The sequence below is a fragment of the Cavia porcellus genome, unplaced genomic scaffold (assembly GCF_034190915.1).
Source record: "Cavia porcellus strain 051 isolate PalLab524CR breed Dunkin Hartley unplaced genomic scaffold, mCavPor4.1 scaffold_14, whole genome shotgun sequence".
NCBI lineage: Eukaryota > Metazoa > Chordata > Mammalia > Rodentia > Caviidae > Cavia > Cavia porcellus.
The window spans coordinates 26,832,443-26,904,531 of record NW_026947497.1 but is presented as its reverse complement, the minus strand read 5'-3'; the positions used below and the strand labels follow the sequence as shown (position 1 = coordinate 26,904,531).

General features: G+C 36.3%; 1 pseudogene; it reads left to right on the top strand.

Moving 5' to 3' along the window:
- The first annotated feature begins 17,830 nt into the window (after positions 1-17,830).
- LOC134470300 (protein MFI-like) lies at positions 17,831-39,190 on the top strand (annotated as a pseudogene).
- Positions 39,191-72,089: the final 32,899 nt, after the last annotated feature.

The window sequence follows — 72,089 nt, the reverse complement described above, 5'->3', positions numbered from 1 at the left end:
GCTGAGTTACTTTTAATTGTTCATAATAGTATAATAAAAAGTTTCCTTCTTCAAGGAGCTAAAAAACTAGTTGAGGATATCAAACAAGAGTAGCTTTCATTATTAGTTGATAAGAATAATTCCCAATATATATTTAATTAATGACAAGTGTACTAGTAAATGGTTAATTACTACAGAAAAAATTCATCAGAAGAATTTTTGCTTCTCTAAATTTAACTCATTCTTCAATTCTGGCTGCATTATATAAGGATTAAAGAAAAATTACACAATTTAAATTTTAATATCAGAGATTCCTAGATTTGTATGTATGTATTCTTCAATACTTATATGCTTAAAGTGTGCATAATCATTCAATATGCACATACACACCTTTTCCATATATGATAGAGAAATGATAAATACATGTAATACCCTAGTTTTTAAATTTTCCACTTTAACCCTGAATATTGAATTTAACTATGCGGTGTTATCTAAGAAGCAAAGTGTGTTGCTCTTTACTCCACATTTTGAATGTCAAAAGTCAAATAAGAAACAAAAGAAATAAACTCTAAATAAATTAATTAGCCTGTATTTTGAAGAAAATGTTAGAAACAGAATTAAGGAAGTACTTGTACATAAACTAATACAATGTGAAAACCAGGCGAAACTATCAGGTTTGGATTTTCTCTCAAGAACACCAATCCACTGAAGCTTCATTGAAACAGGAAGCAAGAAAAATACAGTGATTATTTTTCAGGAAACATAGATATACCAGGACGATTCTCTAAAAGGAAAGAGTACCAGATCAGAGAGGCTGTTTAAGTTATTTACACTGGATAAATTTGATGGAGTAAATAGAAAATGAATTGGGAAAGAAGTAAAATAAAGATGATAAACAAGCTATTCTACCAAACATGCTTTCTATCTTACATTAGCCAACAGCATATGAAGCTTGCAACATTCAAAAAGAAAAAGAAAAAAGCATATGTACAGAAGGAAATATTTATATTGATTTGTTACATTAATTCACATTTACATATACTTGATCCTAGATTTTAGCTTCATAACAAATTTTAAAATTGAATTTGCCCAAATCTTTTTGAATAACTTAAGTTCCAATAAATAATAATAAACAAATCAATACCTCACTGAGTTTGAGAAAGCAATTCTGGACATAATATGTGTCCACAGTTCAATGACCTTTTATATTTTGTGTTTCATGTCAATGTAACTTGTTCATTGCCTTGACATGATTTCCAAAGTTATTATATAAGAGGTTAGAAGTTAGCAGTGAAATGTCTTGATTTATTTTTCTGTATCTGTTTCTCAGACTTTTTGCATTCATTTTTCAGATGGTATTTAAAATCTCAGAGATTAATATAGTACTGAATAATGGTGGCACATGTGTAAAACATTAGCACTGCCCTTTACCCATCTTGCATATTTTACTTTTATTTGTTTAAAATATAAGCAGTACCACGTGGCTGCAAGCATCTGGCATACAGATGGAGAATTGTGGGTACTAAAATATCATATCTATTTTGGTGGGGTAATGAATACCCCTGCGTATGTTGTCTTTGAAAAAGAAAGTTTGGTAGTTTTTTGCAAAGTGTAAGAAAAAGAGCATTCTTAGCTTGGAAAAACCATGTGAAAGCATTTGTGGATGTTATATAGGATAAAGGTTTTTGAGTAAGAAACATCATATAAGATATGAATTCAAGATGAAATCAGCTCTTCATGGGAGTAGTCTTAGGAATCTTAGGAGAAAGTATCTGATGACAAATGGAAGAGCACAGGTGTAAATGTCACCTTCCACAAAGATCAATGCTTCTTCCACCCTACTCTGTATCCAAACAGACAGAAACACAGACACATAATCTAGTAGGATACAAGACCATCTACTGTCATACTTTGATGAAGATATAAGAAAAAATAACCCAAATTGTCAGGAATTTGACAGAAAGACAGCAGGATTTACAAAGAAGCATTAATCACTTTTTCTTTTGTAGCTAATACAAACTCAAATACTCAGATGCATTTACCACCCATCTTTCTTTCTCTTTTATGTCTGTTTTTGTAAGATTTGATCCTGTAACTAGTTACCAGGGGAGTACCTTGTTCTGGAATGCACATGAGATGCTTCACATTTGTGGGGAAGCTAGAGCATCACGTACCTCATTACAATAGATCAAAATCAAGGGAATTGAAAGGGCATTCAAGTTGCTATGCAGCAGTTGTGTGAGCCACATGTGTTATGAAACCACATTATCAAGCTTAGTATTAGAAAAAAAAAAAAAAAAACAAAACAGGGACATAGATTTTGAGGAGACAGAAAAGGATGTAGAAAAGGAAGCATGCATCTGAAAGAAGAGAGAGAAAGAGAAAGTTAAAAGGATTAAAACGTGATATGTACATATACCAATTCCCCAAATGAACACAATTATGTATCACAAAATGTACTAATAACAAACATTGTAGAGCTAGACTACATGTTTTTAAAGAAGAACATTTCTTTGGTTTTTATACAACTAAGGAGACTTGACAATAGGAAATTAATCAAATTATAAAAGAGATGCTTTGATAAATCTATGGTATTTGAACAAAATTGTTTTGAAATATTTTAGAGTTAAAGATTTTTTTAGTACACAATAGTCCGGGATGATTTACTCAATTTATGTCAATAATAAATCATTTTATTTTTACAGGACAAAAGTAAATTAGTCCAAAGATTTTCTATGAAAGTCGTTTGAAAGTCAGTCAAATATAGGTACTATGTATCATACAATGATTAACTTAGAATTGAAGACTTTTCTAATTTCAGCATGTTATTTTCTCACTGGGATTTTCATAATTTTTCTTTATCAATGAGTATGCCTTTTTGGGCTGAAGAAGGTTATTAGAAGGATTTTTGCCACCCTCAAGAATATATTCTTGAAATTATATCACAATGTTTATTTTCTTTTCATAGAAAAGTGATCTCCAAACTGCTTCTTCAATGTTATATATATATATATAAGGTTTTCTGCCTTCAAATTACAATCTTAATATTTTCTCATTAGATTTTACAGAATCACATTAGAATTAGGTCAAGTATGTTTCTGCCTTGTATAGAACAGGAGAGATTTAATGGTATGTCATTCCTCAAAATTCTTTAATATTCTGGCATAGGAGGCAACCCACTCAGGACCCCTTCTGTCTCTCCATAGACAGACGCTTTCTTTCTCTCAATAAATATATTCTACTCTTCAAAAAACTATTCCGATATATATTTCAGTCTATGTGTACTAAGGAAGAAGAAGCCATTTGAAAATTTTTTTTCGAATGTATACTAGATATAAATGAGTGTTATTTGCTTTACAAAAATCCAAATACTTTATTTGAAATGTGATTCTAAGTGGGGATCATATATAGTTGTCCAATATGAAAATAAATAAGAGAACTAGAATTATCACACAATTTGAGAAAGTTGCTTTTATCCTATTGATATGAAATAAGAGAAATTGGTTGATGATCAGTTATTTAACCAATGATCACTTATGCTATCTTCAAAGGTTAAACTAATATGAACTTTGGACAACTTTGGTTTTAGTTGATTTTATTGCTCTTTTTATCTTTACGGGATTGTTAATTTGCAGAATCCTATTTCTCATTCATAAAGCTAGAGATTTGAGCAAGTGAATTATCAATTCAAGTTATTTGAATATACAATATATTAGTTCTATTAATACAATTCTGAAGAAATATAATAGGAAAATATTAGAGGAAATAATGACTGAGTTGCTAAGATTTTATTATAGTACAAGCTCTACAAAGAAATTGTAAAATCTATAAAATCTTATATTTAAGATTCACTATCATCTGTAATTATTTACATCAAGCACATAACTTATTACAAGAATATACAATTATTTACCCATCGAATTGTAAAATAGTATATGTGCACAGAATGTGTGTGTGTGTTGTGTGTGTGCCCTCCAGCACATCTTTCCTTTGTGACAATGACATTTTTGATGTCTGTTTAGGGCCGCTCCATGAGATTCTAGTGGACTTGCCAATTGGGCGCCTTCAGAACCCTGAGGCGGTGATCTGTTCCTAGACCAGCCAAGATTAACCCATTCACAGCTATTTTCTAGGGGGGAGTTCTAACTCAGAGCAAGGACACTGTGTCTTTTCCTAATGGAGTTGTCTGCTGAGAATGACAATTGTCAGAGGTGTTCTACTAGACGCGGAGAAAGCCTGTCTGAGATTCAGACCAGAGTGAATGGAGCTAACAGATGAGAAAAGAAATACAGGTTTGTGATTATTTTGTTGAAGCATTTGGAACCAAGACTTTGAAAGTTAGCATGAACATCTCACAATATTTCTGTGTTGAGCTACACAACTCTACATTTTCAATTAGACTAAAATAGATTTTATGATTGCCGTATAAGACAATCTTAATGCCTTACAGGATCTTGTAAGAAAACAGTACACTAAAGAAAAAGCATTTACCACGAAGTAAGCACATTATAAAGAGTCTTTAAATTCACACATTAGTTGATACTTAAATTCCTTCAACAAAGCCTGAGAATTATTCTTTATCTATATTTAACTGTGTTGAGTGACAATATATTTGCTTCATTTAAAGACAGATTATCTCCAAATTAAACAGTTTTTTTCTTTGATTCAAAGGTGTATTTTTCAGGGCTAGTAATTTAGCTCAGCAGTATAGGTGCCTGCCTGGCAAATGCAAGGTTATGAGTTTGATTGCAGTATCAAGAAAAAAAGATAATAAAGGTGTATTTTTAAAAGCTCTACTCAGCGAAATATTTCTGTCTCTACATCATATAAATTTGTATTTATCATTTTCCCATATCATAATCTTTTAAGGGACTAAAAGCAAATGTCATATCTCATAATTATGATTAACATATATTTTTGCCAAAATTGAGATATCTGTGCATCACTGAAGCAGCATTAGAAATTTTATTGGGTCAACAGATATAAGCCTGGACTATAGGGGGAAACTGAAGAAAGCGTTATAGCATTTTCAACTGTTTTGATAATACAGGACTTCTTCCTTTTTAATGTAGTCACATTGTTATGTTTGAATCTCCCTTGGCATTTAGTATTCTCCACAGCTAAACACAGAGCTCTAAAGGAAGATATGTGTGTTTAAGTGCTAAAAAAAAACCCAGTTTATTAAAGCAGCTCTTAGTAGGCAGAATAAACGCTCAAAAGATCACAGCATTTTGGAACAAATGATTTTTTCTATGTTTCAGTACATTCTGACCACTCGACTGTGTGCTTTGCAAATGCAATTGAGGGCCAAAGAATATAAAACAGATTTTAACACTGCACTAAAGGAAAAAATATAATGCATGAAGAGATGAATATTAAATTAACCACAAAGGTTAAACAGGTAAAATATATAAATGAAATGACTCGGGAGACAGAGTAACATCTACTTACAAATTCAATTATTAGAGGAATTTAAGTTAGACATGAAAATAACTTTCCAATTAAATAAGAACCTGTATATGCATGAACACATATATAAATACTAATACATTCTAAAAATATGAATACATTGTAATATATATTGTTACCAGAAGTTCAGATTTGTAGAGTGGATTTATTACTACTAAATATTATAAGTAAATTCAGTTTATGCATTTTTTCTCAGATTACATTTAAAAGGTATTTTTCACTATAACTCTCAGTGGCAGTTAGTTTAAATAACATTTTAATTGCCTTACTTAAAAATATAAAAATACTAATTGTGTAAATAATCCAAATTCCTGATTAAGATAAACTAAGCATTGTGATTCTACACAATGTATTTTCTTTCCTCCCTCTCTTTCTTTCTCATTTTCTCTCTCTCTCTCTCTCTCTCTCTCTCTCTCTCTCTCTTTCTGTATCTCTCACATTTATGAAAGGCTAACTGATATCATGTACTTTCATTAAGTAATATATTTTACACTAATGATTTGTAAACATGATTTGTTCTTTCCTGACATCAAAAAAAATTCCATGGCTCATTTGGTTTAATCAATGTCAAAAACATTACAAAATGTAGAAAATTATTAATAATTACAATTATTTGCTAAGAAAATTATCATTAAAAGAATAAATTTGAGGTATTTCTAATATACACTTAATATGTTTGAAGTATGTTACTCATTTATTAATCAAATTGTTTTTGTTGGATTTTAAGAATTCTTTATATATTCTAGATAAGAATCGTTGCCCTGTATGAAATTTACTGTTACTCTCAATCTACAGCTTCATTTTTAAAAATCTGTGTACATGGGCTTTTATAGAATGTAAGTTTCCTTTTTTTTTTTTTTTTGTTTTTTTTTGTTTTGTTTTGTTTTGTTTTACATTGTGATTTTGATGTTAATCCTAAGAACTCTTTGGCTAGGTCTAGGAGATTTTCTCTTGCTTATTTCCTTCCTAAGAGTTTCAAAGATTTTCATTTTACTTTTAAGCCTACAATTCGTTTAGAAATAATTGTTGTGCACCGTGTGAGGTTGGCTCTGGGTTTTATGTGGTGGTGGCTGTTATTGTCTGCCTATTGATTTCTAATTTTTCCAGTAGTGTTTGTTGAAAATACTCTTTATCCTCCTTTGAACTGCTTTTGCACAGACTTAGTTATCTTTTTGCAACTATAAAAGTAACTGAGATAGTAACTTTGAAAGTGCCATTTTCTATTTTAGGTCACAGTTTTAGAAGTTTCCATGCACGCTCAGATGGTCCTCTTGTTTTGGGTGAAGCTGCATATCATTCCTACAGTTTGTAGTAGAGCAAAACCACCCATTTCAGAACCAGGGAGAAGTAAAAGAGCCAGGAGGAGTCCCGGACTCCACATGGATCCCTCATTGCCTTTCATAGTCATCCCTCAGTGACCTAAGGACTTTTCACTAGACTTTTAATTAAAAGTTCCACTGCTTAAAATTTCCACCACTCCCTAGTAACACTTTCTTGGGAACCAGGGCTCTTACAGATGAGCTTTTGGAAGATATTCAAGATCTGAGTCATAGCACGTGCCTCGGTCAAAAATTGATTCAGCAAACTTGCCTGGGTCTGGCTGGCTTTTTACTCTATTTCGTTGATTTTTATGTCTAAACCTGAATCAATGATGTATCACACTTACACCACACTGCTTTGATTATCATAGTTATATACTGAAGTTCAGAGTCAGATACAGTGATTCCTCCAAATTTATTTTTCTTTGGTAGCATTGTTTTCACTCTCTAAAAAAACTATATCATTATATATAAGTTCAGAACATGGTTCTCTAACAAATACACTCATTGGGATTTTGGTGGGAATCACATTAAATCTATCAGTTTAGGAAAACTAATTTTGGCTAAACTGGGAAATTGATTTTTTTTACTATGCTAAAAGTTAAAAGTTGTAACCTTACTGGCACCATATTTAATTGGTCTTCTCTTTTCTATTGTAATTTTCATCACAAAGGCATTGAATAAAATATAAGTGTATATGTATATGTAAACATTTCATGTAGTCTTGAAACATTTTAAGTAGTATTTTGTTTTTATTTTTTGTTTCTATTTATTTGTTTTACTATAAAGTAATGCAATGGTACCTCACTATTCATCATTAATTGATTCTAGGAGGCAAGATGCATACCTAAAACAATTAACAGCGAACTGTTTTTGCTGGAAATGTTGAGTCACAAGGCATTGAGGCTGACAAGCTCCAGTTTGCACAATGAGTACAAAGCAAATAATGACTACTGGGCAAAATCTTCATGTTAGAAATATGTTGATTACTAAACACAGTGAGTTTCAAAGTAGTCGAATACCAAGATATAATGCTCAGTTTTTCCATCACTGGGATGAAACACCACCCAACATTTGCAAATTAAAGGTGGGGAGGATTATCTGGCTTATAGTTCAGAGTCCTTTCAACCATTAGTGCAGTGGTCTCCATATACCTCGCTTCCTGAGCATGGTGAAATGAATTTCAGAGAATCCATTTACTAGGCCACCCTTCCTAAAAAGAGAGCCCAAGGGGAGAAAAATTAAAAGTTTACATTCTGCACCCATGAAGTTGTAAATGGTGAGGTTTGGTCAATTCTGATGCTTTCAATTCATCATGCAAAGTATTTTGTTCCTTTTTAATTCTAATCTTTTCTCCAACCACATTCTCCTTTGCCCGAATTTTATAGGCACTTCCTTGGTGGTCAAGGTTCACATCACTTGGCTTTGCTTTTGTTCCTGATTTTGTAAATATTGCTGAGAGATACCAGCTATGCTCCTGCCTCAGCCTGATTACTGTGTTGCCTTTAAATTTCCTCCACCATATTAATTAGTGCATCAGCTATAATCTCAGTCTCCTACAAGGCCTCTGGAGGTACAAAATGTAGATCAATTTTCTACATACATGGCCTTTTATGATATATGTTTCCTTTAGTCCAGCTATCACTAGAGTCATGGCTGTTAACTGAAACATATTGATTCTGGGCTTTACTGTCCACATTCTTCTTAACATTCTAGTCTTCAGAAGTCCCACCAGAATTTTATATAAAACACTGTTCACAAAATTCTAGATTTTTTCTAAAGTGATTCACTAAACATTTTCAAACTCTTCCTGAACGTAATTGTCAAAGGCTTCTGAACCTCATAATCAGGTGCAATCACAGCAACAATTTTATTCCCAGTACCACTTCTCTATGTTAGTTATTTTATCATTGCTGAGACAAAATATCTGATACCTGCCATTGAAGAAGAGCCTTATTTTGGCTCACAGTGTCAGTGGGTTCAGGCTCTAGTCACTGTTACAAATACAGAAGTGGTATTATAGAAGGACCGGGTGGAGGTCCTTCTGCAAGAGCCCTGGTGACCAGGGAGCAGAGAGTGAAGGGTGCACATGGGAACAATAACAGAACCTTGGAGGTTATGTCTCCAATGATGTACCTCTCCCAAACAAAATCCATCTCTGATCAGCACAGTTACCATGAACCCATTATGAGTATAGCACTCCCATGAGGGAAGTGCCTTCCCAAAGCCCCACCACTGAACATATAATTTTGGGGAAACATTTTAGGTCTAAACCATAATACACATGGAGCTGTAATTCACTCTGGGGACTGATTTTGTATATGTGCATGTTTCTAACAATTCGTTAGAATTTTCAGTGTAAAAAATCATGTCATCTGGAAATAAAATTTTTAACTTCCTTTCCAGTGTATGTGTCTTTTGCTTCTTTCCCTTGATTATTTTGTTTTCTAACCCTTCTGGCACTGAGTTGTGGAAGCAGATATGATTGCCTTATTCATGATCTGAGAAGACAAACATTTAATTTTTATCATTCAGTATGAGGTTTGATCTCTATTTTTAATTAACAATGTTTATCTTATAGAACTAAATTGCCTTCTATTATTAACTTGCTGAGAGCTTGATTTAAAATAATTTTAAAGTGTTTCTAATTCTTTTTCTCTCCATTGATATGATCATATGATTTTTTTAGCTAGTTAGTATTATTGAATACATTGATTGATTTCAACCTTTAAATAAGGCCTGATTACCTGGGTACCATTTCCTCATGGCGCATAATTAATTTTACTCATTGATTGACTTGGCTTGCAAATATTTTGTCGAAGGTTTTGATGTCTAAATTAATGAAAATGTTAGTTTGCAGTCTTTTGGGGTTCTCATTGTGTATGCACTTTGGTTTGATTGTAATTTGAGTGTTCCTGCAAAGTTTCATGAGTTGAGATTTGATAACCATTAATGGTATTAAAAGAAAAACAAAACTTAATCTGACCATTATGGTTAGTTGTGGGGTACTTGCGACATGATTAGTATTAGAGTCATTAGGATGGAGTCCCTATTATCGAATCACATGAATCCTGATTTTATAAGAAGAAGGGAAAGAGACTGGAAGACGTGTGCACACATACTCCGTTTCCCTCACCACATGATGATACCCTGTGCCGCCTCAGGATCTGCCAACCGTCCATCTTAGAATATGGTCAGTCTAAGTATGGTAAGTCTCTTTTCTTTATAACTCACCCAGAATATGTTCTTGTGTTAATACCAACAGAAAAGAGTGTTATGCAAAGTTCATGTGTGTGTATGCAAGTGCATTTTGTTCTTACTGTTTTATCTTTGTCTAGTTTTATAATTGAAGTATTACTGGCCTCATGAAATGACTTGTGGAAGCATCATTCCAATCTTACTCATTTAAATATTTAGTAGAATTCTTAAATCTTTGAACTATCCTGGTATTTGCAAAATCCTATTTAGCCTATATACAAAAATTTTGTTAGTACTGTATTCATCAATTCTATTCTTTCTATTTGATCCTTATTATATATAATTTTTGATGAATATTTTTTGTTTAAGAGAATATATAATTGGTGTTTTTTTGTTTGTTAGTCTGAGATAGGATCTCGACATGTGGTTATGTTTGTTCTTGAACTCATCATGAGCCCAGGCTAGCTTGGAACTTATACAATCCTCTACATTCAGCCTCTGGAGTGCTGGTGTTACAGGTATGTATCACCAGGCCTGGTATGTAATTGACTACTGACATATTATTATCATGGCTATCTTCAAATTCAGTTATATACATAATTTCATTCTATAATTTATCTTGGTATGTTTATCAGCTGTTTTTGTTCATTTAAATAATGTTTTATTCATTGCAGTACAATGATTGTGGGTCAACCTGGCATTTTGTCAAATAATGTTAGACACCTGTGGATCTTATTCAGATCTTCAATTTTACCAGAAAACTATTTAGATCTGCTAATGCACAGACCTTAATTTACATTTATGGAATGTGTTTCCCATGAATATTTAACATGCAGAGCCTTTGAGGTGCTACTGGGGACTTTTTGGTTTGTTTTATGCAGTTGGGATCTATCTCTGATCATGCTGCTGGATAAGTTGAAAGGGGCTTTCCCAAGTGAGCTTCTGCTGTTTTATCAGGAGAAACACTTTGTTTAGGAACCCTCTTCTTAATGTTCCTTAGGTGCTCTGTTGTCTCTGATTGACTTCCTGACCCATATGATTGAAAGCTTTCTGAGTCACAGTACTTTCTACTGGAGAATTACTTCACTGGTTTTCTGTGCCTGCTGCAGTAGCTCTGAGAGATAGCAGAAATTCCTGGGCTATGGGTTCAAACAAGATTTCTAAGCTGAACCACTCCCTCTGACCATATATATTTTTTCCACTTCTTTCTGTTTGTCCTGCCCAGTTTACTTCTTAGTAGGCAGTATTCATACAAAATAGCAACCATGACATGGTGAGTTAAAAGCATTAATTGGTTCAGTTACATAACAAACACCTTTTATAATGCCTTATAAATTCTATGTTGACAGTTTCACATTGTTTAAAGACTTATTTCAGAATGTTGTGTACCCATGCAAAAGAAATTTACAGTTTTAAATGTGATTTTTCTGTTTGCAGAAAAAATATTTGTAATTGTGTAAATGGACCTAAGTATACAACAGTGTATTAAAAATAAATTCAAAAATTATAATTAATTGTAAACTTCTTTCTACTTATTGCTCTTTTAATTGTATTATTATTTTTGTATTAAAATCAATATTTTAACTGCCTATTGCTCATAACTACATTTTTGTCTCCCACAAAGGAAAATTAATGAGTATTCTTCTCTAAAAACAAAAAAGGAAAGAAAGAAAATGGAAAAAAGAAAACTGTTCAAAACAATTTTTGTAGTTGGTGTCAAAGTTTAAAATATTGTAAAAATTTGGGAAGAGGTTGATGCAAGTAATAAACTTGATTCTGGCTTTATTTTTAAATCTAAGTAGTAAATTCAGGATTTCGTACATGTAATGAAAATGCCATATTACTGAATTACACATCCATTTCTCACCATGTTTTTATGCATGAGTTGTGTGTGTGTGTGTGTGGTGTGTTGAGGAAATTTATCACATACCAGTGGACATATTTTCCATATGGCTTGAATTTGCATGAACATTTGCAGTCTAATATTTTTGTGCTTGCCTGAATATGTTAACAACAAACTTGGTCAACTTAATACTTGCCCCAGCTTTGTGCCTGAATAGATAGGAGTCTCATTGGCAAATGCAGTAATATCTTGATCTACAAATGGTTTTGTTCACAATTTGGTTCTCAGACAAAACTTCAATAAAATTTTGCTTCCATTCACAAACTCCACATCAGGTGACAAACACAGCTGCAATCATCTTTCCACAAAGGTGGAAATCTCCCAAATTATAAAACAAACCAAGTTAGTGAACCCAGATACAACTTAATTTAAGCATCATTGGTCAATTTAAAGTTCATTTAATTAAAAAGAAAGAACAGAAAACACTAGGGAAAAGTAAGAGATACTTAACAAATGCTGCAAAATAAATGCATACATTTTAATTAAGTACCACTCATGAAGCTAAATACTTTTCATTACTTCTTTCTCACTTACAACCCAAGAAATATTTTTCTGATCAACTGATAAGAAAATCAGAAAATCAGATGACACAACTATAATTTAAAATGAAAAAAACTCAGTTATAAAACACATATACAAAGAAAAAAAGCCATTAATCAACTCAGATGCACACTCTCATTCTCCACAATGATATATTTCACCATAAAATAATGTTATGTTAAAAGAAAATAGCAAAAGACAGTCAGATTTGAAGTTCATTTTTTCCTGATTTTTGATGTTACCATGTATTTCATACCTTCATAACTTTTATAACTTCATCTCTCTAATATATATTGTGTTGTTGCAAAAAATTTATATTGCATCTGCATTTGTGTTCAGGTCATTTACCTCTTACTGAAAATTTCTTTCAGGTTATGCTGACTCATAAGTTCCAGAAGGAGCATTAAATAATACTCTCATCTCTGGGTACGCATGACATAATTTAAGTGCCACAAAATGTCAACTTCTTTTTCGAGACTTTCTCTTAATGTCAAAAGACAGTTACAATCCTGTTGAACACCAGCATGCTGGTATTGAATGAGACAAAGGTATTTGTTTGTAACATTGTCCATCACAGTGTTTCTCTTTCAGTGAGTATTTGGTTGGTGGCAACCGTGAGAACATATCTGAAGAGCTTCACGCTGGTTTTGTGAGACTGGTATCGGGACAAAAATCCTGCCAAATCTACTTACTTTTTATTGTTCTCAATATTTTACCAGCAATTTCTACCCTCAAAGTGAGTTAAAAGTGAAATTCTACCATATATTTAGAAGGAAGAAAACTAATTTTAAGTGTAAAACGCTTAATCGTGAAATAATTGCACTATTCTTGCTCCTTGCATTTGTTCTATAGTAAAAGTATTTCTTTCATTTGAATAACCATCAGCATATTTGTAACCTTGCAAAATGGCATGAATTTGTTGTAATATCTCTAAGACAATTAATAGGATGCTTATCCCCTCTGCTATGTGACCACAGAAAACAAAAAATGACATATGTGCCCCTAAAGCATGAGACAGTAGGTTATATACACTTCCAGGGTAAATGACATATTATCACTGCAAAATCTGAGGCCTATAATGTGTAATTTTTTCACATATTTGTCATATAAATATACCTTGGAATCATATAAAGAAAAAGGACACAGGAGGGACCCTTATAAATAAAAGCCACAAGCTATTAAGGGAAAAATACTGAGATAAATAGGACACAAAGATGACTATCAGAACCATAAGACAGATACACAGAGACATCATTAACTTGTTAGTATTAGGAAACTGAATAATGAAGACATAGGAGACCAGAATATGCCATCCTGAATATTACTCTTTGGAATATAAATGGTAAAGTTGAAGACAATGGATTTAGCTCAGCTACACAGCGCCTGCTTGGCAAGTGCCAGGTCCTGAGTCAATTCCTGGTACTACCAAAGGTGGGGGCGGGGGGGGGTAGATGATGAGAACCTCTCCATCTACACTCTATTTGCCAGGAAGCAGAGTATAAACTTACAGACACTAAAGGTACAATGCCTTTCACCCATTTTTAAACAGCAAGAACAAAATTTAGTGACTTAAGATAACTCTGATTTTACTAGACGTAGGAGGAGAGCAGTTCTCATTAACAAGTTTTACTAGCCAGGCTGATTTTCACTGACTTGTCTTCCCACAAATTGTCAGTCCAGGAGATTCAAGCCTGTCCCTTTGTTTTATCACTTCTCTAAATATGTATGCTTTATTTAAAATGACATATACATGTATAGAACATATATAGACATATATGTGTATATTTATTACTCAATTTTTAACTTTTTAAAATTATATTACATGCAGTTTATAATGATCTTGGGCAGTGGGTACGTGTATATAGTACTGTGTTTATTTTTGTAAAATTTCCTTCCCTTCTCTCCTTTCACCCATCTCTGCTAATTTTTCTATCTCGATTTTCATTCCTGTGGATTTTATTAATCTTAGTTCATGTCATGGCATATAATGCTCCCATTCGTTGAGTTATTCAGCTCCTGTATGTGGCGTAACTTTACTCTGCTTATTTCCTCTCCTTTCCTTCCTCATGTCCTACACTTGTTACCTTGGAACACTTCCGAGTTTCAAGAGATCTATCTACTTATCTCTTTCTATTCAACCGTTATTATTTTTTGTACTTTGCCTCACTCAAATGAGAGATAACATGGGATTTAAACTTGTGTGTCTTGTTTATGTCACTCAACATTATATTTTTCTTGTGCATCCATTTTCCAAAAAATGTTTTGAATTCGTCATTATAGCTGACTACTATTGCATGACACAGTACATAGACACCACATTTTCTTTGTCCAATTGTCTGTTAATGGGTACAAAACTGTTTTCACAATTTAGTTACTACAAATTATTCTGATATAAAGATTGGCATACATGTATCACTACAGTAAGATGATATAAGCTTTTTGGGGATGATACCTAAAAAGGTGTTCGCTGCATCATATGGAATTTATAATTTCAGTTCTTTGAGAAATATCCATACTTATTTCCAAAATGGTTGCCCTAGTTTATACTCCCAATAACAATGCAAGAAGTTTCTTTTTCACCAGAGCCATGGTAGCATATGTTATAGTTTGATTTCCTAATGATTGATATTCTTTCCAGAGTAAGATGGAATCTTTTTGTTGTTTTCATTTACATTTTTCTATTGGCCAAAAGTGTTGAACATTTTTTAATATATTTGTTGATGACTTATATATTTTTTTTTCTATGTGAATTGTCTGTTCATTTCTTTTGCCAGTTTCTTTACTGGATCTTTAATTTTAGGTGATTTAAATTTTTAAAGTTTTGTTAATATTCTGGATATTAGTCCTTTGTCTGAGGAGTAGCTGGAAAGGTGTGCTTTCCATTCTGTAGGCTCTCTTCACTCTACTAACTGATTCTTTTGCTGTACAGAAGCATTTTTGTTGGGTATATTCCCATTTGTTGATTCTTGTTATTATTGCTTTCCTGCTTATTTTTATTTTATTGATCTGTCTTTTGTTACAGATATTATATGCAACTAATAATTTATAAATTCTGGAGAAAAAAATACATTTCCTCCTCTATATATTCCAGCTAAAAAGTCTAGTTAGCAAAGTTTTGCTTTTTTTTTTTCTTCTGATCTCATGTGATTCCCTTTTGTTCTCCTTTGTAGAAAGTGAGGAAAAATATACTAAGTATAAATAAGAGACATTAGGAAATAGAATTAGGAAAACATACATTTTAGCAGTTAAGTTTTTAATATTTTAAAAATTTATGTTTTTGTTTTTTCTTTTCTGCAAGAGGAAAGTGGTAGCCAGTTTTGCAATGCTTCCATGAGCTCTTTTTGAAAGAAGATGAACAAGATGCTCTGAGAGTGCTTTGGAAGGGGAGGCATCAGGGACAGGCATCAGAGTGACTTCTCCTGTCCTCTAGTACCTACCTGACCAAAAGCCTAGATACAGAAAGTTTAGGACTGAGGGATTTCCCTACGTGACTTGCTTACTAAACAAGTGTGTACAATGACCAGTTTCTGGACTGAAGTCATTCTTTCCCCTGCCCTAATTACTCTCAACACTGACACAAGGATTTGCTTAAAATCACAGGAATGCAGAAATATCATCTATATGTATTAGAAAGCAAGTTTTAGAAGACTGTTTAAATTCCAAAGCTACAATGGATAAAACAAGCATCATAGTACTCTTCCATTGTGATGCACATGTAAATATTTTTCCTTTAGTACGATATCTCACATATTTGCATAAGTCATTCTAAGTATGCTGTTTCAAGAGATAATTGGACCTTTTTGTTTGGCTAATGTTATTTTAATATGAGAGAAAAGCATTCAACCTTGCTGTGTTTTCCATCTCAGTAATATCCGACAGCCGGTATAGAGTTCATGAATGTGGCACTTTTCATGGGCATGAAAAGGGTTTGGCTTTATCCCATATTCATTGTGCCAACTAACCATGCCAATATGCAAGCTCCCAAATAGGCCATCAGGGCTCTATGCCTAATTAAATATGAGTGGTCTGCTAGTCTCCTCATTATCATTATTTTAAAAGAATATTGGCAATGAACATGTGTATCAGTAAAACTGACTTAAGCAATTAGGGCTTGAATACTAAATTCAGTTAGGACTGAAATGTCTTCCTTGTCATTAACTTTATGGTGACTATGATATAAAACCTATCTGTAAGATAGATTCTAATCATTGCAATTATAAACCAGTTTCTACTATGTATTTCATTCTTATTAAAAGATTGACTACTGTGTTTCTTTGAATTACAAAAAGAAGTATTTTTTTCTTTCTTAACAGACTACCAACAATTTAATGGCAAAGAAGTTCTTTAGTTGGTGTGTATATGTGTGTGTGTATATTTCTGTGCGCATGTGCTTTAGCACAGTATTTATATGCATTTTTGTTAAAATACTTAGAACGTGTTTTATAAATAAAGGTTTGAACAAGAAGATGAAGTAACTTTTGATACAATAATGGTCACCACATTTCTCTTAAAATGTTCCACAAGCTGTCATGGTAAAATATAAAAGACCTGGATGCTCAAAAAACTATATAACCTCTTGAGAAAAAGCCTTAACTAGACAGAGAAGCCTTTAATCAATTTACTGGGATTATGTTAAAATATTAACCACTTAAACTCTTATTAATTGATTTATTGAATATTTATCTATTTGAGGGTATTATTTTGACTATATATTGTAGGATCTGGGAAGGAAAAAGTCCTAAATAAATTATGAACCATATAAAATAAATAAATATAATAACTATCTTGAAACTATTGTACATTTCTATGCCAGAGAAGATGGTTTATTCAATTGTAAGGCAAAGAACCTTTAAAAAAGTGCTAAAATATTTACCATTGGTTAAAGGCAATTGTCACAGGTTTTCAACCAACTGCTATATGAAGCTGAACTTTAACATCTCAAACTGAAAACATTATCCATTTGAGTGAAAAGTTGAGAAAAATCAGATCAAAAGGAAGATCTCTGAGTAGAATACCAAAATATGAATCTGGGTTGATGTAAAAGAAAACTATCACTGTTGAATGAAAAGGAAATGAGAACATGGTACTGTACAAAAACTCCCCGAAGAATTTTCACAATTAGCAAAAAAACACATCAAATAATTTGAATTATTCAGTGATGTTTTCTCTTTCTTGTGGAGGTCGAGTTCAAATGTTATCAGGGAATTTCGATTAGATGATCTGTAATCCAACAGAAATACAGGAAACCAAAATTTTCATGTTTCTTTTTATGCTGTTTTTCTAGACCATGATAAAATCTCTGGCACATCAACTCTGCCACTTTTTTGCTCTGCTCCCGAATTCTTTAGAGCAGGGTAACTTTTCACGACAATGGCACTGAATTGTGTGTGTCGCAAAGCCACCACTTGCAGGGCCCTGTGGCATGTGCCAAAGGAGGCTGACTTGCCCTTTCAACATAGGTGGGGAAACTGTTACGGGGCAGGAGTGGGCGCACAGAGCCCTCCGTGTCAGCATGCAGGCCAAAGGTCCCCACTGGCCGAGCATCAGGTAAGTTATTATTTATATTTTCTAAACTAAATTCTCAGTATTCAGTTTTACCTATAGTATCGGGACTGGGCAATGAATAAGGGTCGGGGCTGCAGTTGGGGCACTTGGTCTCTAAAATGTTCAACATCCCTGCCTTAGAATGTTGGAAAAAATACAGATTGAGCTCAGTGCTTGTTTTTTAACAGACAGTACATTTTAGACTAATAAAGATCAAAATATATTAGGTTCATTAATACTTCAGTCCATGAGTGCTTTTAAATAATAAATAATGTGATTCTCAACAAAAAGACTAGATAAAATTTTGCTTCATTTCATACACTACCAATTGGGTGACAGACACACCCACAGTCATCTTCCCCAAAGTTATAACACAGATTAACTCTTCAAACTAAAGTGTCACTGTGTTATATCCCTGTATTTTGATTTACTTTTAATAGTACTCATCCTCCAATGCCTTCTATGATAAGAAGATTAAATCTTTGTTATCAGACTTTAAATATAATGATCATAATTATACTGTGATTAAGAATAAGTAAATACTTGTAGGTCCTGAATTAATTCTCACACCTAAACTTATCCATGTCACTAGATTTTTATAGGCAAGGAAAGGGGTTTCCAAGGTTACACAATATAAAACAAAAGATAGACAGATAATAGGAAATAGGATAATAGATGTTTTGCAAAAGGATGGAGAACCAAGTGATGGAGAAGTGGTGGAGGAAAGGAGATTGAAAGGGAATTAAGAAGTACCACTTGTGTGGACCAATTCCTCATGAGGAATCTCATCACTAATACTGCAAAGGTGTTTAAATAAATGATAAACGTTGAAAAAATCATGAAGGTGAAAAAAATATAAGTACTATAGCAAAGACAATACAGATTAAGAATATAGGTTTGTCTAGCTGTTAAACATGCTTTCAACTTCTAGAAGGTTTTCTTTTTTTAAAATAAGTCTCTGCATTTATAATTGAATAACCCAATATATTTATGGAACTTGACTAGAAACTGATTCAGCAACTCACATACCTTTTTTACAAGTTTTGCTAGATTTGTTATAGGGTGATACCTGGGTTCATAAACTTAATTCGTTTGACTATTCTTGAAAAAAAGCAGCATTTATGTTCATTCAGGAAAGACAGCTGCCATGATGTTTGTTTGTCAATGCAGAGATTGCAAACAAAATAAATTTTGCCAAATGCTTCTGTTTGCACACCAAATTGTTTGCAAGCAAAAGCATTCTTGAACCTGTGTACAATCCAGAGGTATTGTGTCATTTGAAATTATTTAGATAACATAAATTCATTAATTTAATCAAAGTATGTTTCATATACTAATAATAATATCTTACCTCTGCTCACTTAAGAAGAGGTTAAAATTTGCTAGATATTAACTAAGAATGAAGAACCCTTTTAGATAATTGGCATGTATTAACTTTGAAATAATCCTGCAATGCTTCAAGGTAGAGAGTCAGTTTAATGTATTTGTGATCTCTACCTTTACACAGGTTCATGCTGTTAACTTCATATTCTAAATACTATTATATATAATATTTCAATACTCTAAAATACTATATTTCAATAGCATTGACACTTGATGGGACAATAAAGCAAGCACATTAGCAGAAGAAATGCACACACTTTGTAAGCTCCAGCTCTTTGCCACCTTATCTGCACACAGCATTCATAATGTCCTGAGATTCCAGATTACCGCCAATGGCACAAGGGTTCCATGACACTCAGAGCGATTGAAGATCAATATGTTGCATCTACTAATAAGCAAGCAAAGGTTCTGATAACTCTTAAAGATTGAACTCTCTCAGAACCAAATTTGTTTCCAACACAAAAAGAAGCCAGTGCCACTCAAGACATGGGAACAAATAGGGGATCCTTTCCCATCCTTTCTTATTTATATTATTTCCAAGTATTAGCCATTTATATACACTGAAGAAGTGATACAGGGAGAAAAAATAATAGGACCAGCCACCTTTCCTTTTCCTTTCAATCTTTCTTTCCTCATCAGCAAGTAAAGAGTACTGCTGGAAAGTATATGTATCAATAATAAAAATAATGTTGAGCTAGTTTTCCAGTTTTCACTTTTTAATAAAAGTAAGATTCACATGTATGTGACAGGTACAAAATAAGAAATGTGTAACATCAGTCATTCCATATACGAGTTAGATACATGTATTTGTATAAAAAACTGATTGTACAGTAGAGATTTAATTATATCATTTGTACTCAATTCAATCATTAAAAATTTTTCTTAAAATGATAATACACAGAAAACAATAGCACTGGTCAATAGAGGCTGTTGGAGGGAAAGGCTTTATATTTTCACAACTACATTTTTTTTCAGCTTCTTGAATTTTCTTTCTTTAATGGAGCCTAAAAAGTATGTGGGCAGACCTTTAGAATGATGCCATTAATACGATTTCTAACTTACAGATGAAGAAATTAAGGCACAGAGAGATTAATTAGCTTCTCAGTAACAAGCAGCTAATAAATGAATCAAAAACTTAAAGCTAAGTAAGTGGGAGGAATCAGAATATGAACCCCTACATCAGACAGCATGGTGGGATACAGCGGAAATCACACAGGACTCATCATCATAAAATGCGGAGTTATTTGTCCCTACACTTAGTTTCTCAGAAAGCCCTGTAAAATTACTCTGAGACAGTCACCACACATGCATCTATACATATGCAGACACTGGTATCTATCTCACAGATCTGCTGAGGCATACAAGTGGATAATGTAAGTGTATCAATGTATAAATAAGAAGAAAGATGCACGTAATTGTTACAGGAGCTGAGTTATTTCGAAGGTTTACATTCAGCCAATTCCCATATAAAGCTTTTAGGCAATAATTTCTGATCAGATATTACTGCCAAAAGAAGCCAAAAACCCACAACTGAGGTGTTTTCAAATATATATATATGCACTTTGGGAAGAAAAAGGAAATGAATTCAGTTTGGATAATGAGTGCATGCTTCATTTGTAAGATCATCCAGGTAAATACTAAATATGCTTCCTTTCAACAGTTCTATTCTTTCTGAAATAAGGATTCTGCTAAAAAGCATAATTCTATCTTATAGCTTAATAGCTAAATCAAGATGCCTCTTAATAACTAATCACATTCTTTAATGAATCCAATCTTAATTAGGCCCCTATGTGCTTATCCATCTTAAATATGGATTGTGTGGCTTTTAATCTTGTATTTCCATATTTGCATGGAATTAGGTTAATTCTATCAGAGAAATGTATTCATCACCTGTGCTGATATATTCATACCATTACCAAAGAATTTCTTTTATTTTAAAGTTTATTTATTTGTATTTCTCTTACCCGAAATCTGCAGAGCATATTTAAACTAATGATCAGAATAAAAACTTCAATCACACTTAGAAAAGTATTATTTTGAAATGTTGACTGTGGTAGGAAAAGAAATTGAATGTGTAACTAAACTCAGGTATTGGGTTCACTTTGTTCTTTTTTAGGACAAAAATTAAAATATATTTCAATATATAAATGATGTATCTTTCTAAAAGAAGTTAGACATCATATTAACATGATACAGTCATATTCATGTGTACAACTGCACAATTCTTAATAACTAAACCTTGGAAGCAGCCTATATTTCCAACATTTGCACATATAGGCAGCTTACTATATCAGATGAACTGATAAAATGTGATATTGGAGTGCGACCCTGCCCTAAGTATGAACTTGAGTTATTTGTAGGAAAATGAATGTGCCTTGAGACTATTATAGGAAGTGGAATAATTCAGATACACAAGCTTAAATACTGCTTGCTTTTTCTTCTGTGAGTAATCCACCTTATAAATTAAGAGCAAAATAAAATATACATAATAGGAAGATAGATCTTCCTCAGTAGGAAGGGGGTGGAGATCAAAAGATGGGGAAGCAAGGCGAAAGGGGATTTAATAAAAGAATTAAAATATGTTATGCATGTATACTAACTCCACACTCTGAGTGTAAACATTATGTGCTGCACACGTGTATTAATAAAATATCTCTTAAAAGATCTTTTGGTGGAAGTAGATTGCAGTCCTCAATTTGAAAATGTTTTCATTTTCAGAGAAAAACCTATACTAAACTTTTAATTCTAACACACAAATATAAGGTTAGTATTTTTCTATTGATGAGAAGGAAAAGAGTTTCTGAGTGATCAGTTGATCTTTCTACATATGAGACCAGGTAATTTTACTGACAAGTTTCTGAAAAACTAACTTTTACATTTATTCCAAGGGACCCTATTTCTATTAACTAAGAGAAATAAAATGAAAATGTCTTTAAGCTTGACATTTTGATGCTTAGAGAAACATTAGACTGTGTATTCCCAAAATTGAACAGGGTAATTTGCACTTTAACATATCACCCAGTAAATAGTGTGATAGATACCAACTTTCTGTGATTTGAAGGACCTAGCACTTGAAGCAAATTAACCTTGTGTTTCTTTCTATGTCTCTCTGATTTTAGTTATTTGTTTTGATGTTTTCATTTTTAATTTTTCTTAGGTCTTTGTGATTCTTTCCTTTAAATATGGTTTTAAGTATTATTTGAAAGTTCCCATTAAGAAATTATATGGCATATGTATAATATATGTTTACGTTTTTCACTATTCTGGCACTTCCGCATGTTTGTACCATGTAATTCACACATCACACACATTTGAGATGAAACACCGGACTCTAATGTGTAGGTGTTTTCAACCCTAACATTTCATTACTCTGTCTCTTTCCAAGCTTTATCCTCTCTTGGATATCTTTATCTTTTACTTTAGTCTTGGTTTCTCACTTTCTGTCCTTCTGTTAGTTGTACTTTTCTGTTACTTTTTCAGGTTTCTTTTTTCCTTTCACTTAACATGATTAGATTTCATGGTTAGCTTTGTGGCAACTCTGGAAGTGTTTCATTTTGCTAGTAATTTTTGAATTAAATTTTATGTAGCTTGTTGTTGTGATCAAGGGTTGTACCCAGAGAACAATTAGGTTCAGGACATGGAGTTTATAATATTTTTATAATGGTCACCAGGAGGTGACACAGGAAAATGCAGAAAATCTATCCACAACACCAAAGACATAGATTATTTAGTCAAGAGCCTAAACCCCACAGCAATGTCCCAATGAGTCCAGATAAAAACCCAGAGCTCAGGACAATGCCTCCCACGAGTCCAACTAGCCCACAAGAAGGACTCACGCCAGTCTCTTTTACGGATCGGTGCCGGGAAGACCCAGGGTCAACGGTGGAAGCCAGAAAGTCTATGCCAGCAGGATGAAGGAGCTGTGCTACTGGGATGAAGGTTGTACGCTGGAGCCAAGGAGTCACACTCACAACAAAGACCAGGGCTGTCCTGAAAGGCACCACAACCGTTCTCAGCGACACGGAGGCCCTGAGCTCCTCCGACAATAAGCACAGTCGGGTAGGTGCCAGAAGCAGTGTGATGAGCTCATCCTGGAGACCAAGCAGCACATGTCTTCCCCTCTGGAGCCAGGAAGCAATGCTCGACGTGAGGACCAAGGCTTCTCCAGAACTAACAGCTCATACAACAACTTGTAGGAGAACCCACAATGCCTACTTACGCCTCAACCTCAACACCTCCTTCTTCTCCACCTATTTATCCTGGCAACCCTCCTCAGGTGGAGCATCTTGGCTCAATGCAATGCTGATGTAATCCAGCTGGCATTAAGTTGACCACCTTTTATTAATCTATAACACTTGTTAACATTTTGAAACTATACAAGGAAGGTATCTTTGCCCTGCTTTAGCATCTATCCAAATCAAAACAATGATGTGAAAGTCTGTGGATGAAAGATTTCATGATGGTCTACTCTCTGCTTTCTTTCTCTGCTTTGCAAGTTTCCCCTTAAATTCTCCCTTCAGATCTTCTCTTCACGCGATTATATCAAGAAAGTGAATTAGCATCTGGATCATTGTACTTACAGACACAAATTTAAGGATAAAAATATATAATGATTCCTGTTCTAAACAGCAACATAACCAATACTTTCTGTTTCAAAGTTCTACTTTTAGAAATGGTTTTAACTTGAAAGGCTTGTCAGTCTACATACCTAAATTTATTTTCAAAGTATTTCTAAAATAAATAGTGGCTCAAAAATATGTATCATCATGTTAGTTTGTATTTATTCAGATCATTTCTTTTTCTATTATAATCTGTTATTTTACAGAGCATATTTGTATTTACTTATTACTACTCACACAGAAAAATGACAAAATTGTGTTTACTTACAAAGAATAAAAAATTATTTCAGTGGCTTAAGCACCTGCCTGGCAAGCATGAGGTTGTCAGTTCAATCCCCGGTACCAAAAAGAAAATAAAATCAATGTAGTTATAACTCCAGGAAAATGCAAAAATTCATGCAATGTCCGTGTGAAATGAATTTATATATGATCAAAGTTGCCACTCATTTTGTTATTTTCATCTCTCTGTAAAAGATACTCTGATGTAAAAAGTCTCACGGGAGAGACCAGCATAGCTGCTGAGTAAGTTAGGTTGACTAAAATCTTTGGGTACGTATTTAAAATATCGCTCAACTAAGAAAGGCATGTATTCTCATTATATCTTCTGTAATTTTTCACTTTACACAAAATGAAGCATTTTTATGCACTAGATGTAATAAATTCTACAGGGAGCAAAGGCCTAGTTAAAATATCTTTACAAGTTTATGTGTAATATATATGCTCATACATGAAAATTATGTATACATGTAAAATATATATTAAAAGTTAAAATATTACATGGACAAAAGTCAAACACAAAGGTTTTTGTGCCAAAAGTTTATCTATATTATTGTTATTCTAGAAATATACTTCTCTTTTATTTTGCTTTGGCTTTGTTTTGTTTGTTTGTTTGTAGTAGAAAAAGAGTCACTGACCCAAGCAAAAAGTAAAGGTTTGTAAAATATTCTAAACGACCATACTAAAAATATTTCACTGAAGGTTTTGCAATTTTTGAGAGCTGACTGAATAGTAATGTTTAGCTTTCTTGCAATTAGTAGGAACTGATTAAAGCCACGATCTTTGTATAAGACCTGGGACCTAAACATGTCACAAGAGATGAAATATGCAGAGAACATTAATGTCCTTTGTAGTCAAATACCCACAAATTCTTATCTACTTTTTAATATTATCATCTTTGGTTACTGCACAACATTGTTATTTTATTATTAGAGGACATCTCCATATTGATACTTAGGGAAAATATGAGGCTTTTAATTGAATAAATATTGACCAAAACAATAGAAATGAAATGTTTCCCATGAATGTGTGTTGCATCTGTCAGGTTATGCATTTTCACACCTTATCTATGCCCTGTAGTCAGAGACATAGCATCTGGAACCAGATTGTGTTGGAAACTCAGCTAGGCAAGTTTCAGAGGCAAGCTCCCCACTCCACAGCCCCATGCACCCTACCGCAGAGTTCATCTGTAAAGTGGAGATAAAAACACTAACTTCTTTATAGGATGTTTGCATGAATTCAGGGAGAGGACACACATAACTTACATAAAATTATAGCACAGTGTTCGGCATTAAACACAAAGTAGCTCTTAGCTTTTTTCTGTGAGTCTCTGATTTTTCTTGACTCTATTATGCAGAAAGATGAGAAAGATGAAGTGCTAAGTATAAAATGAAAAAAAAAAAAAAGAAAAAAAGTCCTAAATACTACCTCGGAATTGCTTCCATTATCCATGCACTGCTCACCCGGTAACTGTGAGTAAACAGCCTACTGTGCATTAAACGATACCGGTGCATGGGCAGGACACTTGTGTGTTTCCCTATTGCAAAAAGATGTGTAAATGGATGAATAGAGGGAAAATAATTATTTTATGCACAGAGTGACTGTGGAAAATATTTTTAGTTCTTTGAAGTGTTTTTCCCCCACTCGACTAATTATCAAGGAGCTGCCTGATTGCTGATGATTGAAGACTGATGGAGCAGAATTTCAGCAGGTGCTAAGAGTTTGGTTCACATAAGTGTTCTGCAGAGTGAGCAGCAAACTCTGAGGCACACAGAGCTACAGAAGATTCTCTCCAGGGTGATGAGTTGGGAGGAAGGCATGTGTGGAATTTGTGTTACAGATCGAGGAGAGTAGGATCTGAGGATCGTCTTTAATGTAATAGTGATAATAAGACTTCTGTTTCTAAAGCTGATACATAAAAAGAGGCTTTTTATCTTAAACTCTGAATAGATACAATCTCGAAAAAATTCAGTAGAGACAAATCCAACATCTCTATTCATATTGTTAAAAAGAGAAAACATATAGCTGCATAAGACTAACAAAGTGACATAACTAGAATGATAAGTGAATTATAATATTAAATGATAAATTAAGTAAAACTATATAATGTATTAGTTATTAAAATGAAACTGCTACACAATGTTTGAATAATTGCATTAAAATATTTAAAATTTTAATTTTCCACTAACATAAGAAATTAATAGTTTTCTTTCTTTTATATTAATATATAAGACTATATATATATATATATATATATATATATACATAAGGCTATATATACTATATATATACATGACTATATATACTATATATACATAAGACTATATTTGTTACTTTTCAAATAAAATAATGGCAGACAGTAATTTTATTCCAGACTGTACTATTTTAACCAAAGGCTATAAAAGAGAATTTTAACACAACATAAATGCTCCTGGAAAATCTTTGTATTTCAAAAGTACTCTGCTTATTTAACTGAGACACTGTAAAAGAAAATTAAAATGAAGTTCTCGTAAACACAGTATGTAAATAGTTCCCCAAAGGACATAAGGTTATCCAGCAATGGAGAAACATGTAGTTATGGGACAGGGGTAACATCTTGTGGGTTGCTAAGTCTTTTATTCCCATCTTACCAGCTCCATAGTTTGTCAGTACACTTAATTCCCCTATGAGCAGAATCATATTTCCAAAACCAGCTTCTATTCCAAGTGTAAAACATTTTGTTGCTGGAATCAAATAATTGGCACACACAAAATGAAAGAGGAGAGGTTTAATTCAGCTCCCAGTTTAATGGCAAAAGAGCATTGCTGAGCTAAGCCACTCTTTCACGGCAGCCTAGTAACTGAGCAGAGCAAAAACACCAGAAAGAAAAAGGCCACATGCAATACATAACCCAAAGTCATGCCTCTCTGACCTGCTGAGACACATCAAGAAGTGTTTTGTTCTAGAACCCTAGGTAATTAAGATGACAGTGCAGCTTAATCGTCACCCCAAGTCTAAATGAAAGTACTCTCCTAGCGAGATGCCAAGACATAGCATCTACATCCTCTTTAGCTGAAATTTCCATTGTATGGTTACAATAAATTTCCTGGAGGCATATAGGAAATAAATAAAGCAGAGCTTAACAAAACAGTACAGAAGCAGAAAAGGGCTTCTGCACAAAGTGAGACAGTAGTCTTGCTTCGAGCTGTAACTACAAAGAAGATAGAGAAGGGTAAAGAGGCAAAGATTATCACACTATCCTACAAACCCAGACCTGATGCGGGTCTTCTCACCTGGCAGAAAGCAGAAATACTCACAGGAATTTATCTTTCAGTCCATAGTAAACCTGCTCACCACCAAAGCTGCCCACTACTTAGTTGGTGACCCAATTAGACTCCAACAAACTATTTCAGCAATTCCTTTCCCTGACCATGTTCCTGAGATAAATCTAAGCAGAATTAGCTGTTATCACCTCCTCTCCACTGGATGAATATGATTTTCATCTACAGCCTGCACTCCTTTGCTCATGCTACTAAAAATTATAGGAAAGGCCAAATATATAATAAATAAAAGCTTATCTGCTAAATCCAGGTGAACCCTTATGATATTCCACCAACTAAAACCAATTATTAATTCAATTCTCACAGTAGCTTCTTATAGTAAGTGCTGGTCTTGTCCCTCTTTAAAAAGATTGAAATAATCCTACAGAGCATTTGTAAAACTTGATCACGTTTTTATACCACGTGGCAAAGATAGAATTTAGATGGACTCTAAAGTCACTTCGTTTAAAATTAGACTCTCCTGTATATCCTACTACACAGATTTAATTCAGATTCCAAACTCTGTGTTATCCTTGAAGGTTGTTTGAATATAGACATCCTATTGTTTTCCTCAGAGCTGTAGTAAGTTACATTGGGCCACCAACATGTCCCATCTCTCTGTTCTTTCTTTTTCTGCATAGAACTGTCGGCTTCTAAATGCTTTCCTGCATACTGTAGAACTATACTTTTCATACTCTAAAACGTGATTGTTGATTTCAAGGGAAAGATTCTCCCTAAATAAAAATATCCCAATTCTAATCTCTTCTTCAAAAACATACTCATTTTATCTATTAACTTTAATGAAAGTTGTTTTATTTTCATCATCAATAAAGTTTCTTTTTTTCTAATATCCCTTTAGCATGAAGCTCTAAAAATAAGGATTATAGGTATAATTTTTGCTACATTATTTATATTCATACTACATATTATACATAGTGCATGTGTACTTACGGAGAGGGAATATATATAAAATTGTTGGGAGCTCGACCGAGTGATATGAGGCCTGTGGTGAGGAGTGAAGCCTGAGCTAGATTGCCCCTCCCGTCGACCGAGTGATGTGAGGCCTGTGGTGAGGAGTGAAGCCTGAGCTAGATTACCCCTCCCATCGAGTATGCCAAGATGGCGCCCATTTCCTGCTCCCTAGCTAGTAAACAACACGCCCTGTAAGCTAGTCTGCCCAGCAACAGCTGACGCTGGCCAATCAGCTCGTCTTGCCTACTTTGATGTGATTGGTCGATGTGTCCATATATATGCTGACACCACCCCTGGGGCGAGAACACACACCAAGAAGAGGGACTGCTGAGAGAAGCACACAAGGAGCCGTAGGGAACGGACCAGAGGAGGCTTCCCTCAGGCGGGATCCGAGATCCCGGAACAGGGCGTACGGAGAGAGAAAATAAATCAGAGGCTATCCGCCGACTACTCGTGTCGTGTGTTTTTTCCTGCCGGCCGGGATCGACACCGACATTTGGTGGCCCGTACGGGGAACTGATCACCCCCGAGGCGAGGCGGACGACGCTCCAGTATTGCTCTGCAGGACAGGTGAGTAGGGGATAAACCTGGGCTCTGGGTGGCGCGCACCTACAGGGCTTTTTAGACTCCCCTCAAGCTCACGTGTATGTGGCAGGTTAGCCTCACACGGTGAGAACGGACTCCTCAGTGACAGGCATGGGCAACTTACCCACTAAGAGTTCCAAGTCACTGGTAAGAGCGGTGAAAGACCTGCTCAAGATTTCAGGTATATCAATGAGCTCCAAGACACTTACGGAGTTTCTCCAACAAGTAGATGAGGCGGCACCCTGGTTCCTGCCGACGGGGCACTTGTCCCTACCTTGCTGGGAGAAATTAGGTAAGGATTTAGAAAGAGCAGAAGAGGAACGCCGACTCCCACTTTCGGTTCGGCCGCTCTGGGAGATGATTCATTCATGCCTCAAAGGGGAGAGGAATGGGGCTAAGGATAGCGCAGATGGGCTCTCTCAGGCCCGCCGAGCTTTTGAAGGGGCCCGTTCGGAGTCCTCCCGAGAGGGGTCCGTCGCAGGGAGCGTGCGGAGGCGCTCGCGAGAGCGAGGCAAGAGAGAGGTACCCCCTGCCTCGGATTCCTCGGGCTCAGATACCTCGGAAGGCGAGGACAATGAGGCAAGTGACCCCCCTAATCCCTTTGCAGCTTTACGTAGAGACCTAGTCAAGATGCAGACAGACCTAGAGAAGGGAAGGAAACTCCTGAGCACTCCCCAACGGAAAGCCGTAGAGCCTTCCGCGCCACCCTGGGAGGTCCCAAACACCGGTTCCTGTGGTGAGATGGCGGCCTGGGGCCATCCTCCGTCACCCCCCCCATGGAGGGAGTGGCCTGGACCGTTGTCACATGTAGGGCCACCATCTTGTCTGCCTGGCGACCCGCCATCTTGTGCCCCAAAGACTGGTCGGCCATGTTACAAAGAGATACAATTTTGTGATAGGGAGGGACAGACATCTCATGGGGAGGCACCACCCTGTGAAAAAATGCCAAGGTCCCAGGGAAGGTATTTTCGTAGATGGACATTTAGAATGGAACAGATTCCTCAAGGGGCGAATGAGTATGAACAATGTGGGCTTTATCCGGTGCTCCTAGCGCAAGGCCAAGGACCCAATTACTGGGAACCACTGGAGATCAAGCAAATTAAGGAGCTTAAAAATGCGGTTGCCACATTTGGCCCTACTGCTCCTTACACTATAACTATGTTGGAAAATTTGTCTGCCGGTGGCTTTCTGACGCCCAGTGATTGGACCCAACTGGCTAAAGCCTGCCTGGCCCCCGGGGCTTTTCTGGATTGGCGCGCCTGGTATACTGAGTTTGCCGCCGAACAGGCTGAAAAAAATGCGGCTAGGGGCCATAGGGGGCAAAATGAGGATATGCTTATGGGTAAGGGTCAGTACGCTCAAGATCAAACTAGATTCCCTCCAAATGTGTATGAACAGATACATAACATAGGCATCCGCGCCTGGAAGCAGGTAAACAACACAGGGGTGGCCTCACAATGCCTCTCTAAAATTGTTCAGGGCAACACAGAACCTTTTGTGGATTTTGTGGCCAGAATGCAGGAGGCAGCTGACAGACTCTTTTCAGATCCGAGTGCTGCTGCTCCTCTTATTAAACAGTTAATCTTCGAACAGTGCACCAAGGACTGTAGGGCAGCCATAGCACCCCATAAAGGTAAAAACATAGAGGCGTGGATTAAAATTTGTAGAGAAATAGGGGGGCCATTATCCAACTCAGGCGTGGCTGCCCTTTTAGCCGCCGCCTTACAACAGACAGGGCCTCAGAAGACCAATCACCCTGGTAAGCCCAGGGGATGTTTCCAGTGTGGGGATCCCAGCCATATAAGGAAAAACTGCCCCAAGACCGGACAGGGGGAGTTTATATCCAAGAGACAGGAATCAGACAGACGAACGGGAACCTGCGAAAGGTGCGGTAAAGGTTCTCACAAAGCAAAAGATTGCAGATCTATTTTTGATGCCCAGGGGAACCGTATTAGTGGCAGGGAGACTACGGAGCCAAAAAACGGCCAGAGGGGGCCCTCCTTACGGACGGGCCCCCACTCCCTAGACAGGACAACACAAGATGGCACCCCCCCACAGGGGCCACCCCCGGGCCAGCAGGCGTGGACCTCTGTGTCGCCTCCAGACTCCTATTAACACCCGATATGGGCGTTCAGGTGGTTGAAACCACCTCCAAAGGACCACTACCCGACAAGCTAGTTGGTTTAGTGATTGGACAGTCCTCCACAGCCCTCCGGGGCCTTACCGTGATCCCTGGAGTTGTAGACCCAGATTATTTAGGAAACATCAAAATCATGGTACAATCTCATATAGGGACCATAGTAATTGATGAAGGGGATAAGATAGCACAACTTTTACTGTTCCCCAGTCTCCATGAGAGACCCCGGTCCGGTCAACGGGTTAGAGGGGGTCAGGGACTTGGCTCCTCTAAGGAAATTTTTGAAGGGCTTCATATGACTCTTGATAAAAGGCCCATGCTATCGCTCAGGATTAACGGAAAAAAGATAACAGGACTCCTAGATACAGGGGCAGACCGTTCCATCGTCTCCAAGAAAGACTGGCCCCCTAGTTGGCCTACCAACACAGCTGACAACACACTCCAAGGATTGGGGATAGTGGCTGCCCCCCAGGTTAGTGCCGTGACCCTGCCTTGGGGTGATGAGGAAGGTCACCGAGGACATTTTCAACCTTTTGTCTTGCAGCTGCCAGTATCCTTGTGGGGAAGAGACGTTCTCACCCAGATGGATGTCACTCTTACATCCACCTGCTCTCCCCAAGCCAAAGGGATACTCAAAAATCAGGGATATGTCCCCGGCAAGGGCCTGGGCGCAGCCCTGCAGGGCCGGACATCCCCCGTACCTGTAGAAAAAAGGGAAGGTAGACACGGGTTGGGTTTTTCCTAGGGGTCACTGAGAAACTTCTCCTGCCCGCTCCAATTAAGATCACCTGGAAATCTCAAAATCCAGTTTGGGTGCCTCAGTGGCCCTTACCCAAGGAGAAGCTTTTAGCATTAACTGAGATAGTCAAAACCCAGTTTCAGGCGGGACACGTAAAGCCGTCAACCTCCCCTTGGAATACCCCTGTCTTTGTTATCAGGAAAAAATCAGGCAAGTGGAGGCTGCTCCATGATCTGAGGGCTGTCAACTCACAGATGCAGCCCCTGGGGGCGATCCAGAGGGGACTACCAGCCCTCTCAGCCATCCCTCGGTCCTGGCCAGTCTATGCCATAGATCTTAGAGACTGTTTTTTCTCAATCCCCCTGCATCCAGAGGACACCCACAGATTCGCCTTTACCCTACCCACCATTAACCAAGAAAGTCCTGATCAGAGATACGAGTGGGTTACATTACCCCAGGGTATGGCCAACAGTCCCACCATGTGTCAGATGTATCTTGATTTTCTACTGGCCCCCTTGCGTGAAGCCTTCCCCAAAATTAGATGTATTCATTACATGGATGATTTGCTAATCAGTGCAAAAGATGTGACTGAGTTGGAGGATATGCTTGGCCAATTGGTCAGGGCCCTGAGAAAGGCAAATTTACATATTGCCCCTGACAAGATTCAGGGAGGAGACATAGTGACCTACCTGGGCACCAAAGTCTCCCCCACATCGATTTCTCCACAAAAGGTAACCATCAGAACAGATAGCCTAAGGACCTTGAATGACATGCAAAAGCTACTGGGAGATATAAACTGGATCAGACCTTATTTACACATCCCTAACTCGGACTTAAAGCCCCTGTTCGACCTCCTGAAAGGAGACCCGGATATTGCCTCCCCCAGGGAGTTCACCCCGGAAGCCAGAGTTGCTCTGAGAAAGATAGAGGTAGCCCTAAGTACAGCTGCATTGCGGAGAATTGACTCAGAACAGCCTTTTGAGGTCTGCTTGTTGCAGACCGTTTCTCAACCTACGGCAGTGATTTGGCAAAAGGGACCACTTTTGTGGGTGCACCCTAAGGTCTCACCTGCCAAGATTATCGAACATTATCCGGAAACGGTCGCTTCCCTGGCCTTGGAGGCACATGGCAGGGCTATCCAACATTTTGGCTCTGCACCCCATGCTATTCGGGTACCTTATACCGCTTCTCAAATAAAAATCCTGACTGCTTGTATAGATACGTGGGCCATCCTGAGATGTGTTTTTCTTGGGGAGATAGACAACCAGTTCCCCAGGGACCCCATACTACAGTTTGTTACTCAACATCCGGTGATATTTCCAAAAATCACCGCGTCCACACCACTTACTCCTGCAACAACGATCTATACGGACGGGTCAAAAACCGGGATAGGGGCTTATGTGGTCTCAGGTATGCCTCCGATCAGCATACAATTTGAACCAGATCAACCACAGGTGGTAGAGTTACAAATTGTACAAACCGTCCTCGAGAAGTTCCCAGGGGCCCTTAATATTGTTTCTGATTCAAAATACGTTGTTAATGCCATGCAGGTCCTTGAGACTGCGGGCCCGATTAAGCCAACCTCCAAAGTGACTAATTTGTTTTTGTCTATCCAGACTCTGCTGATAAATAGACACAACAAAATATACATCACTCACATAAGAGCACATACGCGCCTGCCAGGGCCCATGGTACAGGGCAATGCGGCAGCTGACGTGGCCACTCGCCCGTTGTGGATACTCAATATGTTATCTTCAATAGAACAAGCCCGTCTGTTTCATGACAGATTTCATGTCAACGCCAGGACGTTAGCCAACCAGTACCACATTTCCAGGGCTGACGCGCGGGACATCGTACGGTTATGCGGCTCTTGCGCCACATACACACCCGTCGTATCAACGGGAGTTAACCCCAGGGGATTGATTCCTGGCGACACTTGGCAAATGGATGTCACACATATGATAGAATTCGGATCTCTTAAATATGTTCATGTCTCTACGGACACCTGCTCTCATATTATATTTGCGACTGCTGAAACTGGCGAAAAGGTGTCTCATGTAATCAATCATTGCCTGACAGCTTGGGCCGCATGGGACAAACCAAAAATATTAAAAACTGATAATGGACCAGCTTATACAAGCAGAGCCTTTAATGAGTTCTGTGAAAAAATGGGGGTACAATTAAAACATGGCATCCCATACAATCCCCAAGGTCAAGGAATTATTGAAAGGGCTCATAGGAGCCTTAAAGATATTCTACAAAAACAAAAAGGGGGAATAAGTCAGGGCCTGCCCCCAAAGGCACGGCTCTCCATGGCACTGTTCACATACAATTTTCTGAACCTGAATAACAACAATCACTCCCCGGCCATGGAACATTGTAATCCATCTCCTGGCAATAGGGGATGGGTGAAATGGAAAGATGTCCTGACGGGACAATGGATGGGCCCGGATCCAGTAGTTAGCTGGAACCGAGGTGCGGTTTGTGTTTTCCCGCAGGAACCAGGACGAGAACCATTGTGGGTCCCAGAACGGCTGACGCGTGTGGCGAATCCAACGAAACATAATGCAGGAGACACTCCAAAACTCAACGGCAGCGGACAGCCTAATCAAGATCGGTCCGACCAGGATATTGCTGCTCGACCGAGGAATACCGTATGACTTATGGGACACAGTAATGATTATGCTCTCGATAGTAATTGGCTCTCTTTTAGGGTACGGTGCAGCCAGAGTGGCTAGGCCACGCCGCCTTCCGGCAGCCCCCTTCCTTCTGGTTTTGATGCTCACCACCACTACTGAAATAGGAGCAGACTTGGTGTGGGCAGCAATACATCATCCGCCAGCGCTAGCCGCTATCTCCACCACAGCCCCCTCTCTCCCAAAGTTGTATGCAAAAAACTGCTCCGCCAGATTGCCTTGCATACCAGATATACCGTTAACCATCAGACCCATACGTTTTGACCTTCCCATCACCAATGACGTGGTCATTTTTTCCACTAATAGTAACCCCTCGTGTCACCGGGGATCCTGCGTTAGCTTCCTGCCCCTCCTTGTAAAATGGTACAATACCTCCCTGACGGTGAGGTTGTCTGTCCCATCCCTGCATTCGCCTGGATGTTTTAAAGCTGGCACACTTAGCGGCGGAGTCATCACTTTTAACTCAACCTGCAAACCCCGAGCAGCCATGCACACCCGTCCCGATTTCCCCACATGCCCATACCGTGTGTCCCCAAGCCGAAAAAGACAGATGGTGGACCTGTCACAACTTTCATGGCAGCCCTGTACTGTCGACGGCGTGGGAGTGACTCATCTAAACATGTCTTGGTGGTCCCGGTTCTCTCCTCCATCCGGTAGTAACAACATATTCGCGTTGACCTGGTGGGAGTCCTACCTGAGAGTGAACAACAAGTGGGCAATAAGCTTCCCCTTCCCCCTTAATGAAAATTGGTTGTGCCTCTCCACCGGAGCCTGCATGGACTTAAGACCCATGCTCGCTATTAACGCTTCTGCCTCTAATGGAACCACCAATGTCACCCTTAATTCTGAGGCTGCATGCGTAAAACCGCCCTACTTATGGGTATTCTCTGCTGACATCTCCTTTAAGTGCAGTAACCAACCATGCTTTACAGGGAACTGCTGGAATGGGTCTTTCCCGTATGCTATGTTGGCTCTTCGACCCCCACTGATGTGGGTTCCCTTTAACGAATCTGTTTGGGTTCATCCCGTCTATCAGCAGGACCAACTACCCATGCTCAGACGTAAGAGAGATTTTGGGATCACAGCGGCCCTGACAGCACTGTTCGTGACTCTGACTGCGACGGCTGTGACGGCTGCCGTTGCTCTGACCCAGTCTACGCTGACGGCTCAGGCCTTTACCAATCTTACGGACACCACCTCCCTGGCGCTGAGGGAGCAACAAGAAGTCAACCTCCTCCAGCACAACGCCATAATGGCGTTACAGCAGCAGATCGACCTAATCGCTCAGGAAGTCCAGGGACTCTGGGAGGTGGCTAACAATTTATGTGACGCCAGATGGGCATTCACCCAGTTGTGCGTTACCCCCATCCAGGTCAACCGTTCGGCTTACAGGCAATTTCAGGATTATGTTCTCACCACCTATAATTCTTCCTTTTGGAACGCTAGCGTGCGCCTGGATATGACTATCCGGCAGCTAGATCAGATAGAGGTGCCTATACTTACAGCCTCCTTTTTTGATGATGTCCTAAGCCAGATAGGCTCCTTCTTCAAACCTTCGTCACTTCTTGCGTATGGGATCATTCTTGCTCTTGTGATTGTCACTCTCGTGACTCTTAGGTGCCTGCGGTCGATAAGGGCGACCCAAAAGACACATATGACATTGATGATGTTGCTGGCCCAGAGTCAAGGGGATTCCACACCTAGCGTTTTCTGGGCTCAGGCTAGAAAGGCACGGCTCCTTTAACCAGTACGTGGCTGCCCTCGCCATTATTCTTACGGATGTTCTAGTATTATTACGTACGTCTCCTTCCCCGTCGCGGCTGCGAACTTAGACTAGAAGGACCCCACGCTTAAGGCGTGTTCCCATTGATAATTAGAAAATAGTAATTAGTGATTGTAGTGAACGGGGATTATGGTTGGTAATTAGTAATTACGCGGTTCCTCAAATGTCACTCGGCTGACCCCTCCGTGTCTCCCCCAAGATATAAGCTTTAAGAGTTGAGTGGGCAAGCCAACGACGGGTAAGACGGGAGAAGTTCTCCTGATCAACCTAAGACAGGCTCTACTCCGAGGGTCCTCTAGGGAGTGAGAGTTATGGCATTGAGATGCGAGACCAAGGGTACTGCAGTGCCATCCGCCTCGAGGGTTGAGGGGAAGGCAGGAATGAATGTCTATATGCATCCAGGTTCGGTTCACAAAAGCCTGGCCCTGCGAAAAAATGAACCACTCACCTTGAGCATGGTCCTGGCGCAAGGATATGTACGAGACAAGGTGATGCACAGCAGGGTATAGACCTCTACATTCTCTCATGCCTCGGCCTGCGAAATAGGCCCACTCCCAGACACCTCACATGGACCCACAGACCACACTATCTTAATAAATAAAGAAGGGGGAGATGTTGGGAGCTCGACCGAGTGATATGAGGCCTGTGGTGAGGAGTGAAGCCTGAGCTAGATTGCCCCTCCCGTCGACCGAGTGATGTGAGGCCTGTGGTGAGGAGTGAAGCCTGAGCTAGATTACCCCTCCCATCGAGTATGCCAAGATGGCGCCCATTTCCTGCTCCCTAGCTAGTAAACAACACGCCCTGTAAGCTAGTCTGCCCAGCAACAGCTGACGCTGGCCAATCAGCTCGTCTTGCCTACTTTGATGTGATTGGTCGATGTGTCCATATATATGCTGACACCACCCCTGGGGCGAGAACACACACCAAGAAGAGGGACTGCTGAGAGAAGCACACAAGGAGCCGTAGGGAACGGACCAGAGGAGGCTTCCCTCAGGCGGGATCCGAGATCCCGGAACAGGGCGTACGGAGAGAGAAAATAAATCAGAGGCTATCCGCCGACTACTCGTGTCGTGTGTTTTTTCCTGCCGGCCGGGATCGACACCGACATAAAATATAATTTTACATTATAGAATGTTAATCATACTAATTTATATTAATATTTGCATTCTTCCCCAAATGTGAAGAAAATTATTTTAGTACGTATTTGTGTGTTGTGTTTACCAAGGTATCTCCAGGGCTTTTACTGGTGCCTGGCACCTAGTTGTCTTCAAAAATATACTTGTTAACTGACTTAATGAATGAAAAGTGAATTTTAGGAAGTGCATATTTTTTCTCTTGTCAGTCTCAAGAAAAGAAAATCAGGAGACTATGAACCACTTCAGAGCATTTATCTCCATGAATATGTGGAAATCCCAGTGGTATATAAAAGCTCAATTTGTTTCATCTGGCAAAGCTAAGTACACTGGCGTCTTTGATATTTCTGTGCTTCAGATCTTTAATTTTATGAAAAGCACACCTAGGTCTAATTGCATCCAATTAAGATAAAATCAGAATACATTGTTGATGTTATTGACTTCATAAATCTAATGCTCAATTACAAAATGACTCCAAACCACTGCCAAGATCTAGACAACTGTTGCCTTTCCCAGAATTTATTTTAACACAAACAGCTTACATTATAAATCACTTTGTACGCAATGAAGGTCAACTGTCTATATTTAATGGAATGTTTTCTTACACGATAATTTATGTCTATTGTCTTTCTTTCATCAGAATACATTTCAGGCTACATGCGACCTCATAGTAGAGTGTATCCATAGCTTTCAAGGTAAATCTCTTTGTGGATAAAAGTTTGGCTGAAAAAACTTATTGTGGATTTACTCTATCAACTAAAAGTTTAGACTTTAAAAGTACTATTGATAATTACATGTATAAAGAACATACCCTTAAAATACTGCTAGGTGTGGCGGGACCAAATAAAGTGTGCTACAAAATGTTTCAGTATTGCAGCACTTTAAAAGTCTGATTGACTTCAAAAAACAAGGGGGGCCACGTCAGATAGTGAGATACATTGATCCTAAAGAGGCAGAATTTCTAGATGCTGCTGCTGGTGTTCACGTACGCTTCAGATTAGGGGGAACATATTGAAGATCTGTGTGCCAACAGCCCTAGAGATTACACAAAGAGCCCAGCGAAGCACACGTCTCACGGTAAAGCCCGCCCTCAGGAGGAGGACCACAGAGGCAGGTACCTGCGGGTAGAGAACAACGGCTGGCGGCCCGTGTCTGAGCGGTTTTGGATGCCAGCTGGCAGTGAAGTGGTGGAAAACAAAAAGGAAAGTGAACTCGATTTTTCTAAACTGAAGAGAAGACAAGATTTGGAGAGAAAAAGAAAAATTAGAAAAATAGAATGGATGAGGCAAATGTACTATGCAGGAAGCCTGGAGGCTAAGTCAGCTCATTGTGAAACTGTAGGTTTAATTCATACAGCAACAAAAGGGCTCATAAGAGCCATGGAAGATGGTGGGATAGATTCTGTGATGGAATGGGAAGTGGATGAAGTGCTGAACTGGACAAACACCCTCCACTTTGATGAGTATATTGCTGACTGGAAGCAAATTGCTACAAGCAAGTCCTCAGTTAACTTCAAAGGTTTCAATTTTGAGCAAGCAAAGAAAAATATACATGACTACAAAGATGAATCAGAGGCACGAATGGGAGCGCCATATATTATATCTGAAAATGTTTATAAAAAAAACCACACTCGGGGGCTGGGGATTTAGCTCAGCGGCATAAGCACCTGCCTTGCAAGCAGGCAGTCGTGAGTTCGATCCCTTGTACCAATAAAAATGAAAAAGACAAAAAAAAAAAAAAAAAAAAAAAAACACACACTCTACTAGATTGACACCCGAAGTCCTCTTAAGGAATGTAAACATGATGTACTTTTATTTTCTGAGCTCCGGCCCTTTGAGCCCTGCATTTATCAGCTGGAACTAAGATAGCTAGTCTGACTACAGTAACTTGTGTGTATATTCTTGTCACAGAATCCAGCTCAGTTAAATTGGGAAGAGTGAACAGAAACAGAATGTTGGCCCGAATACGGAGGTCATGGAAAATAGAGAAATTATGCTTGGTATCCTGAAAAACCACAGTACTATAACAATCACTTAAATAAATAAAGATACTACTGCTAGATGTTAAAAAAAAAAAAAAAAAAGAACATATCCTTATTCCAAAAGCAAACTACTTAAGGTTGTAGCTACCCTGATTACAACAATGTAATCCTATAAACAAAGATCTATGTCTGGGAGCAATATGGCAACATAACTGACTCAGTTTCCTTACCTGGAAATGCACACTGTATTCTTCTATTGGAAACTACATTTTGCATTGTGTGCTTAATGTTGTAGTTAATTCAAGGTAATATTTTAAAGGAACAAGTCAACAAAAATACGTTAAACTGATCTTGCTTGGGTGTGTTTATTACTACGTCTTAGGACAACTTTTTTTTTTGTTTACACGCAAGTTCTATATGAAAAATGATTCTAAAACCTGATTTGTAGCATTTGTCAATTTTTATGGTATTAATAATTCTACCTTGGGTGATTTTTAAAGCTACTGTAGCATTGTCAATGCTGTAGGATTGGTCTGTTATATGTACAATTGATAACCTTGGGCCAGGAAGAACTTCCTTTAGTACCTCACTGCCTGCCTGGTGAAAGACTCTGAAATGAGTTTGGGCTCCATGCTCAAAGTGATTTTTACCCAGGTTGTCAAATAAAACCCACTTGTCACAACATCCATGGAAACATTCTTGATCTCGTGAACAATTAGCAAACACCAAAGAGACATTTAAAGAAATGACTCAGATTTAAGTCTAATTGTTTGAAAGATATTTGCATGACATAATAGAGGGGTGAGATAGTATTCTGTAGATTTAAATTCTAAAAATATAAAATTTTAAATATTCTACTTAAAAAACAAGGATAAGATGCAAGCAGTAAACAACTAAATATGAATTGGGCACCAAAGCATACATTATAGAGTGCAAAACTAGGTACATATAAACTGAAGAAGAAATGCAGTCTGCATTGTAACAGCATTTCTCAAACTATAATGTACCTATAAATCACCTCAGTCGCTTGATAAATACAAATTTTCATTCATGAGACTGAGATTCCTTGTTTCTGATAGTTATTATTGATAGTTCTAGTCTCTCACACATATTTTGAATAGCAAAATACTAGGTTACTAAATTCAGCTCCTCACTGATAAAAAAATAAAAACTTACTTCAGGAAAAATCTGCTAAGTTAGCACCAGTGATAACTTAGCCATTCCTATAAGGTATAAAATAGGAGAATTGTTCTGTTATTAATTATCAGTTTGCTTTACAATTTAGCAGGTACAATATCAAATAGTTTCAAAGGCTGGAAAAGCCTGGCATTTGGAGAAGGAATAAACTTTCTCTCTTTTCTGGAATATTTGGAAGTCATCCCTGCTCATACTGGAATTTACCGCAAGGGCAGCTAGGGTGAAAAGGAAGGTTTGTGAAATGCATGGGCTACTCTCCCCTAGCTGCTCAGTGAGAAAGTACAGGAGTTGTTTGCTATCCCCACCTCTTCAGACAAGCACTGTGGAACATCCACTTCCCACAAGGCTGGAGTGCAACAGAATAGGTATATCTTCAAGTCACTGAGTTCTCAGTTCACCTGTGGCATTTTTCATAAGGACTTCTAGAAAGAGTCTCTTGCAAAGAACTGAGGTCTCAGCTTCTTAAGACTTCAACAGTTTGTAGTAGATATTTTCAGTTGCAATCTCTACTAACAGAGAACTGCAAGAGAATTTAAGTTCCAAATATGTGAGTTTTCACTGCTATTCTCAAAACTCATTCGTCGAAGAATCACTCCTCTGTGTTGAGCTGGATCATACTTTGAGAGCAGACTTCCTACCTTTCTTCACCCTTTCCCCCCATGTATATAAATGGCACATTTGATCTTTAAATGTGTTAGGAAATATATGTAGCCAAAAGCACTTTTCTAAGCAATATTGAAATTGCGATCTAAGGAAAAATCACAAATACTTGTGCTGCCTTTAAGACTTTTATGCTTTGTTTATCATGCATGTTCTGACACTGTTGATTTTCAGAAATTATATTAAAATATAGTTAGTATTCATTATTGAAATTTTTTGGTGCCTTCTTCAATTTGGTGACAAGTAAATTAATCATCTATTTCTCACTGGTAGCAAGAGAGAAAAACTCCAAGAATTCCTGCTTTGGGATTTGCAGATGAACCATATCGTATAAGATATAATTTACAGGGAGACATAGAGAACATACAAAAGATTTCCCCAGCAGTGTAAAGAAAATTCTTGCACTGCAAGAATGAAGCAGTTCTGTGTATTCTACAGAGTGTGGAGGCTGGTTTCAACACCAGCAATAATAAAAATGTAGGCAAATCCTAAATTAAATAAATCACTGAATGAATGCTAAATTTTAGATATATAAGAGAAATGAGTTTGTACATTAAGAAGAATATAGTTAGCAATAATGTACCGTACATTTCAAAAAACTAGAATGGCTTTAAAAAAGTTTTCACAATGAAGAGATAAATATTTTTAATTTTATTCAAATAGTTAAAATGTATAATTTTTGAAACAACATATGGTATTACATAAATAGGTAAAATGTTATGTACCAATTAAAAAGATTAAAATCAACAAATGAGTTTCATGCTTTTGAGGAGATACTGGGTTTTTCTACTTTGGGGTTTTAGATACCAGAATTTTCTATTTTGGAAAATATTCTTATGTCTCAAGGACTGAATGGAATAAGAAGAAATTATTGAACCAATGAAAGTCTACAGAGAACTAATAGAATGTTAACATGAAATGGAAATTGTGAGATAGTAGAAATAAAAAACTTCTTTTTAATGGTTTTAGAAGTTGTGTATGTCCATATTTCTGAAAAATGCTGATCAGAAAACAATGAATTATTTTTAATTTCTTGCACATCATTTATCAAAAATCTATTCCATGTATATACAGAAACATAGACCTGATGACCTAGCCTTTCTTAGAATATTCGACATGAGTGCATATTGTGGAAAAGCTTGAATTTTCCCTAATCAGTTCTTTATCTTATAGAAGATTTGTATGCATGTGTGTATTAAATATTCTAATTTTTGCTTCTTGATCCTGATTCTAAAAATATTTATTTCTCCAATCTTATTTGAAGATAATCTATTCACTGTGTGATCGTATTATAGAACTACAGCTCCTAGGCTTAGATGTGTGGGTCTGGATTGACACTATCCTCAATGAAGTGGTTCATGCACTAAGTTAATTACACGGAAGTGGCTTGAAATTTTATGATAAAGACACACCAACTGAGTTAGTTCAACTGTTAGAATACGGAGGGCTTTGAATCTAAATAGAAACAGTGATGAAGTCAATGCTGTACTGTATTAATGTACTGTATTAAAGATTCAATATACAGTATATTTGTATAGAATAAATTTATGGGAAAGAATTAGAAATCTTGTAAAACTCAGATATTTATTCAGCAGAAGGAAGAAGAATCAAAACATACAGATAAAAACAGAAACGAAGTCTGCATCCGAGTTAGAGAATAAATATTTTGTTGACTTAGGGATAATTGTCCATCAGTTCTTCCAGTGCTTAGTTGAAAGCTGCTCAGAATGTGAGGAAATTGGAAGCTAGAAAGCCAGGGTCATGGAAAATGGTCCACCAGAGCAGGCACACTGACATTAAATGCTATGGTACACTGTTCCTGAGAAATGCTAGAACATTTGCCACTGTGTTCCTGAAACATCTATTTTTTGTACCTAAACACTTGCAAGTCAGTGGAGCATTCTTTTTTTTTTTTTTTTTTTTTTTTTTTTTTTTGTCTTTTTCCTTTTTATCGGTACCAGGGATTGAACTCACCACTGCCTGCTTGAAAGGCAGGCACTTATGCTGCTGAGCTAAATCCCTAGCCCCTTGTTATGGTTTGATAACTAGTGGTCAACTTAACGCCAGCTGGATTACATCAGCATGCATTGAGAGAAGATGCTCCACTTGAGGAGGGTTGCCAGGATAAATAGGTGGAGAGGGATTGAGGTGTTATGGAGGCATTGTTGGTTCTCCGGGAGAAGCTTTGGTCTTCACATCGAGCATTGCTTCCTGGCTCCGGAGGGGAAGACATGTGCTGCCTGGTCTCCAGGATGAACTCGTCACGCTGCTTCCTGGCACATACCCAACTGTGCTTGTTGTCGGAGGAGCTCGGGGCCTCCGTGTCGCTGAGGACAGCTGTGGTTCCTTTCAGGACAGCCCCGCTCTTTGTTGTGAGTATGACTTCTCAGCTCCAGTGTAGAACCCTCATCCCACTAGCACAGCTCCTTCATCCTGCTGGCATGGACTTTCTGGCTTCCACCGCTGAACTTTGGGTCTTCCCAGCACAAATCTGTAAAACAGACTTGAGTGAGTCCTTCTTGTGGACTCTGGACTTCCAGTTGGATTCGTGGAGGCGTTGTTCTGAGCTCTGGGTTTTTATCTGGACTCATGTGGGACATTGCCGTAGAGTTTAGACTCTTGACTAAATAGTCTATGTCATTGGTGTTGCGGATAGATTTACTGCATTCTCCTGTGTTAACTTCTGGTGACCATTATAAAAATATTATAAACTACATGTCCTGATCTGAATTGTTCTTTGTACAACCCCTGACTACAACACCCCTAGTGGAACATTCTAAGTGCACAGGGACCAGAAGGTCTAGTGGGTATTTGCTGAAGGATGTTTGAAACTGGGACAACAAGTGACAGATGTATAAGTGGCCTTCCTGCCCCCATGCTAAGTCACACTGTCTTTGGAATGCTGGTCATACAGTGGAAAAAGAAAACCAATGATGTCACTGTTATGGTGTCTACTCTATAAAAACTCCTCCTGGCGGGAATCTACAGAGGGAAGTAGCTCATCTAAACCTATCTCTCACTGAAATTATCAATGAATATTTTATTCTTCCCTTTGGAATCCTACTTAGCTGCCTCAGCGCATCTGGACGATAGATGAAATACATGGAGAGGGCCAGATGTGGAGAGAGATTTCACTTTTAATCTTTCTATAAATTTAAAGGTAAACTTAACCAACTTTAAAAATCATATTCCCTGGGTTGTAAAATAGTCAACATAAAAGGAAAATTTTACTCAAAAATGGGATCAGAGAAGGCTATCACTGAATTATTGTCAAATACTGAGTGTTATAAAATTATGAAATGAGTGAACATTAACCTCGTAATAGGCTGAAGTGCTCCCATTGCATAAACCATTCTTATGTGAACTCCTAAACCACAGCTATCTTGGTTACTTTTCTCTTGTTGCTGAAACAAAATACCTGAATCTCAAAGTTAATGAACCAAAGGTTTTATTGGCTCACAGTTAGTGGAAGTTCCAATCCATTATCAGCTGGCTCAGGCATGGTGGTGTGGCAGAGGGGCAGCAGTTCAGGGTGATAGTAGACAAAAAAGCAACAAGAGCAAACGGGAGGAGTGTGGAGGCAAGACTCTTTCTGTCCCTTATATTGTATATAGATAGACCACCCCACCTAACGTGGATGTAATATTCACACCCATCATCCCAGGATTGGACCATCAATCAATCATAAATTCTAGAAGCCTGCCCCATGACTTTATAAGGCTTTGGGAGGACATCCAGACACAAAATATAACAACAGCTCTAATTCTCTAGTTCTTTCTAAGATAAGAAATACTTTAACAGTTGGAGCTGAGTCATGATAGGAAAATAGACATTAATGCCTTCATCAGAAGTTACATCTAACTCATAGAAAAACATATTCTGGGCCCAAAAGTAAATCTTCCAAGGGGAAAATCTCAGGGTCTCACAGGCAATCTACATACATTTTAAGTTAATGTGATAGTCACTGTGTAGTAATATCCTGGACTTTTAAATTATTCAGTTGGAAATTTTTAAGCCAGCTCTTATGCCAGCTACTTTTCAGGTACAATGGCAATAGTTTTAAGTGACATCGGATTTCTTTTTGTGTATATGCATTCTGAAAATGACATGATGTACCTAGGGAATTGGTGATCTCATGTTAGAGAGTAAAAATGTCTATTCACAGTTTAAAATATTATGAATTTCAGGAAAATGCAAATTGAAGGAAGTTTCTATCACTTATAATATTTTGCTAGATAGTTAAACTAGTAATACCCAAGAAAAACATTTCAAATTATTTTCTTAAATACAATTTGTTTATTAGTTGATCCTTTGTATGACTATTCACTTTCTTTACACATTTCATAAACTGTGAAGTGAATGAGTTAAAAGTAAAAATTTTAAAGTAGTAGGTAAGGCTGGGGATATAGCTCAATGGCACATCACCTGCCTAGAAGGCGCAAAGCCCTGACTGATTCCCAGTACCAAATAAATAAATAAATAAATAAATGTAGCAGATAAATGTATTTCAAAAGCTTCAAGACCAAAAATCCAAAAACTTTAGATTTTAGGAAGAGCAATATAGCTAATCATTTAGATGTCAGATTGACAAATTTTTCTTAAAGCTACTTTCTCAGAAACTATTATGTGTTTTTTTACAGATACTTCAATGTGAATTTGTACTTGATCTACTAGTATTATAGAGCAATTTTTCTTTAAAAAGAATGAGAACAATAACAATTCTAAGCACTTTTCCAAATTGTTAGTCATTGAAATATCAACTTTTTATATCTTATTTTTCTAAAATTTAGACACTTTTCTTCCCAATGCTACAGGAAAAGTCTTATTAGCAGAAATTATCCAGCCTCCCTTCTACTAGTCTTTACCATGTATGAATCTACCTGCTCAAATAAAGGTTTTAGACAGATCATTGAAACTGAAGTATGAAAAGTTCAATTGAAAATGAGAAATTCTATAATCAAGGAGACCAACTAGGAGCATTGCAAGGCTTCAGGAAGATAATATTGATAGTGATGATAATCAAATAAATAAATGTTAAGCACTAAACTAAAGGAGAAAAATAAAATGTTGAAAGGGAAACACTATGAGATATGAAGGAAGCAGACAGTACAACATTCCCTGACCAAAATAGTTAAAGAATGAGAATAATCTAAAAAGTTTCTGATGCTTTTTTCTCTAAGAAAATGAATAGAGCATCACTGAACTAGAAAAACAGAATAAAGAAGTAATTTATAACTCTGTGCCTGGGTGTCTGTGTGTCATGGAATTAGCAGGAGTGGCAGTCTCACTATGTACACCTTTTAATTTTTGTATTTTCAGATTATCCATTATTCATGTTGTCCAACAGACCTTGCCTTCCTTAATAACCTAGCCTCTTATTTCTTCATCCTAATTTCCCTCACTGCAAAGGTCAAAAATAATCCCAGTACCAATCCCAGTAACTTTCTTTGAGACATGCCAAATTTAATATAATATTTTCCAGAACTTGTATCACAGATAGGCAAAAGCTTTAATGTATTTTGAAAAACTTGAATCAAAATTCACTATATTTCAATATAAATAGAAACTTTGACCCATCTGTCTAACAAAAGTCACCCCATACTCAATCCAGAAATGAAAAGCTGACATAATTTTCTAAATTGATTTGGCCATTTTGTAAGCGGAAATGTCGATCAATACTCTGCCAAAATATTAAAAGACAAATAACAAAAATAATAAGAAAGGACATATGGTAAGTGACTGTTACGATGTACAAAGATCCAAAGTAGCTAAAAGCATGTGAAATAACACCATTTTTTTTGTGTGTGGCCAGACCATTTCAAAGACAAATTCAAGCTCCAAAAATAATAACTGTGTGGTTTAATTAAATTCAATTATATTTTTAAAAAACAGTTTTTCATTTGTAAAAGTGAGGCAATGGCTATTTCCACAAAACACTGTAAAGTGATTATTAAATGATATAGAATTAATTTAAACTGTCATATTAGTAAGCATGTGTCTGGGTCCAGCGTGGCTCTTGAAATTTTCAAGGGAAGAATGGTAGAGGATAAGAAATGAAGACAAGAATCAGAATGCTGAATGCTGAGGTTGTGTACAGCCACATATCCTGGTGGGAAAAAAAAAAAAAAAAAAAACAACTGCAGTGTAATTATTTATACAAGCAACAGGTTGGTGTCAGGTGAAACCCCTCAGCTGTTCCCTGGCTCCCGTTGGGTGCTTTGGGTTCTCAGGGCTGACCTTGCTCTGGCCCCACATGTGTGATTGATCTCTAGCTCAGTCATTCCCTACAAGTGAGTAGTAAGAGTTGTTTATCTGCCTAGTACATTACAAAGCAATAAATACATCACTGTATGTCCACCATACATCAGTTCCTTGACGTAATTTTTTGACATTTCATATTTTGTCAGTTATATATGTAGTCAGCTTTCCTATACTACAGTTTTACTTTTTCCTCACTTATGAGTTGTTTGATGAACAATCATAATTTTGGTAAAAAATTTTTCTCAATGGTTTCTTGGACTATTTCATTGTCATGATACGGAGCAGAAGGAAATAGAATAATTCAAGGAATTGTATTCATTGACTGGATGGGGAAAAATTAAGTATGACATGTGGTCTTTGGAATAAATAATTCTATGATTGGTGACATCTTCTGTAATGGAAAAGAACTTAAAATTTAGAGACAAGAACTCAATTTTGATTTTGAATATGTTAAATATAAAAGTATGCTTTTCTATTTTGGAGGTGAAATATTTGGATATGTGTCACATATTCACGAAAACCTCTTGCATAAGAGGTTTATATTTGGCCACATGACACTTTAAAATATGGTACTAGATATTCAGTCCATAAGAAATAAGCAGACACATACAGACAACAGAGTTCAGGGGTAAAGCTACAGTATGCTTAAACTTAAATAATGACAAAGCAGAACCTATAAAGGGCCTGAAAAATAAGCAAAAGTCAGGATTTTTTGATGTAGTAACGTCTAAGAAAGAAAAGGGAAGCAAAGATAATGTTCCTGAGATAGCAAATAAGATAAAATGAATGCCACAGGATTTCACAATACAATCTTTGATTTTCATAAAAGTAGTTTCAATGGAAATTGAGTGATTAGTGACAAAAGTGGAATTGATGAATACAAATTTATATTTCACCAGAAGATACTGTAAGAAAAAATGGAAATAAAATGGAGGACCACTTAGAGGAGAATATGGAATCGAAGAAATTTCCTTTATTTGACAAAATGAAGTGATAAGTGCTGAGGGGGGCAAAGCATGTAGACCTTAGGGATCTAACTCAGCTAGGAAAAAAAGAAACTCTGTTGCATTCTAAGAAAGGCTATCATCAGATACAGACAGACCCAGCCTGATCTGCAGGCAGAAGTGTAACAGGATTGAATTTCTATTTTATAAAAATCTATCTGCCATGTGTAGATGGATCGTAGTGACTATTTTGAGCTTCCAAATGAGATGTGGTGAAAGCCTAGACTACGGTAAGGGCAGAAGGAGATGGAAAAGTGGGAGCAAGCTGATGGACCTTAAAAAGAGGATAGGCTGAAATTGATTATGGAATAGAGGTACAGAAGCTCTTTTAAATAAAAGAAATAAAGCGAACCTTACCATCTATGTCTAACAATACTTTTCTTCCTTAACAAACATTATAGAGAAAAGGGGTTTAAAATATCCAGAGGTTAAAAACATTCCTCTTGATTGTATGTATTTTAAAATTCCTGAAGAAAATCAGTGAAAGGTCTAAGTGGCAGATAGATATTTGCTATTCATTTAATTGTATTATTTAGCTCTAGACATTTATTATATATATATATATATATATATATATATATTATACATATATATGTGTGTGTATATATATGTGTATATATATGTGTATATATATGTGTGTGTGTGTATATATATACACACATATAAAATAATATAAGCTTTGTTATTATTACAATTGAAAATAACACATATCAATTTACCTTTGTAATTTTGTCAGGGCTTTAGACATACAAAATTAAAATTCATTTAACAAATAATTGTACAAGCTCTTTATATAGTAAATTGAATACACATTAAAACACCTCATCTAATATCCCATATTAAAATGAAATAGCAATGCCTTGCAAAAGAGAAATAAATTCAGCTCCCAGCCATACTTGGCTAGAGTTGCTAAAATAAATTTTTTGAAGGTGTAGATTTTTTACCTAAGACTCTTCAAAAACATAAACTGCATTTTATTCATTCAAATTTATTATGTGACTGATGAGTGAACAAGTATATATTTAGAATTTTCATTACCCACTTTGACAGTCAAATATTTATTTTTCTATACTTACTGCATATACATTGCAACTGTATGGAAATTATAGCGCAGAGAACATTTTTGTGGAAATTGGAAAAATTTTTGTTGTTTCAAACATATTTAATAATGCAATGAAAGTAACACATTACAATTTCTAATGTGCTTCTTTCATTTTTAGAAAGATTGTATCTTGCCCAAAGAAGATATGCTCCTTTATACAGATATTTCTCTTTCATGAATTTATTTATTTAGCTTCACCAAAGTTTAGGTAAGGAAATGGGAATGCATCAGAACCAAACATATTTTTGCAATTACAGTGGAACTTTTCATCTGATTCTGACTTGATTATTATTTCAGTGTTTCAGTGGTGTTATCTTTCTCTTATAATCAGATGACAAAACACAGTCTGTGTGAGATTTTCATACACAATCCAAATTTAAATCATTACTTCTACAATGTGAATATTAAGAATTACTCTGTCTCATTCCCTTTTCCTTCTACAAAAAAGACAGTGCGTGTGAGGAGAACTGTGACCAATGACATCATCATAACCTCGGAGATAGTTAACATGGAGTAAATTAGCTACTGTGTGTCCATCACTGTCACAAATATTATATGCACACGACAAGCAGCTGTTAACAAACATTTAACTGTTTTCATGCAGGAATCCACCTTACTAACTGAGCTGAAATGTCAGCTTAGGTCTGTATAACACATGAACTCAAGATCTGCCTGCTATATTCTATGGGTAGTAAATTGGGCAACTCCACAGATCCAGGTAGAGAATACTGGTCTGGGCTTGTTTGTGTGTTATCCTCACAGTGTTGGAGACCTGTTACCATTTGGTCTCTGATTTTATTTCCCAGTGAAAGTTTTTTTTTTTTTAATAATCCATATAAACTGATTCAAAGTATCATGAGTCTTTTGGGAGAGAAACAACTTCTTTTCAAACTCAACAACAAAGAAAAGAAGAGTCAAAGACACACAAAGTAAAACTAGAACTCAGAAACTAAGATGCCATTCTCTGAGTCTCCCTCTGCATGGTTTCTCTCTTCTGTAATTTCTCCGTCATTGATTGTATTATCTTTCAGTTGATCTCCCCCACTACACAGGCACAGCACCCAGCAGGGCAACTCATCCCATCTAGCACCCTGGTCTTCCACACTCCAGTGTTTGTAAGGGAGCCACTAGTTGCATATGACTCCTTAAATATTTTATATAGATTGAAGTTTTAAAAGTTCAAGTTGTCTTATTATTAATCACATGGTAAGTGTTTAATAGAGTTTAAGTGTTTAATAGCCAGGTTTCTATAATCACACAAATTTGTTTTCCTGTTTCTTTTTTATTTTCCATTTTGTACATCTGAGCATAGGATCCAGAGCTTCAAATGTACAGGGAAGAACTTCACCACCAACATGTATTTCCAGCTTCACAGATATTTACATTGAACACCTATTCATTATGCTCCATTACTTCTTTACTCACTGTATTTTTGTAATTTCTGATTGATTCACAATGAATTCATTAGAGATATTTAATGTAAATTTCCAAATCTTTGCTGGAATTGAATGCTTACCCCTGGTCCTGTGTTTTTTGACAAGGAATAGTAAAAGCCACGGTCTATTTAGCAGGTGCATGCAGTATAACAAGGTTTAATACTTTCCCCTGTCTTCATTTCCCATTTACAGTGTACATATTGCACAAGATTAGAAATCATCTGCTATGTTTTATTTCCTGTATGAAGAAACATAGGTCTTGATACTTATGTTTATCCTATTTCTCCTTTTCTTGTGATATTTGTATTAGGTAAGAAATTGTTAACCAGTGTATGTACATGGATATGGGGAAAGATCTATAATATATTCTCTGATGCTGTTTTTCTTCTCCAATTAAATAAAAGTTTAACAATTGGGCATACAGGGTTTGCAAGTATTTTTCCAGAAGGAAAACACTTTCAACTCTATTGAGAAAACCAGCATAATCCATTCTTTTCCTATTCTATTTTCTTTTATAATGTTATCTGAAATTGTTCTCATAAGCAAAATATTTCATATTTTAGGCAGAAATACATGTTTCTTAATAATGCAATGTAGCAGTCTAATGCTATTTTTCAATTTAAAATCACAGACGTCAACTCATTTACACAGGAAAGACAATCAAATACCCTTTGACAGTTGTCCACATAAATCCATGTACTTGAGTGTGATTTTCTTATGATTCAGTGAACCACACTTTTCTAGGACTTATGCCAAGGCCATTACATCAGGGGTCATCAGGTTATAGAGAAAAAGTTTAATGGTATTTATGGTTTCAGAGGTTCAGTCTGTAGTTGGTTGGTCCCATTGCCTTTGGGTCAAGGGTGAGGCAGAATATTACGATAGGAAGCATGTAGTATAACCAACTGATTACCTCGAGAAATGCATAGCAAGCTAGGAAGGGGCCAAGACACGACGCCTCCTTCAAGGGCATGCTTTGATGACCTTGTTTCCTTCTGCTATGCCTCACCTCTCAAAGATTCCAGTAGTGACCTTCCAGCAGTGCTATGGCCTAGGAGCCAGGTCTTAAACACAAGTGTCTTTGGGAAACATTCAATCTTGAAATTAAAGCAGTCATAGAAGCAGGGGTTCAGAGGAGGATTTAGAAGCTTATGCTAGGTTGCATCTATCTCTTATTCTGGGCGTATACTACTTAATATTTCTGACGTAATTTTCAAAGCAAAAAGAGTTTATAAAGTCTGTGAACACTGAAAATTTACACCATCATATAATCCCTATCAGCATCCTTTTTGAGATTTGTATTTATCCTGTGATTTAGAGTCTCTAATTAGCAGGTATATTGTTCTTTAACACTGTTACTGATAAGTGATCCTATCAGAGAGGTTTGCAGAAATGAATTTGAACCCCAGAGACTTTTTAATATAATTAACACTTATGATAACTTTGAGATTTTTAGATAACTGAAGCTTTTGAAATAAATGATTTTTGATGTTATTACATGGCTAATGACAGAAAAATATCTTAGAGTACTATTTACGTGAAAATTGGTATTAGTGTTCAAGTGTGTGAACAATAGATAGAAAATCAAATGATAGACATTTTCAACATGGTTCAATACAAAACTTCACTGAAAGTCAGTTTTATGTGACAAAGACAAATACTATGTTCATTTAACAATTTAAATGGATAGATGGAGCTTTTGAAACATTAGAGTTAACATTAGAGTTAAAAATTTTGCATGTTTTTCTTCAGTTTAAAACTAAATCATCATCTCTTGTCTCTCAGTGATTAAATGACGTAAAATATGGACAGTCAAACTGTACAATCCAAATCATTCCCCATAGAGATTTATAATGTCTTCTCCTATTTGGGTCTTAAAGACCAGTTTGCTTTCCAAGAATATCATGGTCTCCATCAAAACTCATGTCCCTTCTCAAGGTTTTTCATACTAGGTTCTAGCCAAATCAGAAGTACCATGGTATGATGAAGCAATTCTGATTTTCCTCCACTCCAAACTTATGTTATCTCTTAAGGCATACCTTTATATACAATGGAATTCAACCTGATAGAATCTCACTTTTAGTTTATGTTATATTTTTATCCAATAGTCTACATATTTTACTCCAAGTATTTTTAAGTCACCACAGAAGAAATCTACTGTGTCTTCTTCTCTATTCTTGTCATCTTCAACTCTCAATTCAGGTATGGTATAGTCAATATATTCTTCCATCACTGAATTACACCTTAGAAAAAGATGATATAAATTACCGCATGTGTGTGTGTGTGTGTGTGTGTATGTGTGTAAATATTGTGGGAGGCTTTTTTCTTCAAAATCAATCTTTAGAAATAAACAAGCCTTATTGTGAGCTCTTTTAATCTTTTGTTTTATTGCATATATGTATTTAACAACTTTGTAGTTATGTCATGATAAAACTCATATGTACAATCCACTTTCTCTCCTAAGTCACATCTCACTTATCTCATGGTTTTACACTTAATAATTTCACATGTGTTGCAGGTTTTCAAAGATTTCATTCCTCAGTCCTCTTTGCTTTACTGTTCTGAACTCCACTCCAGGAATTTCATTTCATTATTCAACTGGAGAGATTCCAAAATCTGTTACCCTTACTTTGAGCTTAGTATTTTGTTTCTTATACTGAATGTATTTCAAACTCAAATATTTCCAAAGTAGGGAGTGTTCTTTCATCTTTAATGCTCTCATGCAAATCTGATTCTTGAGTCTGATTTAGCAACATGACTGTGGTACCCACAAGTTACTGAGGTCACCTAATTTGATATTTTAGGTAGACTCATTCTGGTAAAATATAGATTGTCTGTGAAAATGTGAATAGGGAAAAATCTTAAGAAATAATATCAATTAATTAAATATACCTAATTCTCAAGACAGATATAATTTCTACTAATATTAATTATAATAAATTATACATTCAACTATTTGAAATTATCTTTAATGCTTCCCTTGACATCCCATCCCAAACCCACTGAATAGCAAATCCTTTTGGTTTCATGCAAAACCCAGAGTCAAAACATTTCTCCTAATCTCCACAACTCCACTTAGGCACAGCTACAGTCCTTCACTAGGAAACTTGACAGAAATGCAATATTCCAGATTTTTTAAAAAAAATTATAGAACCCATTAAAATTTTACTCTTTTAAGACTTGTTTAGTTAAGGACTATCTCTCAGCTGTTCAGTACAAAAATATTACAATATTGATTGGTTTCTCTAGGATTAGAGTCTACTTTTTCAAGCATCATATACACAAGTCTTTAAAATAGGTTAAAAACGGACTTGATGGTGGCGGCTTCATTGCAAACAATGGACCATCTGTTCCATTAAGTCTTTAACAGCGCTCAGTCCTTTACTTCCTCTTAGCTAAATCTTCCCCCCAGAATCACTGAGCTTCAGCCAGCCTCATTCACAACCCTCTTCAAGAGTTGTTCCCTTGCTGAATAGCTGAGCTTCAGCTGGCTGAGCCACTGAATCACTAGCAGAGTGTCTATCACTGCATGCCTCAGCTTCACGGGCCCCATATTTAGCAGTCTATTTTCTCTAGTATTTGGAAGCAGCTGACATGAATTTGAATAAAAATAAGGTTTTTATGTAACATAGTGAATTATAAAGTACAGAAATAACAATCACATGTACTTGTGTATGTGAATGCATTTATATGTATATATATATAATGTGTGTATGTGTGTGTGGGTGTGGGTGTGGAGTATGAGAGATGGCCCATTTTTCTCTTATTCAATGTCATAAACATTCTAAATTTGACATCACTTAGAAACAGTTACCAAATTAATGCAAGTGTGGCAGATGCTACAGGTTGTCTTTTTCTCCATTCTCTCCACAACTTTTCTCTTTACAAGTCAAAGCATTGCTATGTTCAGCTAAATGCTTCCATTAACTTAGGGTTTTAATTCAGTTTTCACTCCTGAGGAGGTAGATTTTAAAGGCTAATTTGTTTTTCTGAGTTATTTTACTGAAAAAAATACACGATATCAAATTAATCATTTTCCATGTTGGAGAAATATAAATGAGATCCTACTGTACACAAGACATAGTTCATGAAGTTCTAAGGAGAAAATTCTGGGACAACACTTCCTAGCACTAGAACAATAAATTCAATATTACAATATGCATATATAATATAAGGAGGAAAACAAAAAGTGAAATCTCGCCAGATGGCTAAGGTAGCTTCAGGAAACATGTCTTTTTGTCATCAGAGTTTACTAGATAGAAAAGAGAGCAGAGCTAATAACACATAGAAATATTCATCGCTATAGTAGTGTTGTGTAGCATAGTGACTTAAGTAGTTGTTTATTACCCTGTAGAGGGAACAAGTACAAAGTGCATTAAAGATAAAAGGAATAAGAGGTGATGAGTTATGCCTTGGTTCCCAATCCTGGGGGACTCCATAGTACATGAGAGGAATTAGGCTTCATCCTGCCAGATTTTGGTTGGGTGTGAGTGTGGAGTGACATAATAAAATACACAATCTATGCAGACCTTTTGGTTACCACTATGAAAGGCAGACTCAGAGTGGCCATAGGTTATGACAGAGCTACAGAATTTCTTGCTACCATCAGGGAAGAGTGCATCATTATTCAAGGCGTTGTCACTGGAGATAAAAGAGCAAAACTGATTTAGAGAATGTGTAAGAATCTGTGTCCAAAAATTGATGAACAAGTATATATAGAAAATTTGATAAAGGATGCTTTTTGGTAAATAAACACTGCTTTCTAGATGACATTGTTAGCAATATTGTATGTACTTTATTACAAAGTTGAAATTCTATAAGAATAAATCTGTACAGTGTAAAACATTTGGAGTTTCCTAGGGACATACTAAATTTGTAGCACCTGTAGTACATCTGAATCAGTAATTGGTTTCATAGGATTACAATTCAAGAACAAAGCCTATATTAGACATAAGATTTAGGAAACAGCAACAGAGATGGTAATTATAAAAGTCAATGCAAACAGATTTTTTAAAAGTTATTGAATCCACATAAATGAGTACTAAATGGAAAGTAATACGAACTGCTAAAACTGCTTAAATCTGGCCAGTGATGGTGACCACAATGGTGATAGGAATAGAAGGGCATGGTGATAGGAAGAGTCAGTTACATGACCTTCAATTTGGAGAAGTTCACAGGTCACTGGTTCATTTGTACAAACTCACATAATGACACCTTTGGCCAAGTCATTGCTGAATGACTAATGATAATGTCAATAACAGGCTGCTCTCCTCTTCTCTGGAGTGTTTGAAAACTATCATAAGCCTGAGATGGTTTGTGCATTGGTGGGAATTAATTTCTCCTATCCATGGAGATTAGATTTATTGTCCAAACACATATCCCAAATGATTATAAGTTAGGAAGAATTTTTTGAAAAAAATAATCCAAACTTACATTATTTGTCTTTCCAACCTCAATTCACTGTAATAGAACTAACTCTGCATCTCCTCATAAGTAATATAAATTTGACTTTTACCATACCATATGGACTGATAATATGATAATCACTAGGTTACTTATTGACAAAATCTTAAGAATTTCCAAGTGTCTTCTCATTGTCTTCCATGGATTTACACCAGAAGGTGTTAAGGTATTTTGCAAGTTTTAATTATTAACTAATTAGATTACCTGCATTTAAAATATTTTTATCAATAAAATCTAGAATAAAAGTTTGGTTGATTACAAAAATATTTTTTAAAAGTCATCATGTTGAAAAATTTATCAACTTATTTTGGAGAGTAGGGAATCTTTGAATTTGAAGTTTAAAGAAGGAGCCCAGCATCTTCTTTCTGTCTTATCCAGAAAACTGTCTTGAGAAATGTCACACAGCTTGCGGACATCTAGAAACACCAACGTCAACCTACTTGTCCCACCAGCAAATTTTGTAAATATTCAAAATGAAGTAATATATACACAGTGTCATCACTTACTCATAAGATAACCCATGTTTTTTTCTTCCCCCTTACCCTGACTTTCTATTCCTTCTGGCATTGATATCTTAGTGACATTCCTATTGTCATGACCATTGTTTGAACACATTCCTCACGCTAACTGTCTTCTGCCATCTTTCTCTAGTATTGCTCACAAGGCTACAACTTTTATCAGATTCGTATCTAAGTATTGTTTTACTCAGAAACTTGCATTACCTCTCAACATCTACTGAAAATGTTTTAAATGTCTTAACCTTTAATATGTGCTTTTTACTTACCAGATACTAAAGTTTTAAAAATATTTTCATGATTTGTTCTCTCTCTTCTTCACCTTCACAAGGCACCTTGGGTTATGAGGGGCCTTGTAGAACGAACAGTTACCTTGGTTTAGGCAATGGATGAAGAGGAGAGTAGTTGGGTATATTATCTGTAGGAGATTATTACACAATAAATATAATCCAATGAGTCTTCTTGATAGTTATTATTAACTATCTAATCAACTTTAATTGATGTGTGAAATAAATACTTCTCCATGAGAAACTCTTGTTGGCCTAAGTTCTAAGTGGTTGTCAGTACTGAAAGGTTTTTAAGTATGTGTGTGTGTGTGTGTGTGTGTGTGTGTGTGTGTGTGTTTATGCTTCAAATTAACACCATTTTATGCATCCTATAATGAAATGTTTTCTTTCAGAGGTGAATTTGAATTACTTCTAGTTATATTGAATCCAGGATACATGCAGACTCAAAAATGTATTCATATTAAAGAGCAAGGTATCACAATAACTTAGTGTGGTTGAGCTTGTTCTAGGCACAAATTACAAGAATGCAAATACTAAATTTAAAATAAGTAGCAGCTCAGTAAGTAAAAATACAAAGAAAATGGAATTCTAAGACCATACATTCTATCAAATTGTGTAATCATTTCAAGATTTATTTGTGTACAGATTTAAAACAGTGAAACAAAGAACTGTGAAGTGTAAGATATTTGTGTAGCAAACATAAAACTTGGTATTTATATATCAAATCTGTGACTTTTACTTCTAAACACTACTATATACTTTCATCCCATTTTCATATATCTTCTCCCCTACAGTATATCCTGAGAATTCATGTACATGTGCTACTATTTTTTACACTTATGAAATCCATGGTAACAGTAATTTCCCTGATTTTATTATGAATCCTTGAAACCAGAATCATTTCCTTGTATGGTACATATAACATATATAATTCTTATGCACATATAATTATACATTTAGAATGCGATGCTATATAGTTAATATATTATATTATGGTTTAGATTTTTATAACTATGTCTATAGCATAGTATCAAAGAAAATGAAAAAAGTCAATACATTTGGTAATCATGAAAATGGACAGAACTTTTCTGAAAATAGCCCTGTAAAGGAATGAGAAGATAACAGGGAAAGAAGAAACATTCACAAAAGACATACTTGAGGAGGACTTTTCATTCAAAATATGCAAATAATTCAACAAATTCAACATTAAGGAAGTAGTAAGTCAATTAAAAATTAGGCAGAAGATCTAAACAGATCCCTCATCTTAAAAAGTCACACACAATATCAGTGTCACAGGATAATTATAAATTGAAACAACAATGTGACACTGCTACCTACTTATTAGAAAAATCAGATAACTGAACACTGAGTACACCAGATGCTGGTGAAAGTGTGGCATGACAAGAACTCTCGTGTATTTTTCTGGGAATACAAAAGGAGACAGAAATTTGCAGACATGGTAAGTCCTCAAAAAATTAAATTATCCTTAGCACCATATTTAACAATCACATTCCTTGAAATTTATCCATATGAGCTAAAAAATTCAACACAAAAACCTGCACACAACTGTATGCAGATTTATTTACAATTGTCAAAACTTAAAAGCATAGATGTTCTTCAGTGTCTGAATTGATAAATCTCTGTTAGATTGAGACTGGGGACTATTATCTGCTGTCAAACAGAAAAGCATGGAACAAACTAACTCCAGGTTACAGAGTGAAAGATGCCCTCCTAAAATGGCTAAGCATTGCATAATTTCAGCTACACTATATGCTGTGATGAATGAAACTATGGAAGCAACAAAAACTGAGCCTATGAAAATGAAGGAGGCTAGGCGGAGCACAGGGTATCATTTTGCTCATGGAAGCTACTGATGCAAAAATGGTAGCTATATGTCGGTATGCACTGATTAAGAAACAGAATGCATAACGCTAAGAATGGGCACTAATGCTAACTAAATGTTTGGGTGATAACATGGTAATGCTGGCTCATTTAGTATAGAAAATGTATCACACTAATACAAGATAATAGTAATAAGAGAAGCTTTGTGGAGGGAGGACATAACACTCTGTGCTTCTGCTCCATCTGAGAACTTAAAGCTGCTCATAAAATCAAGTTTATTAGTTCCTTTTAAAAAGTGGATCATGAATGAGTGCAGATGTCTGCAATGGGAGATGCTAGCGAGAAATTAACCTGTACATTGCCTTTCAAACGTTTCATCCTGAGAAGCTAAAAAAATGCAATTTAAAGGAGGAAACCAGGGAAGACTATCTTGTGGAAGTAAACTATATAATGGAGAAATAGGGTAGAAATTTACATGTTAAATTTGAGAATACCTCTAGATAATGGCACCAGAGACAAAGAGCTGAATTACAGAAAGAGTAAGAGGACTGATCTAAAAAGTATGAAAAGTAACTTTAAAGAATCTAGAGAAATTAATAAGCAGAGAGAAAAATAACAAAAAAGCAATCACAAATATATTTATTACAGAAAAATTGTAAGCATCCTCATCTTCCTCTGCATGTATGTATAGGTACATACAATGGAAACTATGAATCGTGATGACATATTAATTTTTTTCTATTACATAATGAGTCTGCACATCCAATCACACTGTTACCCCGATCATATGTAATTATCATATGTCAATAATACCTCAATAAAACTGAAAACAAATTTCAGAAATGGAGTGAAATCATACAGGCTCATACAAATGTGTATTTTATACAATTTTAGAATATAGAGAAAAATAAAAATTCTTAAATTGTTTTAAAATAGTGGGACACCAAATCTCATACATATTTGGTTATAAATTCTCTAACATTGAGATTTAGGAGACAATGAAACAAAGTCATTAAATTATGAAAAAAAATTCACTCTAAAGTTTCTGTGCCTTTGATTTTTTTCCAGAGAAAAGAGTATGAAAAAAGAAGCCTGCAAAATGATTGGAAAGGTAAAGATTTTACATATTTAGCATTGCATCTCAAGAAGGGAAGTAAGCATATGCATCAGAGAACAGTAAAGGAGCAGACTGAATGGCTGATTGATTGATTGATGGATTGATTGATATTTACAAGGAAGGCTCACTGACTGCCTGCAGCCAGCGTGGAAGACTACCAAAGGGCAGCGTTGTGCCAGAGAGCTGCAAGGAGCTGCAGGGAGAGTCTGGGAGAGTCTTGTCTGAATCTCTATCCAGTTCCTGGAGTGTCTGTGCCGGAAGCATAAAGACAGACTTCCAAAGCAGATGGTGAAGACTGGAGCTCTCCTATAAAGGCTTTCATCTTCTTTCCTGTTTTATTCCATCTGGAATATAAGCCTGCTTGGTGGTGCCACCCACACCTAGGATTTGTTGACCCATGTCACTAAATCCATCATCTGGACACACCCAAAACTTTACTAAACCAATCTCCGAGGCATTTCTTCTTCACGTTGACACCGCAGTTAGCCATCACAGCATAATTTCAAAGTGTGATAATTTAAACTTAAAAGGAAAAGACATAAAATAGATTAAATGGTGATTCAGCATAGATGAGTGACACAGAGAAGTTTAGTATAAGAATATAAATTTTCAGCATAATGGTTTTGTAGCCATCTTGCAATTAATTGGGTTCATATTGGATCTGAAAGATAAGGGGATCTTGAAAAAACAATTATTTTCAGGAAATGTTGCACTATGAGATAAAATCATGTTATGGCTTGTGCCTTAAATGTTCCCCTGAGGCTCATGCACTCAGAGGTGGGACTTTTCAGAGCTTTCTGGATCTATGGTGTATGATCCAGGGATTAAGGATGTGTGGTACTAGCTGAGAATTGTGGCACACATCCCAGCTCAGGAGGCTGAGGCAGGAGAATTGCTGTGAGTTCAAAGTCAGCCTAGGCTACAAAGTGAGTTCAAGGCTAGCTTGAACTGCATAGTGAAACCCTGTCACACACACACACACACACACACACACACACACACACACATACACACACAAAATAAAGTGTGTTACTAAACTAGTTCACTGATTGCAATTAGCATAGTTCCAGCTGTGATTGAATGGATTTAAGACAGAAGTCCTGCACTGGGGAATCCATGGCACCACCTGAATGTTTTGTAGCCTATTTGGAATTAAAGGGGGAAGCAGGCTCTCTTTTGATGTCATTTCTTCCAACCTTTTTGCTGTTACATTATGGACTTCTTCTCCCCTGCCATGTTGCTCTGCCTTGAAGGCAGCTATGGACTGAAACCTCTACGAACTGTGAGCTGAATTAAACCTTTTCTCTTTAACTTTGGATATTTTGTCTCAGCAATGAGAAAAAGCAACCATAACAAATCATATAAAGAAAAGTTCATATTCATTTTGGTATGTTTGAAAACTAACTGATAGATGATTCAAAAATAGTTTTTTCAAGGGATTTGGAGACTGAACTCAGGAACTTACACATGTTAGCCAAGTGCTTTATCCTGAGATACATGACCATTCACCAAATATGCAACTTTTAAAATAAATTTTTATCTACAGAAAAAGAAGAAATGAAACACAATCATAGCACAACACAATATAATCATAAAACATTTTTATGCAGCAAATATGTTCACTTAATTAAAAACAGTTTATAAAGATGAGAGGAGAAGTGATAATCTTTATCTTTCACACAATGCATTTGTTAGTAATTTCATACTTCAGAGATGTCAATAAAAGCTATGATTTTAAATTTTAAATATAGAAAAAGTAGAAAAATGTGCTCTTTGAAAATGTGAGACATTTGGCCATATTGTCACATGGAGAATGAGAGTAGTGAAGTAATACCACTTTCATGTTGTATTATAACCTTTTAGTACTAGTAGACTCGCTAAATTATGTGCATTTATGACTCTCATAAGGAGAAAAAATATTAAAACAAAAGATTATACAGAATAATAGGATGAGTAGGAGTAAAATTTCTCAAGGTTTGATGACTTTGACAGTTCCCTGCATGTGAGAGCACATAAAGCGGTTTCCAGTACTGTATAGCTATTGTTAGGACTCAGACAGGCTCCCACCTTTCCTCTACAAAGAATGTTTAAAGAACAAAGAGATTTTTCTTTAGGTTACTGTAATTATATTTAATAATATATATTGCATTGTGATTTTTGTGAAGCAACATCCTTCTATTACTCAGACTTTTACAAGGTATTGGAAATTCTCATTTGAACAAACATTCACACACGTGTGCATGGACACACACACACACGCACACACACACACAACACCTCTACCACAAACATATTATATGGCTCCTATTAGCTTTGTTGACTTTTCCATTCCTTATGGATCCACAAATCTAAACTCATAGAGAAAATATTTATGCTATCATAAGTACTTTAATTCAGAACTTTATCTTAGTAGCTTATTATTCTTGAGCGACTTTCCCCTCCTTTACTTGATATAATCACATTAATGTGTGATAAAACTTTTGGATATGTCTGTGGTCACAAAGTTCAACTAAGTAGATTTATTATCATGTATTTAAAGTAAGAAAATCACATTTTTAGTAATAATGACTGCATATATAAATATTGAAAAATAACGAAGTACAGTAATTGTATTTCAAGTAGAAATGACAGTGTTTGTATTGTAAGCTACAGTGGTACCTCAGTTTATGAACTCAATTTGTTTCATCATATTGAGGAAGATGACTGCCTTTGCATTTGTACATTTTTATCTTTGCATTTTTATCTACAGGAAAAGCAGAAATGAAACACAATCATAACACAACACAATATAAACATGACCTTATTTGAGTCTGTCATCCATGAGTTTGCAAATGAAAGTAAAATCTTGCCAAATGTTCTGTTTAGAAATCAAATTGTTTACAAACAGGAGCATTCATGAACCAAGGATTCATGAATCTGTTATATTTGTATGTCCCCAGGGTCTGAATTATTCTCTACTTAATTGTAGACATATACAAACTATTAAAAGTACATTTTAATGGGGGCTGGGGATTTAGCTCAGCGGCATAAGCACCTGCTTTGCAAGCAGGCAGTCGTGAGTTCGATCCCCGGTACCGATAAAAAGGAAAAAGACAAAAAAAAAAAAAAAAAAAATACATTTTATTGCATATCTGTGAAACTCAAATAAAGGTTTCATTTTAAAAAATGAGGAAAAGACACACTTTAAATGGTAAATATCTCATCCCAACCTTTGAATTCTAAAAGTCTGCAAACAACTTCTAGAAATATTATAAATTCAAGAAAAATAATTTGTATTTAACTGCATTTCACATATAGTAAAAATAATGCAGTAGAGTCTGGATGCAAAGCACAAGACAGTAGAAAATGTAAAAAAAAATATTAAAAACTCAGTAGTAGGGGCTTGGGGTTTAGCTCAGCGGCATAAGCACCTGCCTTGCAAGCAGGCGGTTGTGAGTTCGATCTCCGGTACCGATAAAAATGAAAAAGACAAAAAAAAAAAAAAAAAAAAAAAAAAAAAAAACAAACAAACAAACAAAAAAAAAACTCAGTAGTAGAATTAGAGTCATTTAATATAAGATGAAAAACTTATTGGTTAAATTGTTCATAAGTTTAACAAGTATTTATTGAGACAATACAGGCTAGGTGCTTTTTGGATGTTGCACATTTAGCAGTGAGCTCAGAAAATGCCTAAAATCATGGAGATGTCCATAAAGAGGGCAGTAAGATAAAACAAGAAAATAAGCTACAAAAATTAATATGATAAGTAAAAAGAAAGACAATATATTTGTATGACAGATGTAGAGAGATGAAAAGGTATTACAGTAGATAAGAAAGTCAAAACACACTTTTAATGGTATGGCATCTAAATATTAATTTTAGATTTTGAGTTTAAATTAGTACCATTTTAGTTTGTTTCACAAATTGTTCCAGTTTTCCTTTTGAGAGTGTTTGCATCTGACCCAAGTGTCAAATCTTTGAAATTTTTCTAAAATTGTGTGTGCTTCATTTTAACACTTCTTTATTTCAGGCAGTGTAGGATGATCCAGGCTGTTCTTGGTATTTCTTTCCCTGTTCCTAGGGTCTGTCATTTCTTCAGGGTGCCAGAGTTCTTAGTAGTAGTCAGAAGACTAGAAACCAGTACCGGGGTACTAGTTGTGTTCATTGCTACCAATGTGTTCCACTATTTTTTTTGTTTTTTTTTACTTTTAGAAAAATATTTACTTGTGTAATGTGTATATTTTTTAAATATGTTTTCCCTTTTTGTTTCCTTTTCTAATTCTCATTAAAATAGTCAATTATGCTTGGAAATATGGTAGATACAATTATTTTAAAGTTTGTATCTCATATTCTCATCTCCCTCTGGAGATGTTTTTCATTGCGTGAGGAGTATTGTTTCTCTTTAGTTTTTGGTTGATAGAGTCTTGTTCTTGATTATTTTTTGGTTAAGGAAATTGTACTTGAAAAATAAATAATTCAAACTTAAATACTGTTATCATTCTCCAGAAAGTTAATAGATATGTATAGTAGATGGGTAGGAGTGCTGGCAATACAGTAGTTCCTCCTTAGATCAAATCATACTCTCAGATTAGACACAGAAAAAGGAAATTCATCCCATTTTAGAATGTTTTCTTACATTACTCTTCTATACAAAATATGTGACTGGCTTTTCAACATGCAAAACTCACAAAACATTCACAAAAAAGAAAGATGAACACCATATTTCTGAGAATTAGAACCAGATTCAGATACAACAAGGAAGTTTCAAAAACTATACAAATTTTATCAAGGCATACACCAATGAACCTAGATACTCATATGCATACTTCATGAGAATTTTCAGGCAATTGTACATGCAAAATTGTGCATGTATTTGTATATGTATAAATGTGTGCAATAGTCTTCCATAGTTAAGCAGATTGAAGACACACATTTTTGTTTGATAAGGTGTGTCAGTTTAAGAAGTTTAGAAGTTTACCTACATGACTCATTGGGGAGCCAGAGTCCTTACTTTGTTAGCATCCTCATCTTGTGCAAGAGGAGGGCAAAGAGATTTTGTGAATGCAACATCCACCCTGGAGGGGGTTGTCCTGTGTACAACACAAGAGAAGAAAAGAGGCTTGTTCTCTTCTCTTTGGTTCTTGTTGCTGTGCAGTCTTCTGTTGCCTTGAAGTATTGCCCCTGTGACATGTCATCCTGCCTTGGAGCCAGCTGATTATGAATTGAAACTTCCACAATCTGTGAGCTAAATAAGTCTTTTCTTCCTTAATTTTAGGCATTTTATCTCAGCAATGAGAGAAAAATAATCAAGACAGAATTTGGCACCAGGAGTGGGGTCATTATTTTGTCTGTACCTGACCATGTGGTTCAAGAGCCTTTGGGAATGGCTTGTGAGAAGAGTTTGAAGAGTTTAGAGATTTTCATGAAAGAGTAGTGCTGGAACACCTTAGTCTGTTCTGTATGGGAGATTTTGATCAGAACTCAGTAGACCAGAAGGCTGAGAGAAATCCTGCTGGTAAAGATCAGGCTTGGGATATTTCTGCTGGGAAGAAAGATTGCTTTGATTGTTAGACTCCAAATGATGTGTTATAATTTGGTGTGTGTTATAATGTGTGTTATAATTTAAAAGTTTGTTTGCATTTTGCTCATATCCAGAGATTTTTTTTCCTGAGAATGAGATTAAGGGTAGAGTATTAATTAATCTGGCAACAGAAATTTCAAGGAATTGAATGTTAAGGCAGTGGCATGGCTATTTGGGGTAGTGGCTTTCAGCCAGATTTATGTTACATATTAAGAACAAATAGTCCAACAGGATGATTAAAACATTGCGAGCTTGGTCAGGAAAAAAGCTCCAGTGAAACTATGAACTGTAAAGATATAGCTGAGGAGTTCTTGATTGCTGAAAGAAACAGGAGGGCATCACAAGAAGCAGCAAGTCAAAACTGCAAAAGTGAAAGACTGCTTCAAAGTGAAAACTGCAGAGCACCATCTTTCGGAATGGTGGCAGCCACACCACCTTCCATAATGAAAGTGGCATAGAAAATTTGTTCCTCAGTATCAGATTCAGTGTTCTAAGTAATCTAGGTACTCAACCCCTACAGTCAAGAGAAAAGAAATCCTGGCTACTACTCTGCTGGCAGCAGAACTAGGCATCATCCACATGGTTCTGGTTTTAAGCACATGGAGAGTTCTGACGTTAAGGCAGCTTCCACCTTGATTTCGGAAAGCTTAGGAGGGCAAAAAGTGTGCCTCTGAGAGGTGATGTGTGAAGTTGTGAGTGTGAAGCCAAAGGTGCCATGAGGACCCCAGAAATTCAAAAAGCTAGGTTTCTAAAGAAACCTGCAAGGAAGGAACAAAGCAAGAGAGAACCCATAGGAGCTATAACCACCAGAAGTCTGTGAGGGTGGAGTCACTCACATCTTTTGGAACTGACAACCAGAAACCTTCAGATATTGAGCTTGGAACTACAGACTCAGTGTTTGCCCTTCTAAATTTTGGACTTGCTTTTTTCCCAATACTTTGCATCCTCCCGTTTAACTTTTGGAATTAAAGTGTTTGTCTTGTGTCATTGAAGGTAGGAAGTGTTTAACTTTGTTTTCATTTGTAAGTGGTTTGCAGCTAAGACTTGGTATCGCATCTCAGACAGACTTGGAACTCGGACTTTTGAACAATACTAAAACTGTTAGGACTTTGACAACTTTCAGAGATAGACTAAATTCCTTTTACATAAAGAGATGTGCATGAGTCTTTGGGAGGCTGGGAGCCAAATGCTATGATTCTAATGTAACATAATATACATAAACTTAATACTGGTCCTTAAACATTGGTAAACCTGTGTTATATGCTACAAAATGTGAAATGATGAGAACAGGCCTATCTTTGTATCTGGAAACTGATTTAAAGAAATGTGTCCGTTTGCCAAATTGACAAGGGGTGGATTGTTACGGTTCATACATTGTGTCAATTTGAGAATAGACCTTTAACTAAGCAGATCAGCATGGAGCTAGGGTTCTTTGTAAAAATCTTGTGCAAAAGGAGGGCAAGGAGATTTGTGAATGCAGCACCTGCCCTGAAGGGGTTGGCCTGTGTTCAGTAAAAAGAAGGAAAAGAGACTTGCTCTTTGCACTTTGCTCTTCTCGCTTTGCTGTCTTCTGCTGACTTGGTGTGTTGCCTCTGTGCCATGCCTTCTGCCTTGGAGCCAGCTGATTATGAACTGAAACCTTCACAAACTGTGAGCTAAATAAACCTTTCCTTCCTTAATATTGGTTGTAGAATATTTTGTGTAAATGACGAGAAGAGTAACCAAGAAAGACTCCTAATGCATTTTCTATTATTTCAAGCAGTCTGATCATTTAACATTTTTGTTTTCTTTCAACCTAACAGAAACCTGAGTTGGGAGATGTATATGTTTTTCATTAATGTTGTCATTATACTGGAAATTTTTCTTATTTTTGTGGAGTGCATGAATACTACACTGAGGTGTTCTATATATTTTATTGAAAAGACTTTGTAACTGTCAAAAACAAATTATTTATACTTTTAGATATAAACTAATGAATTATTTAAACACTTTCAATCATGTATCTCTATCTATCTATCTATCTATCTACCTAAGCTGATAGAATAAAGCTAATTACAGCACAAATATCAAAATGTTTTTTCCACATTGTATTTGTACATCTTTCAATTCTTCCAGCCTTTTTCTTTTCCTCAGAACAAGTCTCTCGCTTTTAAAAATTACAATGATGGCATCTGTTGCTCTATGACCATCACCAAGACTTTCAATATTGATTTTTATTTTCTTTTAGAGCAGTTAATTTGGTAGGAAATCTCACCCTCAAAATAATGCAAGCACTCCTACAAAGGTTATGGAAATTCAAGACAGTCTTGCTGCTAAAAAACAAAGTTAAAGAAAAACATCCTTTCAAGGCCCCAAGTGAAAAAAAACATGCCAACATCAATTAAGCCAAAGTTGTGTTACAAGCCCTCTACCCTCACTTAGATAGACTCCTGCAGCAGTCGTTAATCAAAAGGGAATGAGAAAAAATTTATAGGATTGTGTTTACCTTAACCTGGGCATTTAATGCTGCCCAATGTGTAACCAGCCAGAAAGCTCCAAGATGTAACTACCTGAATGATTTAAGAAAGGGAAGGATGGGAATTACAGCATTAAAGCAGAAAACCCCATCTCTTTTCTCTGAACTTCAGAATTTTGGTGAGCTCAGCTGAACACAGGGGGCCGATTCTATTGTTAGCTGCTCTCTAGACAGTGGGAAATTGTAACTTATAGCTATAAAGGTTACTCTTTGTTCAAAAGAGACGCATAAAGGCAGCATGGAGTCTGGCATTATTTATCATCTATAGACACAGTCACTACATAATGTCACTGACTTCTCTGTCGTGGAGAACTACATGAAACCTTGTTCAGTAGGCACCCATCTGATAAAGCAAAGCCACCCCAAGACCCAGCAAAAAAAGGATGAATCAAAGTGACTCTAGCATTTGTAAATCACCTACTTACACAAGGATTCTCTTCAATAACTAAGGTGCTTGAAATTAAGCAAGCGTAAACTTCTTATATTTTTGAAAGGAACAAAATTGGAATAAAGAGCCAAAATATATAAATTTAACCTTAGTGTTTACAGAAACATTTCAAACAATTCATAGCTGATTTTTTTTCATGACTTTCCAAGAAGTCTGTATAAAAATAAGCCAAAATTTTGGTTAAGTAAAGTGCCTCCAGTTGAAAAAATTTTGAAACAAACAAATAGAATAAAGATCATTTACTATATGCCAAGCACATGGCAATGTGCTTTAGCAGTGATAAGCAGAATAAAAGATTGACTTTACAGATTTTGAACTATGGTGCAAATCATGACATAGAGAAATCACCTTAAAACAAAACAGAAGACATTCTAAAACATACTTTTAAAAATTCTAAGATACTGCAAACAAAGCACAGTGGGAATTCAAACCCAGTATAATGGTTTACACTGGGCAGGGTCCATAGTGACTTTGAATATGCATGAGGCTGTGAGAGTTGAGTATTCTTTCCACAAGTAGAGGCAGCTCTAAATGATAAGTACGTAACTCAGATCTTAAATGTTATCTTCAAAGTTCAGGTGTCAAAAGATTAGTGCCTAATTTTATTTGATGGCGTTGAAAGGTGTTTGAAAGAGATAAGACCTAGTAGAAGGTCTCTTTTATTGGGGCATGCCTTGAGGTGTTGTTCAATGCCCAACTCCTCTTCCACCACTCTTTCTGACACAAACCATGAGGAAAGTGGGTTTGCTCCACTGTGTGCTTCAGTCACGCTGTGCAACTTCCCACAGGCCTAAAAGCAATAAAGACAACCAACTATGCACTGAAGCCTCTAAGACCTTGAGCCAAAATAAGCCTTTCCTCTTCATAAGTACAGTATGTTTTGTATTTGTTATGGCATCAGAAAACAAACTAACAAATTTTGTAGACAAAAGCAATCATTAATGAAGACATGATCTGCTAACAAATTTACAGGGATACAGGAGTAGTTAAAAAGTCTGTTTTGCCTGGTTCCAGTCTTCAAATTTACGATGCCGAGTGAGTTGTGAATTGGATGGGCCCTTGTGGTAGATGCAATAACCTAGCAACTGCGACGCAAGATCCAATTCTCTTCTCTTTCCTCTGTTCCACCACAGAAGAGGAACTGGTTACTCATTGTGTTCCATATCATCACTGCCTGACAATGGTGACCAGGAAACATTGTTCCACAAACACAGGAAGGTGATGTGTGAATGGCGACCTTTTACCCTTCTTATTATCTCCAAACTATTTTAAACATATTTTAAGTGTAAAATGTATAAAATATACAAGTGAATATATTGTCACCATTCAAGTTAAAGGAGATTGATTGAACCCTGTACAACTACCAGTCAGTTTTAGAAATGTCAAGTCAGTTCACCCTCTTTCTTTACCTCCTTCCCTTCCCTTCCTTCATTCCTTGAAACCAGAGCTATCACATTCAGCTACATTCCCGGGTATATTTTTATTATTTTGAGACAAGTTCTTCCTAAATGATTAAGTTGCCCAGGCTAGATTTGAACCTGTAATCCTCTTACATCAGTATCCCAGCATACTGGGATTACAGGCATGAACCACTGTATCCAGCCCTGTGATTTAACTGGTAATTTGTCGTCTTGTGTTAAGGCTCTTCTCAGGTTTCCTGTGATAGATGATAGAGACAGATACAGATATAGATAGATAGATAGATAGATGATAGATAGATAGATAGATAGATAGACAGATAAATAGATGATAGATATTTAAGACTGATGCATTGGAGAGTCCCTTATAAGCAACTTGAGCTTGTTAATTTTTGTATTACTGAAAAGGTAAGTGTCTTGTCAGTGCATTATAAAATTTGATATCTGTGTGTCTATCCTCTTGGTGTTTCTTTTTTCCAAAAAAAAAAAAAAAAAAAAAAATCCTAATGTCCTGTTAGATTTTTTATAGCTCTTTCAGTGATAGGAAAAGACCATGAGAATGAAGAGATGTCATTAAAAAAATTCCTTCACTGATGATCACAATGGTTGACACACTGTGTCAATTTTAGAAGTCTACAAGTTTAAGTAAATAATTCAGCAGTTCTACATCCTGGGATGTAGAGCACAGTCCTTACCCATCTAGGATGTTGCTCATTGTGTCAAATTGAGAAGTTTAGAAGTTTAACTAAATGTCTCAGCAAGGCCCCAGGTTCCTCACCTTGTAAACATCCTGAGCCTGTGCAAGAGGAGAGCAGGGAGATGATGTCAGTGCTACACCACACCAGGGCGGGTGGCCTGCATACAATATAAAGGAAGAAAAGAGACTTGTCCCCACTCTGCTCTTGCAGCTTTTGCTGTCTTCTGCCACCTTGAAGTGTTACTCCTGCGCCATCCACCCTGTCTTAGGTCTCAAAACTCAAGAGAAAAGAACTATTTTGATGTCAGCCTCTAATTTAACAAAAGCATAAAATCGACACATAAAAAAAAGGTTGGTTAGAAACACTGATGCTAAGATTTGATTTACATGTCACTTCACCAACAGAACAACAACCTTTGATCTCTTTATTTCTTGAGTGCTGACAGATAGTTATGTCAGATTAATGCTGAATGTGAGACAAAGAGTTACTGATTTAGGGAATGTCAACCTCACTGAACACCTTAGACTTCAATCAGGCCTCATATAAATAGTATCCCAGTTATAGAAATCTCCCAGCTTCAAGTAACTTGTCTCCTCTTGCTTAAGCAAAAAGGACAGAGATGTTTATGTTTGCTCTTGGCAAATTTGAGCAGGAGCTAAAGATCGAGATTAGATCATGCACAGACCATGTTAAAGATTTTGGATTTCATCCTAGCTGCAGTTATAAATAATTCATAACTCATAACCTATCAAAGGGACACAGTGGGTCAAATATGACACGGGAATTCACTCAACAGCCACAGAGCAGGTATTAGAAGCAGAGACTGAGATTTTAAATGAAGACCTCTGCGTTAGCTTTAAAGATATGAAGCACTTTAAGAAAAAACAAATTTGAAAAAGAAAAATGTGTAGATAAAATAAGTGGAAAGAGATATGCTTCAGTTTTATTCTACAGGTGTAGAATAAATGTTATAGTTCAATTATAAAGTTCACAGGTGGAAACTCTCATAAA